This window comes from Ambystoma mexicanum, chromosome 6p, assembly GCF_040938575.1.
Source record: "Ambystoma mexicanum isolate Mex_15411 chromosome 6p, UKY_AmexF1_1, whole genome shotgun sequence".
Taxonomy (NCBI): Eukaryota; Metazoa; Chordata; class Amphibia; order Caudata; family Ambystomatidae; genus Ambystoma; species Ambystoma mexicanum.
This window is the reverse complement of record NC_090935.1, coordinates 388989837-389061925: the sequence shown is the minus strand read 5'-3', so window position 1 is coordinate 389061925 and position 72089 is coordinate 388989837.

Genomic DNA, 72089 nt, shown 5'->3' with positions numbered 1-72089 from the left:
ACCACAAAAGATGGTGCTTACTTATATTTGTGCACTAGGTCTATACATCTCTATAGAATTGTGTTTGTGCAGGATTTCTCAGCACACTCCCCTCCCCCCCAGAACATCTTAAGTGCATCTATGGGATTCACCTCACTTTAAAGCACATAGGGGGGTGGGAGAGGTTCATTTCCTTCCCAACACTAGCCAACATCAGCAATGGTGAAAGATCATTGGAGCCATCGTCTGAAACATCTGGAGAGTCACAAGTTACTCTGTTTTATGATACTATCTGACAAAAGCCCCAACACCCTTTAGTAGCTGATCCTGCCTCTTTGTGCAACCACTCCTGAATATGTTCCTGCAAGAAAGACACCTGTGGCCTCTTTCGAAGTTAGGAAGTTGAAGACCCCAAAATACTGCATGTACTAATTACGATTACTGCATGTGGAAATATGAGGGTCACCACCAAACTAGGGGTTTATCATCATACGTGCTATAATGATAAATTTAACATAGCATAAATAACCGAGAAGCAGATCTGAATACAGTAATGATATTAGCACACATGAGCAGAATGAAATTGTGTGGCAGCCGTTACTGCAAACAAAATCAATTTAAATTCACACATTCACAAATGCCTTCCACCAAAAATAAGTCAGGAAAGTAACGCAAGTAACAGTGCACATGTCAAAGGAGACACTGATTGTCACTGAAGGTTCAAGTCATGGAGCCAGAGATCTCTGTATTGGCAGATGAGGTTGTAAAGGAGGTGCCCAGGCATGAAAGCCACACCATTGACAAAGCCTCCATCCATAAATGGGGCCAGCTGTGCAATAGAGAGTATGTGATCATTCATAGCTGTTTGTAGTGACCTGTCGCCCACTGTCCCATGACGGTTGGTGGAGGCTGGGAGCACGCCTGCTTGTGTGTCTTCGGCTGTGCAGGCCCGCTTAATAAAGAAACAATTTCGTTCCATTGCTGTGACATGTGATGTGTTGTGGCCAACAAAAGAAGTGAGAGTGAACTATCCATGGACAGGGGGGGGGGGCATGTCCCCAGAGGTACTATGCAGTGTGGGGCTGGCGGGAGGAGCAGCGTTTGACTGGAGGTTTGTTGCAATGGAAGTTTTGATGGTGGTTTTCTGTTGCAAAGTTCACAATATTAATTGCAGTAATTGTGAAATTCTTAAATTGTTAGTCAGCGATATATAGGAAATTCTCATGTGAGGCCTGTTTAGTATTGAGACAACATTTGAGTGAGTGCCTGATTGGTGTGCACTGAATGAGTGTAGATGTTGTGTCCTCCGTATAGATAAGGCATAATAGTGAGTTGGGTACAATAGAAGTTCGATCGTAATGGAGATAAATATTAACAGTTATAAAATGTTTTTCCCACAGATGGGCTTTAAGAGTTAATAGTCAAAATGGACTGGTTAAGTTAGAAAAGAAATAGAGAACTAGAATATTATGAAATGAATCCAATAGAAGTTTGAGCTTAATGGAGATAAATGTTAATAGTTATAAAAACATTTTTCCCACAAATGTACTTTAAGAGTTAATAGTCAAAATGGACTGGTTAAGTTAGAAAAGAAATAGAGAAATCAGAATATTATGAAATGTGCCACACTAACTTTTGCTTTCACAGTTGGGACTTTTATTCATGTTAGAGAATTTAGATGTTTAAAGGAAGAACTCATTGTTGGTAGAAATGCAAAGTTATTTAAATTGTTACGACATTGAAGATAAATGTGTGGACGTTGTCAATGAATATGATGCAGTGAGTATGTAGTGAGGTAGTGAGTGTGATATTTGGAGCTCCCTCACAGAAAGTGTTGTTGATTGTCTTGCTGGTTGTAGAAAGTGGTCCTTGGGACACAGGTGACTTGTGGGGGTGGTGACACTAGCACATTGGGTGACTTGTTGGCCACCCGGGTTTTCGGAATACTCAGCCTTGTTCAAAGGAATATATGGAGTGCGCTGCCAGTGAGATGTGCGTATGGAGTGGTTGTGAGGGAGTCAAGTGGTTGATGTTGTGCGCTGTGAGATGAGCAAATGTATAGAGGGGCTGGTATGCCTGATGTTGTTGAGGAGTTTGGAATGGTATCTTAGTTAATGTTGAAGGTGTCTTTTCCTTACTATGTCGAAAAGGGGAGGGGCATTGTTTGGAGAAGTATTTGTCCCACATGGTGAGGATGGTTTCAGGGTTTGAAACCGGCATCCTCTCTCAGGGGGTCTACACCGCCAACTGCCTCTCACAGAACACATTCATACATCAACATTCTCTCAGGCTGCATTCTCTGTCACTCACCCCAACATTCCAAGCATTCAACTCAGGGTCCAGGGGAAGCTTAGTCACTACATATCCCCCCCTTAATAATAACAAACAACAGCAAAAGATACTCACTCACAAACACACACCATCCAATGTGCATGCATCTCTTACCTCAAAACAGAAACACTCTACACACACACCTAAACCCTAAGAGCGTCCTCACCCTGTGGGACAATTGCTTCCCCAAACAATGCCTCTCCATGCAGAGTATGAAGGAATGGACGGTTGGCGGAGGCTGGGAGCACGGCTGCTTGTGGGTCTTCATCCGCGCAGGCCCGCTTAATAAAGAACCAAAAAGAAGCACCTACCTTGTCAACGTGTTTCTTTTCAACGGGCGACGAGGACCGGCAGGCCTGCTGCAGGCATTGCGTGCCGCTCTGCCGGTGCGCCAAGTGTGGAGAGGCACTGCACCGTGGAAGGGAGTTGCAGAGGCCAGCAGCCCCAAGACACTCCCCTACACCAATGCTGCAGGTGAGGGGGGTAAAGGGAGAGCAGAGACAGCGGGATCCGAAATAGAAAAAGAAGATACAAGCCTCACTCTCGCGGGCTGAGGAAGGCACCCGAGAGGGTGGACCCGACGTTTGGGTTGCTAGGGCAACGCTGTTTCAGAAAAGTGTAACTGGCACGGAAGAGGGGCTTGTAAATGCGCCCGTATCTAATATAATAGGGAAAGCAACTGGCGCAGCAAAAGAGTCTCTAAAACAGGCCACACACGGACTATGGTGATGAGCCAACAGAGGATCTAACCAAGGTTAGATAAGTCAAGGAAAGGATCACTAATATAACACTTGGCCAAGCAATTGACAAATTTCAAACAAAAGCAACTTCTGCCAAGCAGAAGAGGCTGCACCTGAAGCCAACATATCCTGGGTTTTTTCCCAACACACGAGGCACAGTTATCTCAAGTACTCGCGAGTACTAGGCGGACCCCAGCGATCCAAACATGGCAGCTGCCATCATGTCTCCGCCCCCACCATTCTTGCCGGAGCCAGGCACACCAAGTATCAGGCGGGACAGGTGGAAGAAGCTCTTCGATACCTACCTGATTGCCATTGGGGGGACAAGCTCGTGCCGAGCAGGAAGGAGGGTATTCTACTGCACAACTTAGGTGCAGAAGGCAGAAGTGTTTATAATGGATTACCGGAGCCAGGAGAGGAGGGCCAGGGGGACATAGACCAGTACAGCATTGGAGAGAGGAAGCTGCAGGATCATTTTGAACCAAGGAAGAACATCACCTTTCTTCGAAAGAGCCCAGTAACCACAAGAACCAGTGCAGAGTTTCATTGCAGCTTTGAGAACACTAAGCCACACATGCGATTTTGGACCTCTAACAAATTCGCTGATAAGAGACCAACTCGTGCACTGTATGAACAGCAGCCATGTCCAAGAAAAATTGTTATCCAAGGGCCTACCCTTGGACCAGGCGGTGGAAGTCTCCAGAGGCATGGAGCACACCTCCAGATATATGCTGGGCATGAAGTCCGACAAGCAGGGAAACGAAGTTGCTTCACTTAAGGGCAACAGGAAGTCATATGCAGGGAAGGAGACGAAATGCTACAAGTGCGGCAACAACTGTTATATTTCGACTAACATGTTCTGCCCAGCAAGAAATGTAAACTGCCTAAAGTGCAAAAAGAAAGGGCATTTTGCCAGAGTTTGCCGAGAACTCTCAGTAGTCGAATCTATTGAGACAGGCGGAAGACGTCCCGAGCAAGACGAAAGCGATATGGGGTCACATTTCATCCAACCAAAACATGTGTTACAAGTGAGCAACATTTCTAACAGCCGAAGAGGCCCCACCGATATGTTCTTGGTGAATGGAAGGGTTCTAACCATGAAGGCGGACAACTGTTAACCCTTGACAATCATGTCTTGGGAAGCCTTTGAGAAATGTGTGAATGGGAAGGTAGAAGAGCTGAAGGTGCACGGGATCGAGCTGTACGCTTATGGCAATGTAAGAATTGAGGTGTTAGGAAAGTATGCGGCAGCCATAAAGTACAAAGGAAGGAGCTGCGATGCAGACATATATGTGACCAAGGATGGGTCATCGCTCCTAGGGTGGAGTGAACAACGTAAACTAGGCATTTGCATCCAAGCCAGCGCTAAGTTTCGCATCACAATCGCAGAAGTGGGGGTCAGATGGGAGAAAGAATTTCCCAATGTGTTCTCGTAGGAGCTGGGGAAATTGGATGGGTTTGAACACAGCATCAAACTTAAAAGGGAAGAGGTTCCAAGGGTGCATAAAGTGAGGCCAGTACCTCAACACCTCAGAGACAATGTAAAGGTGGAAATATAATCCTTGCTTCAGAAGGGGATTATTGAGAAAATCGAGGGATCAGAGTGGTTGTCTCTGGTGGTTATTACAACGAAGGTCACTGATGATATCAGGGTCTGTGTGGACTTGAGAGACCTGAAGAGGAACATCTGCATGGATCGTCATCCTCTCCCGGTCATCTCTGAGAAACTGGCGACTCTGAACAATGCAAAGATGTTCTCCGTAATTGATTTATCCTCACCTTACCACCATGTGCCGCTGTTGGAGGAGTGTCAGCACCTATCAGCATTTGTGACAACGGAAGGGACCTTCAAGTATTGTCGAATGCCGTTTGGGTTAGTCTCAGCGGCGGCAGTTTTTCAGAGGGTCATGAAGTTGGCTCTGGATGGAATGCTTAACATTGTAATTTTTCAGGATTACATATTACTTTTTGCAGCGTCGAATGAGAAGCATGATGAGTTGTTGAGAATGGTGCTGAATAGTTAAAGAGATACAGGGTTGACTGTGCAGAGTAATAAGTGTAGGTTGGCAGTGGAGAGCGTGGAGTATTTGGGTCACGTGGTGTCGAGTGAGGGGGTCAAACCGAAACTCAGTCTGGTGGATGCCATAAAGGAGGCGCCATGTCAGTTAGACAAAGACCAACTAAGGTCATTCCTTGGCCTTGCAGAATACTATCACAAATTTGGGAAGGATTTCACAGCAATTTCCACGCCATTAGGACTTCTGTTAAAGAAGGGGGTAAAATGTCAAAGGTCAGCGGGTTGTGAGGAATCGTTTTGCAAGATTAAGGAGGGGATAACTGAGGCAATTTCCATATGGATGTTTGATCCTGGGGACAGGAGTGTACTGTCTGTAGATGCCAGGATCCTGGGTTTAGGAGCAACCCTCACACAGTATGATAATAACAAAGCTGAAAAGGTGATAGCTTTTGCTTCTAGGACTTTGAAAGGGGCTGAAGTGAATTACTCAGTGATTGAGCGGGAGGCTTTGGCAATGTAATGGGATATCAACCATTTCAAGTTCTTTCTGTCGGGCAGGAAATTCACTGTGAGATCTGACCACAAGCTGTTAGTGCAGTTGTTTGATAGTGGAAAATGGGCTTTGCGTTCACCAAGGATCAGCAGGTGGTGTTTGGGTCTGCAAGGGTATGATTTTGAAGTGTGCTACCTGCCAGGAAAGATAAATGTGGTGGCAGATTGTCTTTCTAGGATGCCCACCGATGAGGGTGAAGGAGTGGGAAGGAGTGTGGAAGAGAATGAAGAGAGTGTGGTGGCAGAAGTGGATGCGGTTTGTGTCAGGCGTGAGGAGTGGGAACATGGGGAGCTAATGGACAAGGATTTGCAGAGTATAAAGGACGGTGGAAGGATGGCCCAGCAAGGAGGTGTTAGAAAAGAAGTTTGAGGTGTGGTGGGAGGTCAAAGAGCAAATGTGCATCATTGATGGGGGATTGAGAAGGGGCACGTGCATTATACCTCTCGAGGGAGTTAGGGCCGCTCTGGTGGAATTGGCACATCATGTACACCCCGGAGAAGGAGCAACGAAAAGGAAGCTGAGAAACAGCTATTGGTGGCCGGGAATGGACAGAATGACAGAGAGATTTGTTAAGGAGTGCATTCCGTGTCGCATGTGCGATAAGAACAAGGTGGTGCGGGAAACCCTGTTGATTCCTAATGTTGTTCCTAGTCAACCGTGGAAGAAGTTGGCTGTAGATATTATGGGGTCGGTCTCGGGATTAGGCGACGGCTTCAGGTTTATATTCGTTTTGGTAGATTTCCACTTCAAGTGGGTAGAGTGGGAGGTCGCCAGGGAGGTGACGGCCAGAGAACTGGTGTCTTTTCTGGAAAGGGTTTTCCTTAGAGAATTTTTTCCGTCAGAGATTGTATCTGACAATGAGATTCAATTTGTTTCGGAGTTCATGCAGAAATTCCTAGGAAGTTATGGCATTAAACACATCCGGACGACCTTGTACCACCCCAGAGCAAAAGTGCTTGTGGAAAGGGCCAACAGGTTGATTAAAGGAGGGATCCAGTTAGCTTTGTGCCCAGGGCAGCCATGGGGAGAGGTTCTTGACCACATGATGTGGGGATATATAACTACTCCACATTGAGTTACTAGAGTATCTCCATTTGTATCGCTCAAGGTCAGGGAACCGGAAAAAAGGCTGTGCCCAGGGTGTTTAGGTCTGGCAGGTTTAGTTATGGTAGACAGGTGAGCAATCATGAACTATATCAGGCAGGGTCAAAGGAGCAACAAGGAACATTTTGACAGGAGGGAGTGTGTGAGTGATCGCGTGTGGAGAGTAGGAGAGTGGATACTTATCAAGAATCCCAGATTTACGCATAAATGTGTTGAGAGCAAATTTATTGGTCCCAAAAGGATCTCAGCAGTGAGGAATGGTGTGGTCTGAGTGGAAGGTGGTGAGGTTTGGTCGAAAGGCAGGTTGGCTAAGGTGGAGAATAAGGATGATGTTCATGGGGAGTGTGATGGTAGGGTGCATCCAGTGATGGCGCCGTGCAACCCAGAGCCGGACAAGGGTCTAGTCTGGGTGACAGTGATGGTGGAGGAACTAATGATAGGGAAGGTTTCAGTGATGGTGGTGTGCAACTTGGGTTCAGACAAGGAGCTGGACTGGGAAATGGAACGGTGCCACATAAAAGGGTGACACGTGAACCTGGTTGGTTGCATGATTATGTGCGTTAGCTAATCACCAATGATGACTTTTCGCGTCAAGATGTTCTTGAGATATGTTTTTCTTTTATGTTTCTAGCATGTTACATTTTGGCTATTCGGGGCCCAGTTCTTTCCAGGTGTTTGAAGGGAGGGAGATATGTAGTGACCTGTTGCCCACTGCCCCACAAGCTTTCTCCCAAGGTTCCGAGGTGGCTCGTAGGACAGCGGAGTGACGGTTGGCAGAGGCTGGGAGCACGGCTGCTTGTGGGCCTTAGTCCGCGCAGGCCTGCTTAATAAAGAACCAAAAAGAAGCACCTACCTCGTCAACGTGTTTCTTTTCACTGTTCTCACATATCCCAGCATGACTAAAAAGGTATAAAAATGATGAGATGCCCTGAAGCGGTGGGTGCGCACACTAACGGGTCTAACACCAGCAAAATGCATCGCCACTGTATGTAGAAGAGTACCATCTCTGGTTATGCTCACCTGTGTGGAGAAGGCTGCCACCATCCTAGAATCTGATAGCCTGCAGGGCGTTGCTGACACAGAGGTTGTAGTCAGATCATGTAGTGTGGCTCCTGCCAGCAGTGTCACACGAGTATCCCTCAGTTGATGTGCTGAGCGTTCCAGGAGCAGAACGGGGATGAGCGGGGTCAGTTGGCAGAAGACGGAGAGAAGGTCGAAGGCTGGCGGGGCTACATACCTTATTAACTTAAATAACCCATATCCCCACACCGCATCTCTGTGTCCATCCTTAATACAAATATGTTGACAAAGTTTCCAAAATTCTCTGAACCCTCAAGACACCTCCACTGGAGCTTCCCTTAGGTGCATCATATGCCGTCAACAGTGAGCAGAACGGTAAGTGAAAATGATCGTTCCCCAGTGCTCATTGAACTGTTTTAATTGAACGAGCCCCAGTGCAACCTTTTCCTCTTTGAACAGAGACTGCCGGAGCTATGGGGCAACGCTGTAGAGCTCAGAAATAATTACTGTATTACTTTGCATATACGGGCAACGAACTAGAGAGCAGTGGAAAGTACTGTACCACTGCTAATATGCCCTCCCAATAGTTATCTCATCAGCCAGATCATTACCTACTTGGGCAATACAGCTCATTGGACTACAATCCTGTTAATCAACCAGCATTCTCCCAGCCAGCCTCAATACAACTACTCATCACTGCATCACCACGCCATCACCTTTCTTTTGATCCTCCTGCACCATCTCTCACCATGACAATGGCGTTCAGTAGTGTTCCCTCACCTGCCTTCTTGCTGCCAGAAACAGGGGAACTCACAATACACAAGAAGAGATGGATAAAGTCATTTTAACATTATGTCAGTGTAATATGTGGGACCAACTACAGCATCGACAAAAGGAAATCTCTTCTACTGCATTGCCTGGGCACTGCAGGACAGGAAAGATTTGAGGACCTACCAGATCTTCCAGAAAATGAGCGTGGAGATCTAAATGAACACGAAACAGTAATAAAAAAAAGAGTAAACACTAGGAGAAGAAATTAAGCACAACACTAGAACGTTACACATTTGGGAAAAGAGTACAAGAAGAAAGAGAAAGTGTGAAGCAATACATTACAAACCACGGAAGATGGGCAGAACATGCAATTTTAATAACAATCTGGACGAACGCCTCAGAGATCAATTCATGCTGGAGTGCAACAATGCAAAAGTCAGGGAAAGAGTATGGCCCGAAGATGACCCCCCCCGCCATTAAATACGGTCCTGAGAGTAGCCAAAGAAGTGGAGCACACAGAAAAATGTGTTCAAGTCCTGGAAAACAGAATAAATGACACAAATGTAAAGGCAGAAGGTGTACCGCATCTGGCAATCATACCCAAAGTAAATGATGCTATATCAACTGTTAACGAGAATGAATACATGAAGAAGAAGACAGGAGAGAGAATGCAGAAATCTACATGGAAAGATAACAAGAGAGGTAGAATGACCTTTTGCACACGGAGAAGAGGCAGCCCAAGACAGAGTAGCCCAAGGAGATGTTTCAGGTGTGATAACCCTGACCATTGGGCAGACAACCCAGAATGTCCTGTCCTGAAAATCATTTGCCGAATGTGTAAGGGCAAAGGTCACCTTGCAAGGTGTTGCAGTAGCAGGAGACCTTCCACCAATTGGATGGGTAGCGACCACAGTGAAGAAGAGGGTGATGAATGCATATCGATGGTAGTAGTGAAGATGAAGAAGAAAGGGATAGTCCGAAGCTGCAGTACTTGTTGATAGTGTTTTAACATCCATGATGATCGATCCAGGTACCGGACTTCCGACCTACCCCTAACTGCTCCATTACTAGGATTATTGATAGTCTCACACTACACTTATTATGACATTCGCTCCACTGCGCTGTATTTGGATATCTTACCCACCTGCAACTATCTAAAGCAACACTTATAGCCTTGCATTGTACATGATTTGTACCTACCTGCAACTACCTAATGTGACACTTACAGTGTTGTGCTGTATTTGATTTGTAACCAACTATGATAAGATCATAAATTGGATGCTGCTACCTATCTGAACAGTCATATGCAATGTCTGTAACGTATGCAACCTTAAGTACCTACCTACTTGCTACAGCCTCGCGCTCTACATGATTTTTACCTACCTGCAACTACCTAATGTGACACTAACAGCCTTGCACTGTGCATGATTTTTACCTACCTGCAACTACCTAATGTGACACTTACAGCCTGTGCTGTACATGATTTGTACCTACCTGCAACTACCTAATGTGACATTTACAGCCTTGCACAGTGCATGATTTTTACCTACGAGCAACTACCTAATGTGTCACTTTCAGCCTTGCGCTGTATTTGATTTGTAATCAACTATGATAAGGTTGTAAATTACATGCTGCTACCTTTCTGAACCTTCATATACAATGCATATGTGTAACCATAAGTACCTACTGTAACCAAACTCTTAAGCTATAAGCACCTAGATGCCCCTGGGTTTTGTGAGCTATATAAATAACTAACTAAATAAATAAATATACTCTCCTACCCCAGAATGAATGGGAAAGACTAGGATGTGATTACCTAAATGAGGTTGACATTAATCCAGAGCATATGGAGGAGCGAGAATTAAGTTAATTGTGTGGTTCTAGGCCACTCTAAAATTCAAAGATAGAGAAGCCAGAGGGAAAGTCTACATAACAAAGAAAGGCAAAACTACCTTATTGAGTTGAACACACCAAAGAACACCTAAAGTGAAACTAGATCCCAATGCAGAAGAGGTGGTGGTGGCCATTGAAAATGCTAACAATGGAGAGAAAGTAATATATGAAGTATTCAAAGATAAGATAGGCTGTTTAGGTGGATTTGTACATAAGATAAAATGATGGACAACTGCATGCCAGTTGCACAGAAACTATGCAATATCCCTTTGTAAATGCAAGAAAGTCAAATGAGAACTGAAGAAACTAGAGGATCAAGACATCATAGAGAGCATAGATGCAGCAGAAATGGGAGTCGTCTTTAGTCGTCTTAAGGAAAAGCACTGGGAAGCTCAGGATTTGTGTGGACATGAGAGAACTCAATACATGTGTAGTTCTAGAGAGGCACTTATTGCTCAGCATTCAAAACATCACATTGACTATTGGTCCTGCAAAATAATTTTTGACCTTGGATCTCACTTCTGCCTACCATCAAGTGGGATTACATGATGAGTCCAAGTGTTTACCAGCATTCATCACTCCTGAGGGGCTGTTTCAGTACAAATGGATGCCATTCGTCATGATGTCAGCAGTCTCAGATTTCCAGAAAGTTATGATGTGATATGATATGATATGATATGGCATTTATAACGTGCCTATACACAGTGTTTCAAGGCGCGATAAAACACTCTCAATGCACAAATTGTTCAGTGGAGATGAGGGAATTCTATGCTTTCAAGATGGCATCCTGGTTTATGCAGATTATATTAAGCTCCACGATGAAAGATTAGATAATGTGTTCAAGAAACTAAATGCTGCAGACATTGAGTCAGGAAAAATGCAAAATTAATACACAGGAGTTTGAATACCTAGGGCATTTTATCTCTGCCAAGGGTACATACATCACAAGAAACAGTTAGCAAAAGCCACTGAAAACATGCTGAGACCAGTATGTTGTGAAGAAGTTCGGACCTTTCTAGGGATGGTGGAGTACTACTCCAAATTATTTCGTGATTTTGCAATACATACTGTGTCTATGTGTGAAAGTAAAGTTTTTAAGTTCCACACAGATCACAAACCTCTTGTAGAAATAATTACTTCGAAAGGTTTGGACAAAGTTCCAGCTTGCATCAGAAGATGGATGTCTCAGTTGCAGGAATACAATTGTGTGGTCAAGTATTTGCCAGGTGTAAAATGTTTTGCAGCAGACTGCTTGTAGAGGTTGACAACTGTAGTAGAGTTGAATGATGAAGAGAAAGACCAATAAGTGGTTTTGGAAATAATTTCCATGCCTGTACTACGGGAAGAGTGGGAAGATGCTGTGAGGCAAGATACAATTTTAAGTAGACTCAAACAGGAATTGGAGGAGGACAACCCTCACAGGAAAAAAGTCTTTGAGGGACTGGGGTGGTCACCCTTCTGGAATGTGATAGACGATTTGTGTGTCCAGGAGGGGATAGTTATGTGTGGTAACAAACTTATTCCAACTGAAAACGTTTGGGAATGACTCCTAAGACTTGCTTACGAAGATCACCAGGGGATTGTCAAAACTAAGCAGAGTATAGCAATTGACTACTGGTGGCCAGCCTGCAATCTACAAATCGGGAGAATTGTCAGGGATTGTATTCTTTGCAATAGGAGTGATAAGGTTTGTGTGAGTTCTAGGCATCCAATGGTTATTACTCATGTTACAGAATGGTCGTGGGATGAACTAGGAACGGATGTGCTAGGACCCATGTGGAGTAATGGGGTACAATCTTTCTGCCTGGTAGTCCTTGATTTGCTCACCAGATGGGTTGAAGTTTTGATCAAACCTAATGTGATGACGAAAACTTTTATTGAATTGTTGGAGATGTGTGAACGTGAAGGATACCCCAAACTCATAGTTACCGACAATAGGTCACAGTTTAGATCTAAGGAGATGGAGGAATATTTTCAGAAGAATTCTATTGAACATAGGAAGAGCGCCATTTTCCATTCTCAAACCAATGGTTTGGTTGAAAGCTTTAATAAGGTCTTGAAGGAAACTATCAGATGGACTTGGGTCAATGGCAGAGACTGGAAGGGAGCAGTGAGAGATGTGATTGTTGCCCACAGGTTCATCCCTCATTGTACGACAGGTGTTTCTCCTTTTGAACTTAGCAGGGGAAGGATGGCTAACACGAAACTGGTACCATTTTGGATGGGCAAGGCCACTGACATGGGGAACAGATTGGAGAGTGCTGTTGAAAACATCAGAATCAGTCAGGCAAAGAACAAAGGAGCATGCTAGGTTGGACTATTGTAACAGCCTCTTTCTAAATCTACCTGCCTTTACTCTCCGCCCTCTGCAACTAATCCAGAACAGGATTGTGAGACTTGTCCTTGTCCTCAAGCCCTGGGATCGTATCTCTCGAGCTCTGAAATCTCTCCATTGGCTCCCAGTGGATGCAAGGATTAAATTCAAACCCCTCTGCATTGTCCACAAGGCTTTCTGGGGCCTGGGTCCAAAATACCTTCAGCTATCCCTCCGCAAATACCTCCCCTCTCGAGCTCTTTGCTCCTCTACCTATAACTCCCTCAGGTTCAGTCATTTTTCAAATAAACAAGCTAGGGGTAGATCTCTGTCTTCGGCTGGGGCCTCCCTCTGGAACAGCCACCCTGCCACTCTAAAACTTGAGGAGAACCATTGCTGGTTCCGGAAGCACCTCAAGACCTTCCTCTTTGCTTCTGCCTTTGCTCCCCCTCTCCCCTGCTGATCTGCTCTCTCTTGGCACTGTGCACCTGGCCACCCTCAGTCCCCTGGGCACAGGTACCTGCTCACCCTGCCACCCTCCTGTACTGCCTCCTGGCCACCCCTTGCACTGGGGACTGTAGCTGTACCCATACAGTCCCCCCTCCCACTTTTCCCTCTTTTTCTGCACTTATCAGACTTACTCAGTTCTGCTGCCGTAAACACAGCACTTGCCACTTACTGGATGCACTACCACTGTTTATTGCCTCCATTTCTATTTATTTGTATTTATTATTATTTATCTGTTCCCTTCTGCTGCGCACTTTCCACTCTCCCCCTTCCATGCACTTTCCCTCTTTTCTTTTCCCATGCCCTTTGCACGTTCTCAGTGTCACTGGGCCTAGTAAGATCGTTGCTGTGTTCTCCCCTGTTCCCCTCCCCTCCCTTGTCGCGCTCTGAAACACTTGTGTACGAGCGCGATACAAATAAACTATAATATCATATCACGCAATGGTGCTAGTATGAGGAGGAACAATGTTCTCCCTGCTGTAGCGTAATGGTGAGAATCAAATTGCCCACCACCCTCAGAGATGGGTGTTTTAGGTGGTCCAAGCCCAACAAGGTGAAAGAAGTTTTTAAACATGCAGTCAAATTGGATGACAGGAGAGTATGGAACATGGAGGGAGTGTCTCTTGTGAGGAGAGTGGAGAGAGAGTTTTAAAACAAAATCGAAATATCGAGTACCCCAAAAGGAAATACACCAGACACGGGTTACAAAGGAACATACAAAGTACTTTATTTTATACTGAATCCAGTTACAAAGAACAGAGCAAAATCAGATAGCTATCGGCCCTCAGTGCAACACAACAAACTCCAGTGTGTTCAGTGAGAGACGCTGTACATTAGAATGCATTGGTCTTTTATACTCTTCGTGAGAACGATGTCCAGCCCCATTTCGGGTTAATATTCCACTAATAAATCACCGATCTAGGGTTAATGCCGAGTTTCGCACATCCACATGTAACTGGTTTGCTTTTAATATATATATATCAACAAGCGTATACGGCAACTGTGTATTCTGGGATTTCCCATGCAGGTCTTCTCAAACATTAATACAATGCAGTGAAACAAGTGTTCTACGTTCAGTATTTGAATACATTGTTCTTAACATATGCTTGTGGATTAGTTTCATTTCATGAGTAATCCTTTACACACAGGTCAATGAAGGACAAGGTCTCAGTTCACGACCTCAACAAGTGGCCTGCAGGCAAGTTACATATTAGCTACATACAGAGGTCAAGACAGCCATGTTGTATTTCAGAATGACATTGTCCACCATTTTAACTCACAGGGTGACTTTACAAAGTGAACCTAAAATGGCGGATTGACCTAAAATGGCGGCTAATATTGATTTTAAGGTCAGGACCTTGCAACACGGATTTCTTCGCAAGCGACTTATAAGCAACTTGGCGTAGGCCCATATACATATATTTATTGCGATAGGATGCACAATATAATTTTTCATTTGACAAGAGGAGAGAGAGAGTGTCACCGGCAGGAATGAGAGAGTTGAAAAAGCTAGTGAGAGTACAAGGATGAGAATGTTGGGATTTTGTGACTGCAAATTTTCCTTGCCTAGCCATGCAGCTGGGAGTTTCTTCCGTTCGAGGTCAGGAGATGCTACCAGAGGCTTAAGCATCTTGCAGAGTATGTGTAGAGAGAGACTCTGAGAGACTCTATGTGCCCGATTGGAAGAAGAAACTTTGTGATGAGAAGGGGATGTGTAGTGTGGCTCCTGCCAGCAGTGTCACGTAGCTATCCCTCAGCAAACGTGCTGGGTGTTCCAGGAGCAGAACAGTGAAGAGCGTGGGCGGTTGGAGGAAGACAGAGAGAAGGTCGATGGCTGGCAGGGCTCCATACCTTATTAACATAAATAAACCCTAAATGTATATCCCCACACCGCGTCTCTGTCCCTCCTTACTACAGATTAAAGTTTCAGCTTTTGAGTATAACAGTAAAAAAGCATCCTGTTTAGATGGAATAAGTGGAAACCAGATGATGCCGTGTCACTGGGGAAAGCACATGAAGCTATCATAGAACTTCCACCCAAACATGTGTAACCATTGCACAAACTATGGTCTTGAAGTGGAGTAAGACAAAAATTAACAGTCAACAGGACAGTGCCATTTTCTCCCAGCCACATGGACGTTTCTTGTCCAAGCACATCAATTGTGTGACCTCATTGGCAAAAATGAAATAGACATGCCTAGAAGAAGCATGTTCCGTATCCAAATGTTCCCCCTGTAAGGGAACAGTAATCATGACGGGAAAATTACACACCCAAGAACCCAACATTAAAAGCCGTGTATATACCTGCATGAAAAGCACAACCTTTTGAAACCAACAAAATATTGGGACCATGATAGGTATCAGTCCCAGGTAAAAGCATCACAGTTATGATAGTAGTTGAACATGCTTGTCACTCCACCAGTTAGCCAAGGCATTTTGTTTTTCTAGTAAGGAAAGGCAAGGTAAGTGGGCTTGTATAGAGCCCTTCTGCCAATAATGCTGGCCTCGCTGCACCTGACCTCTGTCTCCTCTCTAACGTCCCCAAAGGCTTCCTTACAATATTTTACAAAAAAAATCAATTTAAATTACTCACACCCTCCCTAGAGTGGTCCATGGCTACCCTGAACAGGTGTTCTTAATTAGTTTTCTGTGGTCAATGTGTTTGAGGATCAAGCCTTATCAGTTGGAAAATATTCAAGGAAACTAAAATGGTCTACTCTGAGGATTACAAGGGACACACATGAAAAGGCTAAACCTCTGAATTTCAAATTAAGATATGTCAAGGTCTTCTATGTTTCATCTTGGCTTCCCTTTATGACATTTACTGTGACTTTTATGGCTTTGCATTATTACACTATTGCCAACATGAAAGAGAAGGGAAGTGGTTGTGGCAGGCAGTTTATTTAGCTATGGCATCAAGCAACGCTTGTGGCATACATTGGCTGAAGAACTATTTCTTATTTTCTATGGTTTCCACAATATCAACTAATTAGGGATTGTCTTCTGGGTGATGGCACAATGCTGGTGTTTCAGGACTCGGGGATGTGCTTGGCTGTGAAGCTGAAGAGGAATTCATTGCAAAATGACACATTACTTTAGGTATGTTTATCACTGTCAGAGCCATGGAACAGATGGAGTAAGCCATAGGGGTGCTGGGAAGGAGTTGGCATTGCTTTCGGTTGTGGCGTTTGCACCCATAAAAAGAACACAATTGCAAGTATGTTACTCTTCTTTTGTTAACTGCCGTTAAAGACGCCTTCAGTCTCCGATGATGAAGGCATTGCTAAACAGGACTGAGTGCTGGTACTGGCATCCATGGATGGCCGCACAGGCTGCCTTCTAACGGCCTGCTCCCTGAGTGCAGGCTGAATACACGCACAACAGTATATGTATACACATATATTCACATGTATACATGCATGCATGTATGCATGTGCACTGCAGCATCAGCTCAGATTCACTGTACCCATACCTTCCTCTAGCATCATACCCCATCTCAGGGTGTCCAGAATTCCAGTGCTAATAGGGAGGGCAGCAACTTCACAGCCAGTCAGTGGCATAAACAGGGTATGGCATGGGGCTAAACGCCCCCACTCATTGTCCCAGGATAAGACATACTGTTCTGTCAAAGATCATCTGTGTTCACAGATGTCCCTGACAGCCGATCAGGATGCATATCTCTTTGTTTTCGGCACACAAAACATGATATATATGTTTGTGAAGCTGCAAATGTTATGCACCTTATGCATACGAGACTCTTCGTGACAATACATGCAAGGATGTCACTTTATCACACAGGCTGTTAAGGGTCTAATTGAGTCTTAAAAGTAGGACAACTCATCAGATGCAATTTAAAATTGTGCCATGCCAAGTGTGAATTAATCTACTAGTATTGGCTTTTAGGCTCACAGGGTATTGCATTCTGGTACTTGCAGGACTTTATTAACCACTCTAGAGGAATGCAAAATGAGATGTGTTAACTGTGACGAAGTGCCTACTGTGCTCCAGGATTACATGGATGACTAGAGCTTAAACCACATACTCAGCCCCACAGTCGAAGGCGTCGCTAGGGGAGGGAGCTGGGGGCTTTACGTAGTAGCCCCGGATAGAAGCACATGGGCTACAACCAAAAAGGATAACCTAGCCAGACTCCCGACAGTCCCGACTTTAGCATAGCCCCAGATCTTTTAGAAACCTAGCAACACCCCTGTGCCCTACTGCCACTAAACCACTGGTTATCCCGTTCATAAAGATGAAACTGTCCCATCCTGACAGATATACCTCCTTCGCCTACTTAGGTAATGTGTGCCAGTGGCAATCCATACTCTTCTGGAGAGGTGTGAGCTGACACAGTGGCAACACAGACAACAATAGTATGGTGGCACTAAAATAAAAGAATTTTCAAACAATGGTCTATACAAATAGGATCGTAAATAAAAACTAACAATGCACACAACTAATTAAAACACTAAACATCTATCCCTGTGAAGAAAGCACAGACAATGAGGACTTTGAGAAAAAAGTGACACTCTGGTTGAGCACAGATGTACAAGCAAATGATTTAAGCAACCATGTCAATGTCCAAATATATGTCTTTTTAAAAGGCAAATAATGGAGACTTAAAAGTCACTAAGGTCCTTTTAGGTGGACCAGAGATACAGAGCCCCTTCAAATACTTTTGTGTCTTGTATGTTGGGGCTTTACAGCACCAAGACAGGCTTCTTGGTCCTTTTACTGAGTCATCTCCTCATCAAAACATGTTTAATCCGTGGTCCCAGTAGATTGCCACTGTTGATACAGGTCTAGTCAGTATGAAGCAGCCCAACAGTGAGGTGTGGTCTCTGTGGCGATGATCAGCTCGATTGGGCAAATTGCAGGACCAGAGAATGGTGCTGTTATGTCCCAATTAATTAATCGCAATGATCTTTGTGCAGCTTTGAAGCATAGGAATGGGATGGAACTGGGTATAAAGAGCCAATTGGTTATTAACCTAGGAACTGACGTCAGGTTGGACTCCTTGTCAGAGCAGAAGGGCACGGTTTCAGCTTCTGGGGGCTGTTATACCCAAAAGGGTGCTGATAAGGTTATAAATGATGTATCTCTTATTTTGATCCTAGAATATGTTCTGGGCCCAAATTATCATAATTTGGGATAATGAAGGCACACCCTGCATGCTCACACAGGAAAAAAATACAGCCCTCTATGGAAAAAGTCCCAAGGCACACTTGCAAAGATAACAAGTATTTATTTCTGCAAAATAGAAGTGCATCAGCAAAGACCTCTGCTAAAGCTGTTTGTTCTGAGTTCCGTAGGCACGTGAAGCACATTATATTCACAAACGACGTCACTAATAACGTTATGACATGGTGTACAATTCTACAATATGGATTGGAGGAGTGGTACACATGTAGGGCCTGCTCCATATGGGATGCCAAGCTATTGGCCAGTCTTCATCTGTCCATCTCCTTCCACGTGGGTTCTGCTGGGCTCGTCATCCGAAGGTGAAGTTGGCTTAGCAATGAATTGGTTACTAACACACGCAAGCAGCTGGCAGATACAGGGATGGGCTTGTGGGGAGAGCCGAAGCCACACTAACTCATATGCTTCACTAAGTCCCAGACAGATCAGCAACTCCCAAGGTCCTCCACCTTCGTTTTAGGCTATAATGACCCATTTCTGAAGACACAATAGCCTTGCCTTCTGATCTTAGTGATAGACTGAGGGGTGTAAAAGCTTTATGGTTGGTGGTTTGGATGGTGCTGTGGCATGCAGGGGTCATGGGATGAAGGTATTGCAAAGCTGTATTTCTGATATGGGGATAGTTGGGGGCAGGAGGGCTTTGCTATCTGTCCTGTGGGATGGTACTATCAAGAGGCGCTCTGCTCCCTTCTCATGACCGTGCGGGGCGCATTCTTCTCACGGCACGAGGGTCTGTAATTTCTGGGACAATGGAGGCTTTTATGGATCTCTGAAACCTGGACAGGGTGGGGTGGGTGTTCGCGCTGATGCAAGGGATCTAATACTAACACACATAATGCTGTTCGCCGCACTTGGGCGTAAATTCTAAGATGGTTGCTGTTTGCTAATATGGCGTTCACACCCGCAGTTACCATATAGCTTGCAATGCATGCACTAAGGTGATTGTGCAACCTCCTCTATGTGCAACCCCCTGCTCCTGAATGTGCTCTCTTAGCATATCGCCTAGGCATGTGGGAAGACCATCTCTCCTTCCCAACATTCCCCCCTTTCATTAATCCTAAATTAACAAACTCCCCCGCAGTGTCAGTGGCAGCTAAGTTCCAATATATATTCTTATCTTATCTTATTTTAGCAATATTTATAAAGCGTATTGGTCGCCCGAGGGCATCATGTCGCTATACTCTCAAAAGTGTATGGACAAGCTGAGTACATGCAGAATGCTAAAAACAAAAGGTTTTCAAAGCCTGGTGAAAGGGAAGATGGAAAACAATGGCACATACGCAAAAAAGAAGGGAGTTCCAGGTCTGTGCCACAGCCACCGAGAAAAGCACAGCCTCCAACCCGAGAGAGCCTAATCCTATGGAGTTGAATAGTCATAGAGGATGGAGAGCAAAACGCTCTTGGGGGAACATACGTGCAAAACTTTTCCTGAAGATATTCTGCCCCTGTTTTGTGAAAGGCTCTGTGCACCAGGCACAGATACTTAAACATCACACGCTGCTCAACTGGAAGCCAGTGAAGCTGCCGGAGGAATGGCATCATTTGGACAATGTGCAGGGGTGAAGTAATGTCCTCTCTGCCATATTCTGCAGCAGCTGAAGATGGTGAAGCAGGTATTGCGGTAGTGCCAGATAAAGCGCATTACAGTAATCAGTTCCACTGATTACCAAGGAAGACACCACAGGGGCATGGTATTTAGAAGGGATGTAGGGAAGGACCTTCATTAGGGTCCACAGCTTGAAATGTCCCTTTTCACAGGTTGATGACATCTGTTCAGACATGGACAATGATGCCATAATCGTAATGCCTAGATCTTTCACCAATGTGGCAGGCACGGGAAAAGGGCCCAAGCTGTCAGGCCAGAACTCCAGAGTCCAAAACATAGAGGGGTTCACAGTGCCGACCACCAGCCCCTCTGTTTTCTTACTGTTCAATGTAAGCCAGTTGCTGGCCACCCAGTCGCCCACTGTCTCCAGGCAACTCCAATGCCGACCAGCTGTCTCCGGCTGAGATTGATCAAGTTTCACAATCATTTGTGGATCAGCGGCATAGGAGTAGCACAGGAAGCCATGTGCGTGGATTATGCCAAGAAGCAGCTAATTGTAAACATTGAAGATGGTGGGAGATAGCGAGCGGCCCTGGGGGACTCCACACAACAGAGGCACTTAGTGAGATTGAAAGGGCGCCAAAGACACAGATTGTGAATGGCCCACCAAGAAAGAGGAGAAACAGGCCAGAACCTGACCACAGAGGCCAGTAGAAGAGAGACAGGAAACCAGGGTGGGGTGGTCCATGGTGTTGAAAGCGGCAAAACGATCCAACAGGATCAGGGCTCCCCCCGCCCCTGGTCTACCACCCGTGCCAATTCATCTACTGACACCAGAACAGATGTAGTGCTGTGGTTTGGGCGGAAGCCCAATTGAAAGGAATCAAAGAAATCTGAAGAGTCCAGAAAGGAACTAAGAAGGGGATAAACCAGGGATGCAAGTCATTTCATGAGAAATGGAAGCAAATAAATAGGGCGAAAAATTGGAAAGGACCAACGGTCCAAAGACGTTTTTTTCAGCAGGGGAATTACAAGGGCATGTTTAAGACCTTCGAGGATGACCCCTAAAGAAAATTAATTGATAACTGCCCTAACCAACCATGGGATTATTGGACCTGACACAACTTTAAAGATGGAAAGAGGAATAGGGTGAAAAGGCAACGCTGATTCTAAACCTTTAATAGCAGCCAAAATATCCTGTTCAGTGAAATTAGGAAACAAAGGACCAGTCAGCTTTGGCTCTCATCACTAGGAGACAGACGAGGCAGTGACCCGGGACATGAGAACAGGCCATAACAATAGCACTACGAATGGCAGCTATCTTTTCCTCAAAGAATAAAGACAAGGAGTCCCGGAACTTTGGTGAAGGAGGAGTGATGGACTGAGCTTTAGATTGTACAGTCAGAGACTAAACTGCCTCAAATAGGGGTTTGGGTGATTAATAGCCTGCTCAATCTTGTCACAGAAAAATAGTTGTTTAGCCGCTGTGATAGCTCTTTGGTATTAAACAGTGGCAAGACGATAAAGGACTTCATCAGCTAATGAATAGCCAGTTCTCCATTTTCTCTCAGTCTGTCTATGACAAAGTTTGAGATCTTTCAGTTCAGCCATAAACCAGGGTTCCAATCGACAATTTTTCACAAGACAGCACTTAAAAGGAACAAGGGTATCAGCCACTGAATTAAATGTCTGGTACAAGTCGTCAATGTGCAATCAGTGGTGTTGGCACAACCATTAGCAATCAGCTGGCCAAGATCCTGAGAAGAAACAGAGTGCCAACAGCGTTTCACAGTGAACTGTCGGGGGACTAGACAGAGGAGAGACCTCAATCCTCATTGAAAAGGACAGCACCATATGATGCGACCAGATAATAGGGAGCGCAGGGAAAACAGATACAGGCGAGGAAGGGGCAAAGATAAAATCAAGAATATTGCCCAATTGATGCGTAGGATAAGTGACCTGTCGCGAAAGCCACCAATCCAGCATCACTGCCAAAAAATGGGTGGCCAGATGACAATTGGGTTTATTCAGTGGAAGATTAAAATCCCCAACAATAATTAGGTTGGGGTATTTCTGCCGCAGCACGGCCACAAACCTTGGAAACTCAATACAGAAGTCGTGATCATAGAAAGGGGGATGGCACACTAGGAGAGTGCTTGTGGCAGAAATTGAAATGCGAGTAAGAATGTTCCATATTCTCCCCCACCCTCTTCACCCTATCCAATCTTTCAGCTTCCACGTATGGTGGTGACCCGTCCTATGGAACCCATGCTCTGCAAACATCTCGCAAACGGTGTCCAGACATTTGGTCGACCTAAAACTGGTCGAATGACATTTGGTCGACGCAATTTGGTCGAAAACCAAATGGTCGAATTTTTTTTTTAATTATATATTTATTTTTCGGGTTTTCGTTTTTTACAAAAATGGGTTTTTAGAAAAAAAAGGGGGTTGGGGGGGGACCCCCCCAAAAAAAAAAAAAAAAAAAAGGTGAAAATAAAAAAAAAAAAATTCGACCATTTGGTTTTCGACCAAATTGGTTCGACCATTTGTCTGGTCGACCAATTTTTTTCGACCAAATGTCTGGTAACCCTCGCAAACTTGGTCCAGACTGGGCATATTCTTCAGAAGTACATGTCATATAAATTAATGTATTATTATGTTTATAGCTCAATGAGCGTTATCATAATATACAAACAGAATTTGATACACAAAGATAAAAATGCACATTTTCATTAGAACACAATTAAATACATATCATATACACATCACAATTCATTTAATTGTATATTACATGTTTCCAAATGACCATTAAAACACAATTACATAGATAACATGTACACATCACAATTAATTTTGTCTGATAATACACAAATTATAAAAAATGATACAAAGACCATGAGACCTCAATTATTCAGTGTAGACATATTTCACAACCTTTACCTGCTTCAGTAATTCATTCCAAATATTAAACAGAGCAATATGCATAGATTTATGGCCAGAATTCAGACAATTCTACCAGAATGTCTCGCTCTAAATACTGTTAAGATCAGAGACTTATGGGCCAAGCATATTCATGTACCGATGGCCATGTTCCCTGCACTCTGTCAAAAATGCTGTGAAGTCTCCAATTTAACAGCATTCCCTCACCTCTTTTGGGATTCCCTGCTCTGGACCGAAAAAAGCTAGAACTGGCAGTTTACTGATTCTCATTAATAGAACGAACCTGCGCAGTTCGCGGGAGGGGCAGAGATGGATGTAACACTGTGGTGTTTTATATTTGTGGTCAAGTTGGTCTAGAATGGTGCGAAAACTAGTAAGAGTAGCAACATGTTCATAATTTGCACACCAATCCCATTGCTCAAGCTCACGGGTAGCTTTCGTAGCCAGTTCCTGCAGGCAGTCCTCCCAAACAGGTTTCCATCTCGTGATTCCAAAACTTGTCTCTGTAAGTAATACCAGTGAATCGAAGTTAGCAGAGGATAATTGTTGGCCCAGTAGATCGAACAATGGGCAAACTGAAACCTTACAGGATTTCAAGTATAGAAGGATTCTCCTCTTCATTGCCATCGCAGGCAGTGATGTAAGGCCCAACTCTAAGCAGATAGTTTCTATCGAAATGCTAGGTCCCAGCCACAGCATTTTCTGCCAGAATCCGCCTTCCAGCATCTCCATCTAGGAGAAATCCTTCATACTAATTGCTTCCAGGCCATATAATACTGATGTAAAGAAACATTGCCTGTAAAGAGTGAGAATACCTTGTAAGATAAAGCCTGTGGCCGTTCTTATCATATTCAACTTGGTGATAGCCTTACATTTTCTAGCTTCCTTCAGTTCTACATAGTCGGTCTTAGTGGTAAGTTTGACTCTTAGATACTTATAGCTATGGACGCGCTCTATGATATTCCTGTCAATCACCGAAGTAGGGATTGACACCCGCTTGCGCGAGGAATGCATTACCTTTATTTTCTCAAAGTTCAACATAAAGTCATGTTCCATAGCATAATTCTGTAGCACTTCCATTGCTCTTTTAAGTCCGCTAAAGGTATGATCGAATAGGATGAGGTCAACTGCGTAAAAGAGGCAAGAGACCCTAGTCCTCATTATTTTAGGAGGGCAAGTATGGGCTGCTTCCAGTGCTTCAGGTAGTTAAGATACGTATATTTAAATAACAGTTGGGAAAGGGAGTACCCCTGTTTTACCCTTCAGTTTGTTCGAATAGGCGCAGAGAACAGACCCCGATTGTCCAACCTAATTTGAACTGTGGTATTTTCATCTAATCCCATAGTAACCAATAACAGATCTCGTGGGCAACCCAGGCGATTCATTTTGGCCCAAAACTTGCCCCTGTTAACAGTATCGAAAGCTGCTCGGAAATCAATCATGGCCACATAGAGGCCAGGTTGATCTTTGGTCTTGGCCACTTTGGTAAGTAAGTCTAATAGCCAGAGACAATGGGCAGTGCCGGAGCCTGCATAAAATCCCATTTGAAAATGATTCAGTAGACTGATTGAGTCTACCCATTTTATTAGTCTACCTAATTGTAGGGATGCAAAGATCTGATAAGTTGCAGCTAGCATGGCTAGTAGCCTAAAATTCTCAGGGCATACCCCCGTGCGAAGCCCTAATTGGCCCTCAGTGCATACCCGACTGCAAGAGTCTCCAAAATCGAATGCCCCTTAGGAGGAAAATAAGGCAACGGAATAAACCTTACCGTAGCCTACGACATCCCCCACAGAGGTGTAGATGATTATAACCCACCGGACACATTGGCAGCATATGATACGCAGGAACTCCCATGTAAAGCAGCAATACAGTATGACTCGCTGGTAATAGATGACAACAAAGCACAGAATCCTTATCCGGGCAAGAGTGAGGCTAAAATCACTGATCGCACTCAAAGACCTCTGACATGGGAAAAGAAAAATCCCAAAAATCGGGAACTCAGAGCAAAATTGACCAATTCACCATTGCCGCAACAAATGTGCTGGTGGAGCAAGACCACAGTGAGGCAATGGAAGAAGAAAGAGAAGCAATATCTCTGAACAACATTATGGCGGCGATCGCCGATTCCTGTGCCTCCATGGAACAAAAAATAGATGGAATAAGTGTGGATGTCTCGCTATTACGTAATGACCTTCAAAAGTTAACGTCCCGCACCGGTGAAGACGAGCAGCGCACATCTGGGATGGAGGACGGACTGAGGAACCTGGAGCAGCAGCTGCATAGAACTACAACCCGCCTAAAGGTACTGGAAGCAAAAGTAGACGAAGGAGAGGGCAGATCGAGACGGAACAATGTACGCATCCTGGGCTTGCCCGAGAAGGCCAAAGGTGACTGCATGGAACTGTTCCTGGAGCAGTGGCTTATCGACATGTTTGACAAAAAGAGTATTTCCAAATTCTTCTCGATAGAACGGGCTCACCAAGTGCCCACCGGACTTCCTCCACCTGGGTCCCTGCCGTGCACAGTGGTGGCAAGGTTTCTAAACTACAGAGACTGGGACGCATTGCTGCAAATGGCACACACGAGGGGCACGATAACCAACAATGGCTCCAGAATTGCCCTCTTTCCAGACTATACAAGAGAAGTGCAAAAGGCAAGGCACTCATTTGAGCAAATCAAGAAACAGCTGCGCTCTTTGAAAGTTAAATACAGTCTAATCTTCCCAGCCCAACTGAAAATCTTCCATAGAGGAACAACCGTCCACTTCACTGACCCTAAAGAGGCATGGAGGTGGGCGGAACTACACATAGATGGCGACTGGAGACTGAATCGGAGAAACAGACCTGCGCACCCTGGCAATCCTCCGGCCAGAGACCCCCCTCCGGACCAACCACCGAACCAGGATGACATTTTGCCACCACTTGAGGGGGAGGGCTGAGAGAAGAGACAAGGCAGCAGCAATCACCTAGGCAGCAGACCCAAAGACAGGGGATCAGCAACGAACGGAAACAACGCAGCAAGGTATTTGACACGGATGACAAGATATTTAGCAGCCGTTTCGATGCACGCACCCCCCTAGTTCCTTGGGAACAGTTGCAGAAGTTGTAGGGGTTGTTAATTGTTGTCTGAGCGGACCCTTGGCGAGCTCGGGCTGATGTTCGGGCGACAGATACTTCAAGTTGGGGCGGAGTATGGGGAGGGGGTAGGGGAATTTGAAGTTGCACCAGAATTTGCTTGTTTAGTTCTTTGTTTTAAGATGGCCCGTGGTTCCACTCGGGCGCAGAAGTTAAGGCACACTTTAGGTCAGGATCTGACTCCCACCAGAGAGACAAGGTTCACTGCTGCAGGGCACATACACACAGCACAACCTGTCACACCCAATGCCCATCCGATATGACGGAATCCAATAATAGGAGTAACACCAAGTCCATTAGGATTATGACCTGGAATGTGAACGGGCTAGGCAGTAGCATTAAGAGGCGCCTTGTTCTACAACAACTTAATCGACATGCACCAGACGCAGCATTCTTAATGGAAACCCACTTAGCAGGCACGAACTGCAACCTCTTTAAGCGAACAAATTACCGAATAGCACTACATTCAGGCTTCTCCATGGGGGCTCGGGGAGTTCTGATCCTAATACATAAGTGATTACCTTTTAAGCTGTTATCCGTTGCACAGGACACGGGTGGCAGATTTGTACATATAACCGGGACTCTCTGGGAATGCACCATATCCATGCTAGCCATTTACGCACCACCAAACTTACTTACCTCCCTAATTAACGAGGTAACACCTATAATCACTGCAGATCCCTCGAACTTGGTGATAGTAGGGGGAGATTTCAATGAGGTTATGAACCTGGAGCTCGATCGCACGCACACCCGTATGAGAAATCCCTCCATGCGTACCAAATTAGCCACGTTTATGGACGCTATGGGACTGAAAGATGTGTGGAGGCATCTACACCCTGGCACGAGGGAATACTTGTTCCTGTCCGGGGCACATGCCTCACTGTCAAGGCTTGACTATTTCTTTCTCCCGACATCCGAACTGCACCTAGTAAATGTAGCACAGTTCCTACCCAGAGGCATATCAGACCACTCCCCACTCATGTTGGAAATTAGCACTGATAGACCGATCTCCCCACCTACCTGGAGGCTAAACAGTTACTACCTGGGTTTCCCAAATCTATTAGAGCATGCCCAAAAAACCACAGAATCGTACTTTGAACTGAATAAACATTCTGTGGGAAGCCCAACAACCGTATGGGAAGCATATAAACCGGTATTAAGGGGGGAACTTATCTCCTGGATCACGGCCCATAAGAAAAGACAGGCTAAATCAATCCGGGAAGTGGAAATGCAAGTGCAGAGGCAGCTCATTTATCCCAACGCCAACCAGAATCTCATCGGGCATTACAACTAGCACAAAAACAACTACAGAATGTTGCCCTAGATAACGCCAAACAGGCACACACAGCAACGCGTGCCAGAGTGTACGAAACCGGGAATAAAGCGGGCAAAATGCTGGCATGGCTGGAGAAGTGAGATGAAGGGCTCAACATGTCAGAGCGATTAGGACACAGAGGGACACACTAATAACAGCGGATCGGGACATCGCGGAAGGGTTTGCTTCCTATTATAGGGAGCTCTACAAAGCACCAACCTCCCCCATTGATGCCGCAATTCTATCGGGAGTCACCCTTCCCTCTTTAACACCCGAGCAAAGTGCTCTGCTAGATACTAACATCACAGAGGATGAGCTGTCAGCAGCAATGGCGGACCTCCATCCTGGGAAAACCTGGAGACCCAATGGCTTTCCGGTAGAAGTGTGGAAAAAAAATAGTTACAAACATAGTTACACCACACTTACTGAAAATGTCTGAAACCTCCCGCAGTGAGGGATCCCTTCCACGAGATCTGAGACAAGCCACTATAGTGGTATTACCCAAAGCAGACAAGCCTCCGGATAGATGCAGTTCATATAGACCTATTTCTCTCATCAACCGAAACCAAAATCCTAGCGAAAACACTAGCCAACCGACTCCAACCAATTATAGCCTTCTTAATTCACCCGATCAATGTGGATTTATGCCGCAAAGATCCACGCGCATGAACATGCATGGATTATATACAGAGATAGAAAATGCGCCCACTATTCAGGGCCCACTAGCCCTGTTGGTGGTAGACTTTGAAAAAGCGTTCGATTCGGTCAACTGGGAAGCGATCTGGGAAATAATGCAAAGAATGGGATTCGGGACCCAATTCATGAGCTGGGTGAAACTACTGTATAAATCACCAATAGCAGTCACAAAAGAAAACGGTTACGTATCAAACCCCTTTGAAATAGGAAAAGGGACCAGACAAGGATGCCCACTGTCAGCTATGATATTTGCGATAGCTATTGAGCCACTTGCGATAATACTAAGAAGTAATGAGACATGGAAAGGCTTCCGCTGGTCAGAAAACTGGGAAGACAAAGTGTCCTTATATGCAGATGACTTGCTTGTATACCTGAATGATCCAGTAAGATCCTGTCCCATAGTGACTGAATTACTGCAAAAATATGGCGCCTTCAGCGGCCTGCGGGTTAACTGGGCTAAATCCATTCTGTTCCCGCTGGGGCAGGTAGAACAAACGATACCACCACAATGCCCTTACCAAGTGGAGAGGGAACATTTTAAGTACTTGGGCATACTCGTCACAAATAACCTCAATGATTATGTCCCCAGAAATTTACACCCAGTGATGACAAGACTCGCGGAAGACTCCCGACACTGGTCATCCCTCCCTCTGACACTGCTAGGCAGAGGAGCGCTCTTTAAAATGATGTCCCTGCCCCGACTCCTATATATATTACAGAATGCCCCACTTTACGTCCCCCCCATACGTATTCAGGAAAATAGATCAATCACTTCGGAAGTTGCTGTGGAATGACGTCCACCCCCGCGTAGCACTTGCCATGCTCCAAAGGTCCATATGGGAGGGCGGAATAGGGCTTCCCCGAATTCAGACATACTACTGGGCCAGCCAATTGACAATAGTGAACGACCAATTGTACAGGGACAAAACCGTGCCACATTACCGTTCATTAGAAGCTGGCACTCCTGAAAACCCTGTTATGCAATATCATTACAAGAAGAGGGCCCGAAAAACTACTTCCAATATGCAGACACATATAACCCAAATTTGGACGGACACACACAAATTTGTGGGATGGGGCAATAAGCTGTCACAAGCCCAGCCATTGTGGAATAACAGAAACCTCCTGGGTGTATACAATCTTCCCAAATGGCCACATTGGTCTCAGCATGGAAAGCTTACATTGGGCGACGTCGTGAGAGAAGGCACAGTAATCCCATTCATGGAGCTGGCTCTCCGCTTTGCACTTCCCCAAACCGAACAATACCACTACACCCAATTGCAACACGCACTACAAGGTAACCTCCCTGATATGACCGCACTGCCGGAATTTACCCCAATAGAAAGGAACCTTTTCCCGGAGCGAATCACCCAAAAAGTGACGTCAGTTCTATATAGTGTCATATCCTCCTTTGGCACGATAGAATTGCTAGCACTACAGACCAAATGGGAGACTGATGTGGGTGCAATACTACCGGAAGAATGGGTCATGGCACTGATGTTCCCTAGGAGGTAGCCATATCGTCAAGACTTAGGCTGATTCAGTTAAAGATATTGCACAGAGCATACTATCCTAGAGTAGCCCTCTATAAATGGGGAAGGATAAACGACCCAACTTGTCTGTGATGCAAAACAGAGGAAGGCACCTTTTTCCACATACTGTGGACATGCACACACATTCAACAATTCTGGGGGGGCATGTTGTAACGAATTATCTAGAGTCATAGGCAAAGAGATTCCTAGACATCCTAAGTTATTACTGCTGGGAATAGACAATGAAGTTGACCTGACAAGATATGAAAAACTGTTTTTGTTCACCACTACCGCACTTATCAAAAGAAACATCGCTCAAAAATGGGGGTCGGAGATGACTCCGAGTTCTGGACAATGGATGACAGATGTAGACATCTGTGTTGCAATGGAGCGCAAGGTAAACATGGCCAGAGGATGTCCGGCCAAGGTGCAGAAAGTGTGGCAAAAGTGGGAAGACGCCCACTGAAAGGTGACTTTGGACAAGTGGACAGGAAGATATACTGTGGCGCCCCTCGACGTCTATGGTGCCCTCAAAGCGGGGGAAACGAATGTAGCTCCTGCAGAGGGGCAAGAGAACTCAGATTCAAAATGTTGTAAGCAATGAGGGTGGGAAACAGTCAATGATCTGTATCGGCAGTGTGTTTGTGTTGTTTGTTTGTTTGTTTTCAAAACCCAATCAAATTTGTTATAAAAAAAAACAAAAATATTCTCAGGGCATGATTTGGGCCCCTTTTTGTGGATTGGTACAAGAATCGAACCACGTCAAGAGCTAGGGATCCACCCTTCCTGCATACCTTACTGAACAAACAGTATATTAATTCCCCCCAAAATGTTGTATACTTTTTTATTATAGCAAAACTAAAGAGGTGATGGCTGGAAGGTTTAGAATAAATCTTAACCTCTGGCCTAGAGACCCAAACTACTCCTCACTGATGAGGCCCAACAAGGCCGAAACATGATTGGGGATGCTTGTGGTCTCGTGCAGAAGGGATGTGACCTAGCAGTTCAGGCTGGACTTCCCCTTTTGGGGTGGGGCCAAGTCTGATTTGCATATGGTCTTTCCCCTTCTGTAAGGGCTTTGCAGGCGAAGAACGATGGTCTGGAGGTTTGCCCAAAGCAATGCCAGTGGTTAAGATTCATTCTAAGCCTTCCAGCCATCACTAGTTTGTTTTTACTTTTTTATTATTACATTAGGAAGCCCATTCAGGTCAGGGGCTCTGGTGTCTTTTAGGGCATCGATTTTCAGCATGATCTCTTAATGAGAGAAGTTAATGCTGAATTTGGCTCCTGGCCATAAAAGATTGTCCTTAGAGATAGAGGGGTCATAGAAAGTTTTACTGATATAGCTCAGCCACTCTTGTTCTCCAGTGGCGCAAATCACATGGTGTACTGTTTTGGAGTTGAGGGTGCTCAGAAATTGTCAGAGCTCGCATGAGTCCCAGTTCTTGCAATAGAGAGCAGGCATTGCCATTGTGTCTTTCTGCCCAATAAAAACCAGTCCTGGTATATATTTTTTGCCATTTCCATTGTGCCCATAGCTTCTGCGGGGAAATCTAGAGTTCTTTTTGATCTCGGTTAGTTCTCGCCTTAAGGACTTTTTTGATTCACAAATTACCCATTTCTTATTCCTATCGCTAAGAATGGAATAGTGGCTTTTTTGTACCGCCAGTGTTTGAGTGCTAACCTTCATCATTTCCTCAATCCCATCGGCCGATAGACAAACCGCAGAAGACAGCAACTTTCCACCCTGTGAAATTACATAATTAAGGGCCTTCTTAACTCTCCCATCTGTCCAATGTATCCCAGACCCGGCCATGATAACTATGGCCATTGTTTCCCAATGTAAATAAGGAAAGTATGACATGATCACTAAAGTTTGTGTCAGTGATTTCAAACCTCCTAACATGAGGAAGGGTCAACGAGTTACAAAAGAAGTAGTCTAGTGTAAATGTTTTCATCCCAGACCTCCAGGTACTTTTAGGAAGAATATCACCCACTAACCTTCCATTCAAGAGGGAGAAATCCCAATAAACCCATATTTTTCCTTTGAAAGAACCTTTTAGTTCGGTAATAGTCACAGACTTACTTTTAACAAAATCAGTTAGACTAATTTTGTTACAACAATGGCATCTCACATTAAAATTCCCCCCATAAATATCTGGGCTTGTTCATCCAAGTTTTTTGTATTAGCTAATACAACAAATACAAAATCTGAAATATCATCTGTTTTGGCTGAGCCTGGAGTCTCATATACATTGATAATATTTATACCTGCATCAACATTATTTGTGCTTACTCTGACCACCAGAAAATAAGGGCTATCGCTATTAGTACAAATTCTTGTTGCTCTTAAATGATTTTTGATTCCGATGATGAGACCTCCATATGGGTGGCCTCTCGGCCTTTTATTGGCCATTACTTGAAAAATGTGATAGCCATCGATCAATAGTTCGGGAAGTAACCAAACTTCCTGAAGCAGGAAGATGTCCCTCTGCAGCAGGAATTCTAATCACTTAGAATTCCTGCTGCAGAGAGCAAATCCCTGAATATTCCAAGTTGAAATAACCAGTTCTCAAATGCCAGCTATTTGGTCATTGTCATTATTAAGAACCAGTCAGTTCAGAATACCCAGGATATTTTCTTATAGTACTGTATTGGTATTACCACAGCCACCTTTACTGCCTATGGTATTTATTTTGTCTTTAATCATTCGCAAGTCAAGGCGCTGGCTTGAATCGGCTATCAAGGCCTCTTCAGCAACGTCTAGAGCGTAACCTAGATCTGCATATCGATCTTTATAGGGCCTAATCATCTATGCAGTTTTGTTCGTACTGCAGTACATTTTACTAAATTGAAATTTCTGATCCTTATTTGGATACATGAAGTTAACATCTTTAGTGTCAGGGATTCTTAATGAAAGGATTTTGCGCACCAGGGCCACAAAATCTGCTCTATTGATATGTGGGTGAGATCTAGGTTTGCCCTGGGATCTTTTTCTTATGGCACTTGTTTGGGGTATATCAGTCAAGACTGCTTCCAAAGTTGTATCAGAGACAATATTCTCACCATCTTGGTGTCTATCAGGAGGTACCACTACAGTAATAGTAGATGATTTCGCGGTTCAACCACTAGGTTGTTAGGGATAAGTGGTAGGGGCAGAAAGGACACCATACTAAAATTCTGCTCAGATACATCATTCACAGCACTTTGATGCTCGTCATTCAGCACCCAGCTCAATAGTGTGCCGTAGGTCTAATCTCCTTCTTACTTTTCCTGTTTGGCTTTGTTCTTTTCTTAATAATTGGATCTAAAATAGGTACCTCCTGTAGGCCTTTGCAATTTTGTGTAAGAACAAATTCTATACTGTTCTGGGCATCTTTGCGATGTTGTCTCTTCTTTTTGCTGCGTTGCTTATGGGTCAGGTAGATGGTTGAGGTCTCACTAGGGAGGTAGGCCATCTCCTCACCCTCGGATGTAATAAGGTCAGCATCATGAACACTAGCCCTCTCAATTAATAGAATATCATTGTATAGGTTCTGATTGTCAGAGGTATACAGAACTGCAGGAGCAATAAGCTCATCTAGGTCTTTATCTTCATCAGCTTTTGGTATACTACCACTGGTCAATACAGAGACCTCCTTCAATATCTTACCACACATCTTCAATAGCACTTTCAATGCAAATAGTAAGATCAGCAGCTGCTGCCCCAAATGTTCATCAATTGAGGCGATAATCGCCCTACCATCATCAGTAGGACACATATAAGGTGAGGCTGACAGACTATGCCCAGTGTCCTCAGCACCACCATATGCGGAATCAGCACTCAAGGGCGCCGTTCCAACAATACTGTTAAGTCTGGAAAGGTGGGTAGCATATTCATGCACCGAGAGCTCATGTTGTATTTGGGCATCAGGGGCAAGAGAGTAATGCAATGATTAACAGAGGGCCAACAACAAGTGATTATTATCCATTGAAGAAAAAGTAAGGTCAGAGACGGATAAGTTGTTTTCCCTGCTCATATCGCACAGCCAGATGGACCATTATCAATTACCAATGTTGATGGGCAAGGAGGATTGATTGCCGGTTCAGGAGTCAATGGTGCCAGACCCACACTCCTCGTTATGTTTGCCTCTGGATGATCTTGTTGCCTGTGCTTTGGAAGAGCTAACATTATTTCACTTAGCTCGATTATGAACACCAAGACCCACCTGTGTTTTAGGATAAGATGCAGTTTTTCTCTGTTTATGATTGTTAGACCTCAAGCTTATTTTTCCAGACATCTTTATTTGTAATATTCGAAAGGTAGAGACTGAGTGAACTTAGTTATAAACTAGGTCCAGATCCTCACGAGAAAGGTAGGGTTGGGAAAATAAAACATTCACCCAAACAGACCCCAAAAAGCAAAGTTAAAAAGTATAGGGTTAACATTTTTTTTTAAATGTGTGTATATTGAAATGCCAAAGTATATTCCGACCAAAATGCAGATAAAAGAAAGCAGCAGTCGGAAATGTTATCTTTCAGTAAAGAAACAAGTGGATAGAGTGTCACACCACTATTTCACTGCTTTCAAACTTCCAAGTAGTAGGGACCGAAGAAGGGGCCAGCACAGCGTGGTGTAGCAGGAAAAAGCCACATGCTCAGGGCTCAAGGTGTGAAATTCAAGCGGCTGTATCTGCCGATCACAGTGTGTATCTAGGCGGGCTGCATATAACAGAGGGGCCACACTCCTGCATGCATTCCTGCATTTAGATGTGCCTGGGAGATTGGACTTACTTCTCTCTGTATCCCAACATGTTCTTCTGAGCCTTGGGTAGTGTGAAAGTGGCCGCCAAATACCGCCATGGGTTACCAGTCTGTCTGGCTCTCCTGCGCAGACTGCTAAAACTGCAGTCCAACTCTCCACCAACTCTGCTCCGCTAGATGCTGAGTTTTTGTAGAAGTCTCTTCCTCCACAAGCAGAATGGATGTATTCTGTTGTTGGGGCTTTTGGGTTTTTAAGGTCATGCTTGCATAGTAGAGTAATGCAAATGAGCTATACCAGAATATGAAGATGAGTTAGTAATTATAAGAGAAAGCAAATGTCAGATAATCGTTGTGGCTTTGACCTTATTAAATCTTTTTTGAATAAGTGAGAATTGTCTGTGTGCGCTGCGAAAAATCTTCTGAGCGGCACCCAGAAGAAAGCTGGATAAGCGCACATGCGTACAGCTATGTGGGAACATTGCCCCCTCCCCCAGCTAAATCAACCCAGTGCTCTGTATAATTCATAAAGGATGATAAATCTCTTTAATGCGGGATATGTTTGAGTCGTTTGTCTGAGTACCGCTTTCTGTGGTACCATGAGGTGCTTTGAGTGCTACCCCAATTGATATCATCATCATTGCGCTATTGGGCAGTGCTTTGGCACAACATTGGAGTTCCACTTGGCACGTGTAAAAATGATCAAGATGAAGACGATGATGGGCAATAGCATTTTTACAATCACCCGAGCCAGGATGGAGCCCAACAGAAAGTTAGATCAAACCAGTCATCACTTTGTATTCCCGCTTCTTAATTCGTGCGCACTCCCAGATTGTGTACAGCTACAATTATGTGTGACAGGGAGCCAGTCTCAGCATCTTTGCAAGGCACAAATGTGCAACAGGAATTCCCAATCTTTTTGCACACGCCTTCTTTCATGGCAGTTAGCATATCAGGACGTAGTGATTCTCTATTGTCATCAGCCTCAAGGCACGGAGCTCCACTTTTATGAAGTTCAGCCCTTGCTTGGTGTCGTTAGCCAGCTATATCAGTTCACAGCGGACAATTTCCAGCCATTTAGCGTGGGGCGCAGCTTGCACATCAGGGAGTAACAATGAGATGAAGAAAATCTCTGCTTTGCTAAAGAGTCTGAACTCGTCTGGTATTTAATCGAGCAGGTTTGCTGAGTCTTTGGACAGATAGTTTGCTTTCCCAGAGAGAGTGTGGAACTGTGCTGCTGACAACGGGTTTCTTGTTTCTTCTTCAGGGGTCTGGAAGGTGGTAGGGGTAAAAGTCACTTTTGGCCCACCTTTCAATTGGATTTCTGGGATTACAAGCAGGGCTGAGTGCAGCATGGCCAGCGAACAATAGCCCCTCCATGATGGTAGGAGGTGCAAGTACGCTAGTTGGCTGAACACCCAATAGTACTACATCAATGCCTCTGTGCCTTTCTTGAGATCAGAAATGAGCAGAGTCTTATTGCAATGTTTGTTGGCCCCTACAGATATTGTTCCGGCACTATAAAAGCAAAGTTCATATGTTTATTCTCTGTGCACTTTCACTGGTTTTTCCATTGCTTCAATCCCTTTAGTTTTGTGATGTGTTCAGTCAAGAACAGTGCACATGATGCTTACACATGGGCAAGAATCCCTTCTTTGTATCCTATCAGACCCTCTACCATGCAGCTTATTGTTGTTTCTTGCATTTATTATTTGTGTATTTCAGTCCTTGTATCACCGGGTAGGGTCTTTTCAGGCATTTGCTACCTTTTGGATTTTTGTCGCATTGCAGGCGATCTGGATCAACAAATTTGAACTTCATATTTTGTTCCTGGATAGTGCCCCTGAGCCTACATAGCACAAGATATACCAGGCATTGTGCCTCTAAAATTGGTACTCCATGTGGCACTAAGTCTTTTGTTGCCCCTGATGCATGTGGTATCAACGAACACAGATAGTAATAGCTATTCACTTTGTCCCTCTCCACTGAGGTAATGTCTGTTTACCAGCTAGTAGACAGTTCTGGGTGACCGCAATAAAATGTGATGCTGCTGGAGGCGTCATAATTCCCTATTCTGCAGACTGGCTGGCAGGAAAGCAGGGATTTCAAGGAAAGCCATCCTGGGCTAAAGCATGACTAAAATGTGTGAATCCTTGCTGCACCCACTTCAAAGAGCCCACAGTAATTTCAAAGGTATTCATGAACATCTCTGGTCACAGGCTGAGCCCAGGGAGACAGATTGGCTGTGGGGGATGAAGCGGCCTCCCATTTGTTGAACAGGAGACACACTCTATTAATTTAAAATACTATTTTCGTTTTAGGCATTTTGCGCAGCAATCAGACTGTGGATTAATCTTGTTTTTATGCTATTTTTCATGTAATTTCCAGGTGGTTTTAGGGGTATAAAATGCATCTTCCTGTGACTCTGCAAACTGCATTGGCCAGTTAGATTAGGGTTCTGGCTGATCTGAACATGTGACAATTATGAGAGTTGATGAAACGATGGAAAATGAAATTTAGAACATGCTTGATAACTTACATATTCATAACTGTTGTACTTTTTATGGAAATGACAACGGATATGGCAGTCAGCTTATCTAATTCCTCATGTTGCAGTGGCTAGTACAATGATGAAGTCATGATACATAACTCGTTTTTTTCCAAAAAGTTATAAGGAGAACAACAGATGATGACAAATGGAAAAAGACAAATGGTGCTTCCCCCCAATCTTGACTTGGGACAGAGAGCGGGATGGTAACTGTCCAATCCTATCGGCAGGGATAATTACAGGGTACGACCCCTAGATTAAGAAATTAGTGATGTAATTTCTGCTATATAAGGGGGACTGTACTGGGACAGAGACACACAACAACTGGGGAAGACAGAAAAAGGAGGACGGAGAGAATACTGCTGAAACTTCTATGAGAGTCCAGTGACCAGACCCCTTGCCTATTTGTTCAGATTGTCCTGAGATCCAGCTGGCTTTCCTGAATCATAAACAAATGATTACTATGTAATTAGCAATAACTCCAGCCATAAATTGCATAAGCCCTTCATTTTTCAAACAGTGCATCCAATATTTTCCCATTGAAAACTCCAATTGCCCGTATAGATCAGTCATCTCCCCATAGAAGAAACTCTTGTTTACCTGTGTACATTAGCATATCCCCATTAAAGAAAACTAATTTGTCTGTGTAAATCCTTATTATTTTTGTAAGTAAATCAATTAATTCCCCCATTGAATTTCACGAATCAAATCTGTTGACATTTGAAACCAACAATCTTTTTCCCAGTGTTTTCATTAATTGTTATAGTCACTAAAGTGTTCTCCCAAAAGAATTATTCCTCTTGTGAGTTTAAAGTGTTGTCCCAAAAGAATTATTCTAACAGCACCTTGGTCCATGCCGGTAAATTACCGGTAGCACCATGGAGGAAAGGGGAATTACCGCCCTATTCCAAGGTTGGCAGGGCGGTAATTCCCCCTTCATCCATTGCCCTTCCCCATTCCCATTTTTGCCCCTTAGGGCATAATGGGAATGGGGAAGGTGCTAATTACGGTACCGCAAATTGCGATGCCGTAATTAGCACCCTGGTTCCTTTGCGGGTTCGTTTTTTAACGCCTGCTAAAAGCAGGCGTTAAAGTACCAACACACAAAGCGACCTCGTAATTAGGCGGTAAGGGTTAACGGTCACCGGTACCGTTACTGGTGACCGTTAACCCTTACCGCCTACCATGTAATGAGGCCCATTGTCACTGAAAACCGATTTTCTTATTGTAAATTACCCCTTTCCCAGAGCCTACCTGTCATTGTAAGCCTCAGTGTGAACAAATGTTCATTTGCCACTGTATTTTCCCTTTGCATTTGGTTTCTCCCAAAAACTGATTTTCCTACTTCATTTCTATTGTCCCTGGTGTGCTGATTAGTATTTTCTAAAACTTTGCCTCATAAGAGCAAGCAATACAAATGTTCTTCTATTCAGTCCCCTAGGAGTTGTGAGAAATAGTAAAAAGCCATTCTTCCATTTTGCTCCAAAAACGGGTTTTTCCTTTCTTTGCTGGCTTCCCATTTTAGGGTTGTGGGCTTCACCGCAAAACTGATTTTCCCCCTATATTCCTACTCCTTGCCACTGCCTTCCATTCCAAGGAATCAAGTCCAATTGATGTTTAGGGGTGAGTGTTGCCGGGGGGGAGCTTAACTGGAGTACTATCACTTTGGGGTAAATTGTTCTTTTTCTGTTCTGCCATTAAAAATAAACAAATTAAATATCTTATTGATACACACCGGCCTGGTTCCTAGTCCATTGTGACATGGGGTGTTTGTGGAGGTTGGGTGCGATACGTGTTGGAGGCCTACTCAAAAATAATCCGTAGTGTACTAAAAATAAACAGAGTGTGCCATGTAATAAACCGTGACATGTCAAGACCAAGCCTGTGGTAGGTGTTGTATTTTACCCTTCGAGCTTGTCTCTTTGTATGTTTGTGTGCACCTATATATCCATTAATAACACTACTAAAATGATTTACATCAGTAAGGTGTGTGTCATAGAAAGTATTGTAAAATTTTAAAAACAGTAGGGGCCTAGCAATATATTTTAAGAATTCAGTGGGAGGGGGTGGATTCCTTTTGTGTACAGAATTGTTAACATGTTGATACGTGAAGTTGGGCCTTGGGAAAAATATATATTCTGTTTCATCAGAGTGATTTTTAGTTTCGTTTAAGTGTATATTTGATCTATTATTTACAGTGTAATTGTAATGTCCTTGTAGAGGAGGAGCCAAGTACTCCCACCCCAACTGGTCCGTCCCTATTGCCTCTATGTTGGAAACCAGAGTAAGTGACATACACAGAGCAGTTGAAACGACAAAGAACAAAGGGAATACTAAAGGCAAGATTCCCATTGAGGAAACCATACCTGCATACTAGGAAATATGAGGGTTGTTTAAATGAGATTCCTGAAGAAGCAGAGCAAATAAATGTTAAGGAAGAATGGTGACGTCACCAACTCGTCACCAACTCGCCAACCATTGCCAAGTAAACATCACACAGAGCAGAACTGACGTACCTAGAAGAGATGCAGAGCCCAGAGAATATAGATATTCTAGAAGGCATCAAGAAAGTATCAAGGATAAGTCACATCTTGGCATCAAGGTGAAGAAACGTATGCCACAGAAACAGATGAAGATATCAAGTTATTTTACATGTGTACAGATGCAAATGAAACGCAAGCAGACAAAGTAATCTTGAGGCTAGCTTTATGGTGAATAGACTGTGGCAAGCGCCTATATATATATTCAATGAAAACACTTTCAGGGTAATTCATAGAATTTCGCAGAAAAGTGTCGCAAGCGGCTGGCGCAGAGTGTCCGCGTGCGATTGTCTGCGCCAGGCACGTGCGCTAAAACCGATTTCTGCGCACAGCGTATTCATGGATTTTAGGCTCCCAAACCAGCCGTGGCGCAGAGTATCGCAGCGACCCTGCAGCAGCGCCAGTAACGCCCCCAAGAACGCCCTCGCGCAAGGAAAAGCCATCAAAATCGCTAAATCATCGCAAAGGGCTGCGCTAACCCTGGACCAGTATACAGGGCTGCCAAACAAGGAACGCAAAGCGGGTAACGTGCATATCAGGGGTACGCGTGAAGTTTTACACGCGATTAGCCAGGGTACGTGTATTTCAGGGGTGTGCGGGAAGTTCCACACGCGAATAGCCTGGGCGCGTGTATTTCAGGGGTGCGCGGGAAGTTCCACACGCGAATAGCCTGGGCGCGTGTATTTCAGGGGTGCGCGGGAAGTTCCACACGCGAATAGCCAGGGCGCGTGTATTTCAGGGGTGCGCGGGAAGTTTTACATGCGATTTCAGCAGGGTACGTGTATTCCAGGGGTGCGCGGGAAGTTCCACACGCGAATAGCCTGGGCGCGTGTATTTCAGGGGTGCGCGGGAACTTTTACACGCGATTTCAGCAGGGTACGTGTATTTCAGGGGTGCGCGGGAAGTTCCACACGCGATTAGGCTGGGTGGGTCCTCACAGGTGTTCCCTGTACACCCTCGACGGCCCCTGCAGGCAGCCCACAAAACAGGGGACTACCCTGCACACCTGCTCATGTCCCCCTGCACCCCCACCACCCAGCAGTGCAGGGGCAGCCTCCACCAGGCCCCCACCCATGTCTCCCACCACCCCCACCCCCCAGCAGTGCAGGGGTACCCTCCACCAGGCCCCCACTCATGTCTCCCACCACCCCCACCCCCCAGCATCCAGGGGCACCCTCCACCAGGCCCCCACTCATGTCTCCCACCACCCCCACCCCCCAGCAGTGCAGGGGTACCCTCCACCAGGCCCCCACTCATGTCTCCCACCACCCCCACCCCCCAGCATCCAGGGGCACCCTCCACCAGGCCCCCACTCATGTCTCCCACCACCCCCACCCCCCAGCAGTGCAGGGGTACCCTCCACCAGGCCCCCACTCATGTCTCCCACCACCCCACCCCCCAGCATCCAGGGGCACTCTCCACCAGGCCCCCACCCATGTCTCCCACCACCCCCACCCCCCAGCAGTGCAGGGGCAGCCCCCACCAGGCCCCCACTCATGTCTCCCACCACCCTCACCCCCCCCCAGCCACCAGGGTCACCCTCCACCAGGCCCCCACCCATGTCTCCCACCACCCCCACCCCCCAGTCACCAGGGGCACCCTCCACCAGGCCCCCACTCATGTCTCCCACCACCCCCACCCCCCAGCAGTGCAGGGGCAGCCCCCACCAGGCCCCCACTCATGTCTCCCACCACCCTCACCCCCCCAGCCACCAGGGTCACCCTCCACCAGGCCCCCACCCATGTCTCCCACCACCCCCACCCCCCAGTCACCAGGGGCACCCTCCACCAGGCCCCCACTCATGTCTCCCAGCGTGCTACGTGTATTTTAGGGGTGCGCGGGAAGTTCCACACGCGAATAGCCTGGGCGCGTGTATTTCAGGGGTGCGCGGGAAGTTCCACACGCGAATAGCCTGGGCGCGTGTATTTCAGGGGTGCGCGGGAAGTATTACACGCGATTTCAGCAGGGTACGTGTATTTCAGGGGTGCGCGGGAAGTTTTACACGCGATTTCAGCAGGGTACGTGTATTTCAGGGGTGCGCGGGAAGTTTTACACGCGATTTCAGCAGGGTACGTGTATTTCAGGGGTGCGCGGGAAGTTTTTCACGCGATCGGGCCTGGGGGAGCGGGGTACCACTCACCGTCTGCCTTGCGTGTAGAAGAACGCGTGGCCAACACCCGCTGTGAAGTAATAGCGTGTGAACCCCAACGGATGGAAAACACACGCACCGCACGAAAAGCACGTACAGAACATAAAGGCACGCGGGATCACCAAGCCCTGCCAGGGCAACGCCCGTGCGCTAAACGTCACAGACGCGCTTACGCTGTAAGGGCCTTTGGTCCAATGAAATCGCGTACGCGTGCTGACGCGCTCACGCGCTAAGGGCCTTTCCTCGATTTTCACGCTGACGTGCAGGATTTTCACGTGCCAAATCACTCCGTATCAAGCTGGCCACGCGAAAACACACGGAAGACCACGCTCCTGCCCAGAAGGCCGAATTACTGCCCCCCAGTGCCCCGAGCAGCCTCCCACGTGCCATCTGCTGCTGCCTGCCTGCCTGCTGCCACCGTGCCCTGCCATTTGGTGCCTGCACATCAGCCATCTGCAGGTGTCCAGTTGCTGTGTCCACCCCTGCTGGAACAGAAGACTCCCGACTCGGATAACATCGCTCCACAGCCCAGCCCCAGGAAGCAGTTGCCCACCCACTCCTGCCCCTGGGGTTGCCATGTCGGGCACATCAACATCTGGCACCAGTGGCAACCCCCAGCCAGAGGGGCAGAGGGGCACCAGCTTCACTGCCATCGAAGTTGGTGTCCTGGTGGAGCAAGTCCTGGGGCAGTATGATGCCCTCTTCGGATCGTCCCGCGCCAACAAGGAAGGACGGGACAGGATCTGGGCCGACTGTGTGGTTGCCATCAACGCGGAGGGGGTGGCAACCCGCACCATCCAGAAGGTCAAGAAGCGCTGGGAAGACTTGAGGTCCAGGACCCTCATGAAGGCCCGGCGCCTCTCACCGTGGAGGGGCCTGTGCATGTCGCTGTCCCTGAACCTGTGGGTGCACCACCTTGCACCAGCAGGGATGCCCCGTCCCAGGCCTGTCCGCAGGTAGAGGGGATGTCCATGTCACCTGACTCCTCTCCACCTGCGGACGTGGGAACCCCTGGCCGTGCGGAGAAGGTCCTGATTGGGGTCGCGATGCGCACGGCTGTGATTCGTGATGCCGTGCGTGCTTCCCGGGAGGAGCACGCACGGCATCACGAAGTGCACCGTGCCGACGTGGCCCAATTGGGATCGGCCATGATCGGGGGTTTCCTGCATGTGTTGGCCAATGTGGCGGCCCTCTCCTCCTCTGTGCAGGCTATCCACCAGTCGTTCTCCTTGCCGTCTTCCAGCCCAGATGCCACCAGGGCCCCCTGTGGACCTGCCCCGACCAATGCAGCCAGCTCGGTGGGGATCCCATCCCTGCCACAGTCGGGAGTCAGAGATCCAGCAGGGGTGGACACCAGAGCAACTGGACCCCAGCAGATGGAGGATGTGACGGCATCATCGGGCAGGGCACGTGCACGACGGCGTCGGTGGTTTCCATCAGCCTGGATGCCGTCGTGCTGGCACAGGCAGTTGCGTCGGAGGCAGCAGCAGGCTCAACGTGGGAGGCATCATGGCTCGGGGCCATCAACATCAGGGGTGCAGGCATCGGCCGGAGGGCAGGAGAACCCTGGAATGGGAGTGGCTTCCGTGTGGGAGCGGTTGTGCCAGCGGATAGGTGCGGAGCGGCAGCGGGCAGAGGAGGAACGGCTCACGATGGTCAGGGCGGAGGACTCCATGCGGAGGGCGCTGAGGCGGGCTGAGTGCCTCGAGGGTCTTCGCAGGGAGTTTGAGCTTGACACTGCGTTATCCCTGCGGGACCTCGGGGCCAGGGAACATGCCCGCCTCCAAGCCATTGACCAGGAGTTCGATGATGCCCTGGCCCATGACAACAACCAGTGAGCCGTCCGAATAGCCCGCTGCCTTTGTATATAGTTGTATAGTTAGGGTTAGGTTTCCTTTGTTTTTTTGATTTTTTTTGGTAGCGATTGGACAATGCACCACTTTTTTGTATATAGTTCAGTTTTTAGTTAGTAGTCATAGTTAGGTTTAATTTGGTTGGGCTCATGGACCCAGGATGTTCTTCTTCATGTTTCTTCGTTGGCTTATTTTTATTTTTCAGATTATTTTCTTGGACATTCATCTTGTTTTGTTTGATTTGCTTTGTGTTTTTTCTTATTTCATTTCCATTCTACTTGCTGTTCAATACATTATTTTTTTTCTTCTTCAATGTGTCGTGTCATCTCATTGCTTTCAGGCATGTCATGTTGGGTGTTTTGTCATTCACTTGCAGCCATTGTGTGTGACAGACATGTGTTCAATTGCATTATTTTAATTGGGGGTGTAACATGTAATTGCCTTTGATATGTGGGTGGGTGTGATAGTTGGTTGGGCCTTTTGGCAGGGGAGGATGGGCATTACGGACATGATTGGGGAATGTTGGGACCCAGGTGCAGGGGGGCATGGATTGGACATGGGTGGGGGCCTGCTGGCAGGTGCCCCACAGTGCTGGGGGGTGGGGGTGGTGGGAGACATGAGTGGGGGCCTGGTGGAGGCTGTCCCTGGTGGCTGGGGTGTGGCGGTGGTGGGAGACATGAGTGGGGGCCTGGTGGAGGCTGCCCCTGCACTGCTGGGGTGTGGGGGTGGTGGGAGACATGAGTTGGACATGGGTGGGGGCCTGCTGGCAGGTGCCCCACAGTGCTGGGGGGGTGGGGGTGGTGGGAGACATGAGTGGGGGCCTGGTGGAGGGTGCCCCTGGTGGCTGGGGTGTGGGGGTGGTGGGAGACATGAGTGGGGGCCTGGTGGAGGCTGCCCCTGCACTGCTGGGGTGTGGGGGTGGTGGGTGACATGAGTGGGGGCCTGGTGGAGGGTGCCCCTGGTGGCTGGGGTGTGGGGGTGGTGGGAGACATGAGTGGGGGCCTGGTGGAGGGTGCCCCTGGTGGCTGGGGTGTGGGGGTGGTGGGAGACATGAGTGGGGGCCTGGTGGAGGCTGCCCCTGCACTGCTGGGGTGTGGGGGTGGTGGGTGACATGAGTGGGGGCCTGGTGGAGGCTGCCCCTGCACTGCTGGGGTGTGGGGGTGGTGGGTGACATGAGTGGGGGCCTGGTGGAGGGTGCCCCTGGTGGCTGAGGTGTGGGGGTGGTGGGAGACATGAGTGGGGGCCTGGTGGAGGCTGCCCCTGGTGGCTGGGGTGTGGGGGTGGTGGGTGACATGAGTGGGGGCCTGGTGGAGGGTGCCCCTGGTGGCTGGGGTGTGGGGGTGGTGGGAGACATGAGTGGGGGCCTGGTGGAGGCTGCCCCTGCACTGCTGGGGTGTGGGGGTGGTGGGTGACATGAGTGGGGGCCTGGTGGAGGGTGCCCCTGGTGGCTGGGGTGTGGGGGTGGTGGGAGACATGAGTGGGGGCCTGGTGGAGGGTGCCCCTGGTGGCTGGGGTGTGGGGGTGGTGGGAGACATGAGTGGGGGCCTGGTGGAGGCTGCCCCTGCACTGCTGGGGTGTGGGGGTGGTGGGTGACATGAGTGGGGGCCTGGTGGAGGGTGCCCCTGGTGGTTGGGGTGTGGGGGTGGTGGGAGACATGAGTGGGGGCCTGGTGGAGGGTGCCCCTGGTGGCTGGGGTGTGGGGGTGGTGGGAGACATGAGTGGGGGCCTGGTGGAGGCTGCCCCTGCACTGCTGGGGTGTGGGGGTGGTGGGTGACATGAGTGGGGGCCTGGTGGAGGGTGCCCCTGGTGGCTGGGGTGTGGGGGTGGTGGGAGACATGAGTGGGGGCCTGGTGGAGGGTGCCCCTGGTGGCTGGGGTGTGGGGGTGGTGGGAGACATGAGTGGGGGCCTGGTGGAGGCTGCCCCTGCACTGCTGGGGTGTGGGGGTGGTGGGTGACATGAGTGGGGGCCTGGTGGAGGCTGCCCCTGCACTGCTGGGGTGTGGGGGTGGTGGGTGACATGAGTGGGGGCCTGGTGGAGGGTGCCCCTGGTGGCTGGGGTGTGGGGGTGGTGGGAGACATGAGTGGGGGCCTGGTGGAGGCTGCCCCTGGTGGCTGGGGTGTGGGGGTGGTGGGTGACATGAGTGGGGGCCTGGTGGAGGGTGCCCCTGGTGGCTGGGGTGTGGGGGTGGTGGGATACATGAGTGGGGGCCTGGTGGAGGCTGCCCCTGCACTGCTGGGGTGTGGGGGTGGTGGGTGACATGAGTGGGGGCCTGGTGGAGGGTGCCCCTGGTGGCTGGGGTGTGGGGGTGGTGGGAGACATGAGTGGGAGCCTGGTGGAGGGTGCCCCTGGTGGCTGGGGGGTGGGGGTGGTGGGAGACATGAGTGGGGGCCTGGTGGAGGGTGCCCCTGGTGGCTGGGGGTGGTGGGAGACATGAGTTGGACATGGGTGGGGGCCTGCTGGCAGGTGCCCCACAGTGCTGGGGGGTGGGGGTGGTGGGAGACATGAGTGGGGGCCTGGTGGAGGGTGCCCCTGGTGGCTGGGGGGTGGGGGTGGTGGGAGACATGAGTTGGACATGGGTGGGGGCCTGCTGGCAGGTGCCCCACAGTGCTGGGGGGTGGGGGTGCAAGGGGACATGAGTTGGTGTTCATTAGTTCAAGGAGACATGTGCCTTTGCTGGGGGGCATGCCCATGTTGTGTGGGCTGCCTGCTGGACATGACCAGGGATGCAGGGTAGTCCCCTGTGGTGTGGGCTGCCTGCAGGGGCCGTGGAGGGTGTACAGGGTACACCTGGGAGGACCCACACTGTCAAATCACATGTGGGACTCCCCGGCACCCCTGAAATACACGTACCGTGCAGAAATCGCGTGTAAAACTTCCAGCGCACCCCTGAAATACACGCGCCCAGGCTATTCGCGTGTGGAACTTCCCGCGCACCCCTGAAATACACGCATCCAGGCTATTCGCGTGTGGAACTTCCCGCGCACCCCTGAAATACACGCGCCCAGGCTATTCGCGTGTGGAACTTCCCGCGAACCCCTGTGATGCACGTACCCTGCAAAACGCGTGTGACACTTCCCGCGCACCCCGGTATACATGCACACGTATTTTTTGTCAGCGGGTGTCCGTGTTTGTGGGTACCCCTTTGCACGTCATTTTTCCTGGAGGGCCACAGTATGGGACATTCATCATGGCAGTATATAGGTGCTATTTGTTGGCGCACCTTTTGGCGCACATTTCTTACAGCCGCAGAGACGCTACCGCCTCCTTTCTTGTGGCGGTCGTGTTTGTGGCTGTGCGCTGGTTTGAGCGTGCGCTTTTTTCCCCTATTCTATTCCATGAATACGTGTTGTAGGCGAGCGTGTGGGCGTTCCGCGCACTTGTGCCCTGTACTTCCCCCGTGACGCCCACGTTTTGGCAAGTTGTTCCCCATTCCGAGTGTTACGCCCGTGTTCCGCCTACTTTTATTGCGTGCGCCGCGCTATGTGCGAATTTCGCTGTGGCCTGTGCGATTTTCGCTGTGACCTGGCGCACGCTGTTAGATGGCCTGTGCGCCAACGTGCGCCAACGTGCGCCACGCACTTTTTTATCGCACATCCGCTGGTTTTCTCGCGCACGGCCTTCCATGAATCGACGTGCGCTGCTTTTCGTGCGATTTTCGCACTTGCACTGCGATTTTTGCTATTCCACTGCGATTCGCACGTTTTTGGCCACTTGCGCCGCGCTAATTATTCCATGAATCGGCCTGTTTGTTAAAGGGACGTTGTGGTTAAGTTGCGCTACTAAAAACCTATGAAATTCAGTGAAAAAACTTTGTTAAAGGGACGTTATGGTAAAGTTGCGCTACTAAAAACCTATGAAATTCAGTGAAAAAACTTTGTCAAAGGAACGTTATGGTTCCAAGTAAAACCGAAAAACCCTTGAAATTCGCCAGTTATGGTAAGCTAAGCAACCATAACTTGCGCCACCACCGTGCACTGCTAAGACTAACACCCAGGACATCAAAGATGACATCACAAATGTCATTGATGACATCACTGATGACATCACATGTGTATGTACTTTTCATGAAATATGTGTACAAGGGATTCTTATTATAATGTTGCGAAACAAGTGTCAAGGATCATTGGAATAAATATCATACCCTAATTAGTGCATTGAACGATGCATTGATATAAATAGCATTCTATCATGGGGTTGTATCTAGTATACTAAGCTACTGATACAGAAACATAACATGGTGTGCAGTGTACAAGATGAAGGTATAATATTTGTAATGTTAATATGTTGAATAATGAAATGATAATTGTTTTCTTAATAGATTTTTGTGTACTGTGAAATATGTAATACTTAGCTAATAAAACATTACTATAGACAAAACACAAAGACACAAGAACACATACCAATATGGGTATATACAGGGAAAGTGAAGTTAGCAAAAAAGCACAAGTAGTAGCAGAAACAATTAATAACTTAACTGATTATTTTCATGCAAATAAATGATTGCTCTGTTTCAAAGCTGCTATTCACCCTATGTATATGTATCACTTGATGTGATTGGACCCACAGGGAAAGTACAGCCATAAAAAAAAAAACAGAACTATCAGAAAGTGCTCATAAGTCTATTGATTATCTTTATGCACAAAAAGGATTGCTGTCTTTCAAGCTTGTGTCTTCACGTATATATATGTTTCATATGATGTGACTGGACTCTAACAGAATTACTGTAAGAACCTACTTGAAGGATAAGTCTACAAATAAAATAAAATGTTTAGTTTCTGACTGTTACTGAAGAAAACCATGTGGCCTAGATATGTCAGCAAAAGAAAAAAGAGTGAACCAGACATGTGATGTCATCAGTGATGTCATCAATGACATTTGTGATGTCATCTTTGATGTCCTGGGTGTTAGTCTTAGCAGTGCACGGTGGTGGCGCGAGTTATGGTTGCTTAGCTTACCATAACTGGCGAATTTCAAGGGTTTTTTGGTTTTACTTGGAACCATAACGTTCCTTTGACAAAGTTTTTTCACTGAATTTCATAGGTTTTTAGTAGCGCAACTTTACCATAACGTCCCTTTAACAAAGTTTTTTCACTGAATTTCATAGGTTTTTAGTAGCGCAACTTAACCATAACGTCCCTTTAACAAAGTTTTTTCATTGAATTTCATAGGTTTTTATTAGTGCAACTTAACCATAACGTCCCTGTAACATTTTTTTTAACTAAATTTTAAAGGTTTTTATTAGTACAACGTGACCATAACATCCTTTTCAATAGATGAAGACCACTAACATCTTATGTCCTCAAAGTGGGAATGCCGGGTAGTAAAAAAAACAAAAAGATTTTCCTTCCTACGCCGGGACGTCTGCGGCGTCTCGGTGTAGGAAGGAAAATCTTTTACCAAGATGGCCACCATGGAAAGGGAAGGCGAGGTGTATGAAGAACACAACGGCGCATGAGCGGGGTTGAGGGGGCACAGGGGAGACACATGGGCATGAGCGGGGGTTCAGAGGGAACAGGGTACAAACGGGGCATGAGCAGGGGGTGGGGGGGAAAAGGAAGGAAACACAGGGCATGAGCGGTGGTGGGGGGAACACGAGAGAGACACGGGGCATGAGCAGCGGGTGGGGAGGAACATGAGGGAGACACGGGGTATGAGCAGGGGGTGGGGAGGAACACGAGGGAGACACAGGGCATGAGCGGGGGGGTACAGGGCACATACGGGACATGAGCGGGGGTGGGGAGGAAAGGAGAGAGACAAGGGGCATGAGCAGGGGTGGGGGGAACACGAGGGAGACACGGAGCATGAGCGGGGGTGGGGGGTAAACGAGGGAAACACGGGGCATGAGCGGGGGGTGGGGTGAACACGAGGGAGACACGGGGCATGAGCGGGGGGTGGGGGGCAACAGGAGACAGACACGGGGCATGAGCAGGGGGTGGGGCCAACAGGAGAGAGATACGGGGCATGAGCGGGGGGTGGGGGGAACAGGAGAGAGACACGGGGCATGAGCGGGGGGTGGGGAGAACAGGAGACAGACACGGGGCATGAGCGGGGGGTGGGGAGAACAGGAGACAGACACGGGGCATGAGCGGGGGATGGGGGGAACAGGAGACAGATACGGGGCATAAGCGGGAGTGGGGAGAACAGGAGACAGACACGGGGAATGAGCGGGGGTGGGGGGCAACAGGAGACAGACACGGGGCATGAGCGGGGGGTGTGGGGGGCAATAGGAGAGAGACACGGGGCATGAGCGTGGAGTGGGGGAATGCAGGAGACAGACACGGGGCATGGGTGGGGGCAACAGGAGACAGACACGCGGCATGAGCGGGGGGTGGGGGGAACAGGAGACAGACACGGGGGGTGGGGGGAACAGAAGACAGACACGCGGCATGAGCGGGGGAGTCGGGGGCAACAGGAAAGAGACACGGGGCATTAGCGTGGGGTGGGGGGGTACAGGAGACAGACACGGGGCATGAGCGGGGGGTGGGGGGCAACAGGAGAGAGACACGGGACATGAGTGGGTGGGGGGAACAGGAGACAGACACGGGGCATGAGTGGGGGGGCAACAGGAGACAGACACGGGGCATGAGCGGTGGGCGGGGGGTACAGGAGATAGACACGGGGCATGAGCGGGGGTAGGGGGGTAGAGGAGACAGACACGGGGCATGAGCGGGGGGTGGGTGGCAACAGGAGAGAGACACGGGGCATGAGCGGGGGGTGGGGGAACAGGAGACAGACACGGGGCATGAGCGGGGGTGGGGGAACAACAGAGAAAGACACGGGGCATGAGCAGGGGGTGGGGGGTAACAGGAGACAGACACAGGGCATGAGCGGGGGGTGGGGGGCAACAGGAGACAGACACGGGGCATGAGCGGGGGGTGGGGGGCAACAGGAGACAGACACTGGGCATGAGCGGGGGGTGGGGGGCAACAGGAGACAGACACGGGGCATGAGCGGGGGGTGGGGGGAACAGGAAACAGACACGGAGCATGAGCGGGGGGTGGGGAGAACAGGAGACAGAAACGGGGCATGAGCAGGGGGTGGGGAGAACAGGAGACAGACACGGGGCATGAGCGAGGGGGTGGGGGGCAACAGGAGACAGACACGGGCATGAGCGCGGAGTGGGGGGGTACAGGAGACAGACACGGGGCATGGGTGGGAGCAAGAGGAGACAGACATGGGGCATGAGCGGGGGGTGGGGGGAACAGGAGACAGACACGGGGCATGAGTGGGGGTGGGGGGTACAGAAGACAGACACAGGGCATGAGCGGGGTAGTGGGGGGCAACAGGAGAGAGACATGGGGCATGAGCGGGGGGTGGGGGGTACAGGAGACTGACACGGGGCATGAGCAGGGGGTGGGGGGCAACAGGAGAGAGACACAGGGCATGAGCGGGGGGTGGGGGGGTACAGGAGACAGACATGGGGCATGAGCGGGGGGTGGGGGGCAACAGGAGAGAGACACGGGACATGAGCGGGTGGGGGGAACAGGAGACAGACACGGGGCATGAGCAGGGGGGCAACAGGAGACAGACATGGGGCATGAGCGGGGGGGTGGGGGGTACAGGAGACAGCCACGAGCATGAGCGGGGCGTGGGGGGGTACAGGAGACAGACACGGGGCATGAGCAGGGGGTGGGGGCAACAGGAGAGAGACACGGGGCATGAGCGGGGGGTGGGGGGAACAGGAGACAGACACAGGGCATGAGCGGGGGTGGGGGGAACAAAAGAGACAGACACGGGGCATGAGCGGGGGGTGGGGGGCAACAGGAGAGAGACACAGGGCAGGAGCGGGGGGTCGGGGGCAACAGGAGACAGACACGGGCATGAGCGGGGGTGAGGGCAACAGGAGACAGATACGGGGCATGAGCAGGGGGTGGGGGGGAACAGGAGACAGACACGGAGCATGAGCGGGGGGTGGGGAGAACAGGAGACAGACACGGGGCATGAGAGGGGGCAACAGGAGACAGACACGGGGCATGAGCGGTGGGTGGGGGGCAACAGGAGACAGACATGGGGCATGAGCGGGGGGGTGGGGGGTACAGGAGACAGCCACGAGCATGAGCGGGGCGTGGGGGGGTACAGGAGACAGACACGGGGCATGAGCAGGGGGTGGGGGCAACAGGAGAGAGACACGGGGCATGAGCGGGGGGTGGGGGGAACAGGAGACAGACACAGGGCATGAGCGGGGGTGGGGGGAACAAAAGAGACAGACACGGGGCATGAGCGGGGGGTGGGGGGCAACAGGAGAGAGACACAGGGCAGGAGCGGGGGGTCGGGGGCAACAGGAGACAGACACGGGCATGAGCGGGGGTGAGGGCAACAGGAGACAGATACGGGGCATGAGCAGGGGGTGGGGGGGAACAGGAGACAGACACGGAGCATGAGCGGGGGGTGGGGAGAACAGGAGACAGACACGGGGCATGAGAGGGGGCAACAGGAGACAGACACGGGGCATGAGCGGTGGGTGGGGGGCAACAGGAGAGAGACACGGGACATGAGCGGTTGGGGGGAACCGGAGACAGACACGGGGCATGAGCGGGGGGGCAACAGGAGACAGACACGGGGCATGAGCGGGCGGTGGGGGGTACAGGAGACAGACATGGGGCATGAGCGGGGAGTGGGGGGCAACAGGAGAGAGACACGGGGCATGAGCGGGGGGTGGGGGGAACAGGAGACAGACACGGGGCATGAGCGGGGGGTGGGGGGAACAACAGAGACAGACACGGGGCATGAGCGGGAGGTGGAGGGCAACAGGAGACAGACACGGGGCATGAGCGGGGGGTGGGGGGCAACAGGAGAGACACGGGGCATGAGCGGGGGTGGGGGGCAACAGGAGAGACACGGGACATGAGCGGGGGTGGGGGGAACAGGAGACAGACACGGGGCATGAGCGAGGGGTGGGGGGAACAGGAGACAGACACGGGGCATGAGCGGGGGGTGGGGGGAACAACAGACACGGAGCATGAGCGGGGGGTGGGGAGAACAGGAGACAGAAACGGGGCATGAGCAGGGGGTGGGGAGAACAGGAGACAGACACGGGGCATGAGCGAGGGGGTGGGGGGCAACAGGAGACAGACACGGGCATGAGCGCGGAGTGGGGGGGTACAGGAGACAGACACGGGGCATGGGTGGGAGCAAGAGGAGACAGACATGGGGCATGAGCGGGGGGTGGGGGGAACAGGAGACAGACACGGGGCATGAGTGGGGGTGGGGGGTACAGAAGACAGACACAGGGCATGAGCGGGGTAGTGGGGGGCAACAGGAGAGAGACATGGGGCATGAGCGGGGGGTGGGGGGTACAGGAGACTGACACGGGGCATGAGCAGGGGGTGGGGGGCAACAGGAGAGAGACACAGGGCATGAGCGGGGGGTGGGGGGGTACAGGAGACAGACATGGGGCATGAGCGGGGGGTGGGGGGCAACAGGAGAGAGACACGGGACATGAGCGGGTGGGGGGAACAGGAGACAGACACGGGGCATGAGCAGGGGGGCAACAGGAGACAGACATGGGGCATGAGCGGGGGGGTGGGGGGTATAGGAGACAGCCACGAGCATGAGCGGGGCGTGGGGGGGTACAGGAGACAGACACGGGGCATGAGCAGGGGGTGGGGGCAACAGGAGAGAGACACGGGGCATGAGCGGGGGGTGGGGGGAACAGGAGACAGACACAGGGCATGAGCGGGGGTGGGGGGAACAAAAGAGACAGACACGGGGCATGAGCGGGGGGTGGGGGGCAACAGGAGAGAGACACAGGGCAGGAGCGGGGGGTCGGGGGCAACAGGAGACAGACACGGGCATGAGCGGGGGTGAGGGCAACAGGAGACAGATACGGGGCATGAGCAGGGGGTGGGGGGGAACAGGAGACAGACACGGAGCATGAGCGGGGGGTGGGGAGAACAGGAGACAGACACGGGGCATGAGAGGGGGCAACAGGAGACAGACACGGGGCATGAGCGGTGGGTGGGGGGCAACAGGAGAGAGACACGGGACATGAGCGGTTGGGGGGAACCGGAGACAGACACGGGGCATGAGCGGGGGGGCAACAGGAGACAGACACGGGGCATGAGCGGGCGGTGGGGGGTACAGGAGACAGACATGGGGCATGAGCGGGGAGTGGGGGGCAACAGGAGAGAGACACGGGGCATGAGCGGGGGGTGGGGGGAACAGGAGACAGACACGGGGCATGAGCGGGGGGTGGGGGGAACAACAGAGACAGACACGGGGCATGAGCGGGAGGTGGAGGGCAACAGGAGACAGACACGGGGCATGAGCGGGGGGTGGGGGGCAACAGGAGAGACACGGGGCATGAGCGGGGGTGGGGGGCAACAGGAGAGACACGGGACATGAGCGGGGGTGGGGGGAACAGGAGACAGACACGGGGCATGAGCGAGGGGTGGGGGGAACAGGAGACAGACACGGGGCATGAGCGGGGGGTGGGGGGAACAACAGACACGGGCATGAGCGGGGGGTGGGGAGAACAGACACAGGGCATGAGCGGGGCGGTGGGGGGCAACAGGAGACAGACACGGGGCATGAGCGGGGGGTGGGAGGAACAGGAAAAAGACACGGGGCATGAGCAGGGGGTGGGCAGAACAGGAGACAAACACGGGGCATGAGCGGGGGGGTGGAGGGCAACAAGAGAGAGACACGGGGCATGAGCGTGTGGGGGGAACAGGAGACAGACACGGGGCATGAGCAGGTGGGGGCAACAGGAGATAGACACGGGGCATGTGCAGGGGGTGGGGGGTACGGGACACAGACATGGGGCATGAGCGGGGTGTGGAGAGAACAGGAGAGACACGGGGCATGAGCGAGGAACATAACACAGACATGGGGCATGAGCGGGCGGTGGGGGAAGGGGAGAGAGACACACGGGGCATGAGCGGAGGTGGGGGGAGGGAGAGAGATACACGGGGCATGAGCGGGGGGTGCGGGGAACAACAGAGACAGACACGAGGCATGAGCGGGGGGTGGAGGGCAACAGCAGACAGACAGGGGGCATGAGCGGGGGGTGGGGGGCAACAGGAGACAGACACGGGGGTGAGGGGCAACAGGAGACAGACACGGGGCATGAGCGGGGGGTGGGGGGCAACAGGAGACAGACACGGGGCATGAGCGGGGGGTGGGGGGCAACAGGAGAGACACGGGGCATGAGCGGGGGTGGGAAGCAACAGGAGAGACACGGGACATGAGCGGGGGTGGGGGGAACAGGAGACAGACACGGGGCATGAGCGAGGGGTGGGGGGAACAGGAGACATACACGGGGCATGAGCGGGGGGTGGGGGGAACAACAGACACCGGCATGAGCGGGGGGTGGGGAGAACAGACACGGGGCATGAGCGGGGCGGTGGGGGGCAACAGGAGACAGACACAGGGCATGAACGGGGGGTGGGAGGAACAGGAAAAAGACACGGGGCATGAGCAGGGGGTGGGGAGAACAGGAGACAAACACGGGGCATGAGCGGGGGCGGTGGGGGGCAACAAGAGAGAGACACGGGGCATGAGCGTGTGGGGGGAACAGGAAACAGACACGGGGCATGAGCGGGAGGGGTGGGGGGCAACAGGAGATAGACACGGGGCATGAGCGGGGGGTGGGGGTAACAGGACACAGACATGGGGCATGAGCGGGGTGTGGAGAGAACAGGAGACAGACACGGGGCATGAGCGGGGGGAACAGAAGACAGACATGGGGCATGAGCGGGGGGTGGGGGAAGGGGAGAGAGACACACAGGGCATGAGCGGGGGTGGGGGGAGGGAGAGAGATACACGGGGCATGAGCGGGGGTGGGGGGAGGGAGAGAGACACATGGGGCATGAGCGGGGGGTGGGTGGGAGGGAGAGAGACACACGGGGCATGAGTGGGGGGTGGGCGGGAGGGAGAGAGACACACGGGGCATGAGCGGGGGCTGGGCGGGAGGGAGAGAGACACATGGGGCATGAGCGGGGGTGGGGGGAGGGAGAGAGACACACGGGGCATGAGCGGTGGGTGGGGGTAAGGGGAGAGAGACATACAGGGCATGAGCGGGGGGTGGGGGGATGGAGAGAGACGCACGTGGCATGAGCGGGGGGTGGGGGGGAGGGAGAGAGACACACGGGGCATGATCGGGGGTGGGCGGGATGGGGAGAGACACTAGGGCATGAGCGGGGGTGGGCAGGAGGGTGATAGACACGGGGCAAGAGCGGGGGTGGGCGGGCGGTTGAAAGACACGGGGCAAGAGCAGGGGTGGGCGGGAGGGTGAAAGACACGGGGCAAGAGCGGGGGTGGGCGGGAGGGAGAAAGACACCGGGCAAGAGCGTGGGTGGGCGGGAGGGGGAAAGACACAGGGCAAGAGTGGGGGTGGGTGGGAGGGGGAAAGACACGGGGCAAGAGTGGGGGTGGGAGGGCGGGGGAAAGACAAGGGGCAAGAGTGGGGGTGGGTGGGAGGGGGAAAGACACGGGGCAAGAGTGGTGGTGGGCGGGAGGGGGAAAGACACGGGGCAAGAGTGGGGGTGGGCGGGAGGGGGAAAGACACGGAGCAAGAGCGGGGGTGGGCGGGAGGGGGTAAGACACAGGGCAAGAGCGGGGGTGGGCGGGAGGGGGAAAGAGACACGGGGCAAGAGCAGGGGTGGGGGGAGGGGGAAAGAGACACGGGGCAAGAGCGGGGGTGGGTGGGAGGGGGAAAGAGACACGGGGCAAGAGCGGGGGTGGGCGGGAGGGGGAAAGAGACACGGGGCAAGAGCGGGGGTGGGCCGGAGTTAATGAAAGAGACACGGGGCAAGATCGGGGGTGGGCGGGAGGGGGAAAGAGACACGGGGCAAGAGCGGGGGTGGGTGGGAGGGGGAAAGAGACACGGGGCAAGAGCGGGGGTGGGCGGGAGGGGGAAAGACACACGGGGCAAGAGCGGGGGTGGGGGGGAGATTAGACAGACACACGGGGCAAGAGCGGGGGTGGGGGAGGGAGACAGACACACGAGGCATGAGCGGGGGGTGTGGGAAGGGGAGAGACACACGGGGCATGAGCGGGGGGTGGGTGGGAGGGGTAGAGACACACGGGGCATGAGCGGGGGGTGGGCGTGAGGGGGAGAGACACAAGGGGCATGGGTGGGGGGGAGGGAGAGAGACACACGGGGCATGAGTGGGGGGTGGGGGGAAGGAGAGAGAGAGACATGTGGGGCATGAGCGGGGGGTGGGCGGGAGAGGGAGAGACACACGGGGCATGAGCGGGGGGTGGGGGGGAGGGAGAGAGACACACGGGACATGAGTGGGGGGTGGGCGGTGGGTGGGGAGAGACACACGGACATGAGCGGGGGTGGGCGGGAGGGGGGAGAAACATGGGGCATGAGCGGGGGGTGGGCAGCGGGTGGGGAGAGACACACGGACATGAGCGGGGGTGGGGAGAGACACACGGACATGAGCGGGGGGTGGGCGGCAGGTGGTGAGAGACATACGGACATGAGCGGGGGGTGGGCGGCGGGTGGGGAGAGACACACGGACATGAGCGGGCGGCGGGTGGGGAGAACACACACAGACATGAGCAGCGGGTGGGAGAGACACACGGGGGTGGGAGAGACACACAGGGCAAGAGTGGTGGGTGGGCGGTTGGGAGAGACGAGCGGGGCACGAGCGGGGCATGAGCGGGGGGGGCGGGAGGGAGAAAGACACACGGACATGAGCGGGGGGTGGGCAGGAGGGAGAAAGACACACGGACATGAGCGGGGGGTGGGCGGGAGGGAGGGAGAAAGACACACGGACATGAGCCGGCAGTGGGCAGGAGGGAGAAAGACACACGGACATGAGCGGGGGGTGGGAGGAACAGGAGACAGACACGGGCATGAGCGGGGGTGGGGGACTTACTGTGCAGGCGGGATACAAAGCCTCTCATGCGAGGAACAAAGATGGCGGGCGTCTCTGAAGCCAGACGCACTGCACGCTTTCACGCATCCAATGAGAGAGCACGTCAGATGTCCGCGGACATCACGTAAGCTGCTTTCCCAATCACCGTCCTGTCCGCGGAGCGAACAGGGAAGTGTGTCCGCGAAGCGAACACAGATATCACTAATTTTTTTCACTTACATTTTTGTCATTTTTTTAAAAACTACTGGACAGATTTACACCAAATAAAGCAAAGCACGCTTTCGGGACCAAGCCGCCACTCCTGCCGCTAATTTGGTGTAAATCCGTCCAGCGGTTTGGGCTGTAGGCGTGAGCAAAGTTTTTTCCCATTATGTCTATGGGAAAAAAAAAGTTTTGGGAACCCCCCTATAACTTTCCCCCCCCTGGACGAATCCTCACCAAACTTTGCAAAATAATTCGGAGTGACCCAAATACTTTTTTTGCAAAGTTTGGTGAGGATCCATCCAGGGAGAGCGAAGTTATAAGCCGCCCAAAAAGTGCTCTTCCTATGGAAACAGCAACTTAACGATAACTACATGGCCACTACCGTGGCCATGTAATATATATTATATATATATATATATATATATATATATATATATATATATATATATATATATATATATATATATATAGACAAGTAAAGGATGGATGTTTCCACTACGCATTATAGCAGTGCTGGACTTTAGCAAGAAGGCAGAGAAAGCCTCATTTCCAGAGTGTCGCAGTTAAAAAGCAAATTGAAGTACAAAGTGAATCTCAGCAAACAGGGCTGGATGAGCCAAAAAGCCAAGGGGCCTCATTACGAGTTTGGCGGTAGCCGTGGAGCTATTAGTTCCATGGCTGCCGCCAAACCGGGATCCTTTACCGGGTTCCAGAATGGGGAATTACCGGGCCATTCCGAGTTCGGAGGGCCCGGTAATTCCTCGATCTGGGAACTGTAAGCGATATTCAATCAACACTACAGCTAAGTCAATGCCTAGTCTGGGAGGCTGAGGAAAACCCTTATTGATGTATTTTTATATCCAGTTCAGTACTCTGGATGACAACCCTTGTATAACACCGCCCTCTTAGAATCCCCCTGACCCCACTGAGCCAAGAAGTAGGTTTGTTTTGCAAATTAAAAGGTTTTATTTGAAAATGTAAACAATATATATATATATCACACTTTATAAATAAATTGATAACTGATATCACACTTCAGAATATGACCGTGATCAACAATGGATAATGTTACAGGGATACACTGATTTGGTTACTTAGGAGTAGTGTGGAGGATGAGGTAGCTGAAAATGCTTGATGGTTTCAAGGAAATGCAAGGTGGAATAAAATGCAGTAAAGAAATAACTTATTATGATTTTAGCAAAAGGTAATATGATCACTTTTTCTTTTGACAATTCACTCCCCCCCTATGCAATACAAAAAATGGAAGGAGAGCACACAGTCTTCAAGAATCCCAACAAATCACACTTTATCTTGCAATACACAGTTCCAGTTCCCCCAGCAAGCTTAGAGAAAACATGGATGAGTTTTAAACACAGGCAAATTACTTTAATGTGGGTTGCAAGGAAGTGAAAAGGTGCTAAAATTGCTTTTAATTCCCTCTAGAGGTTCAGGGTAGGTGATGGCTACTTTATATTAGTTCAGGCTCACTTTAACAATACTCTATGAATGATTAGCAGATTGCAAATGAATTTTAGCAAAGAGAAGCAAAAAGCTGCTGATTTCTACAGATGAAGAAATCGGGCCAAATCGCAAATCGTGGTAAATTTCGCGAGTGCGTGTCTCGCGATTACGGAAAGAGTGTAGGAAGTCGGTTTGTTGGAAAGCCTAGAATCACAGCTTTCATATGAAAGTTAAATCTCGTTCCTAGCACAAACGGTTCCGGAGATACGGATGATTTAATAAAGGTAGATTTTCGGATTTAAAGTCAAACTCAAAATGACAGGTGACAGCTTGCAGCTGCAGAATTGACAGGTGACAGTTGTGCAGCTTTAAAATGACAGATGACACGATTTCTAGGAGGTTGTTCTAATTAGGTTAAAATAGCTTGAATTAGATTATTTTAACTAGGAGTTTGGGTTCTGCACAGTTCTGGCGGATACTCACTCCTAATTTTGAAATGAATGGGCCTCGTCACGGATCTGGTCAACATGTCCAGCGGCGGTTCTCTCTGCTCGGCGGGTCAATCAGGCACCGGTTCTGCTCACATTAATCCGGATCTCTGGTTCTGCTCACAGCAGTCTGGGTGTGGTCTGCGGTTCCGGCAAAAGTTCTTGGCAGGGAATTCAAACAGCTCGCCGGGCTGTTGGATAGTTTGCAAATGATTTTAAGGATGCTGAGATCTGCTGAGAAGAGTTCTCAGTTTGTGGGTTTAGGCCCTTGCTTTAAGTTCTGAAATAAATTTCTGGTCTCTGAAGATTGATGGATGTGAAGTCTGGAGTCTCCCGGCAGAGCGTCCCGCAGATAATGGAATTGAATGTCTCTACCTGTCCCAGCAGTCTCTTTTTATGTGTTTTAAAAATGAGTGTGTGCCTGGGCCTAGCTAAGCCTGCCCCTCTCTACTTGTCATTGGCCCAATTCTCCCCTCTCCCATGATTGGGGGAAGGAAAAGGATTGTCATCATGATGAGGTCTGTTTATGGGTCAGAGGATCCTCCCCTGGTCAATTTGCCCACAAATCTATATTTGATTCAAATACATATTTCCCAGGTACAGAAGTGGTTGACATTACATGTATATATTACACCTTGCTTAGGGTAGTCTCTGTTCTGCCTCTGGCGTTTCTAGGAGCTTGCATTAAAAAATGGCAACTTATTTTCGATTTTAGTGGGTTGTGCAATATGGGATTTTCATCAGAAATTATACAAAGGTACATTTCCTTTCCACATATATCCCAGTAACTTTCCATGTCTCTAGCTTAAATCCAGTGTCTACAATAATCATAATTAGCGGGGTTTTGCCCCAGAACATGGTACAAATCGAAGTTTGGACTCAAATCGTGAGGGCATTTTTCAAACTAAGACTCTCAAAGTTGTACATTCCTGTCATTTGGTTACAATAAGTTATCACTGTTTCTATAAAATATATATTTGTTGCAATTCAACTCCCCAATGTGTTTGGGTCCGCCTCCAGATGTCTGGGTGGGTCAGTGATCACATGTCTCTCCTTACTGGCAGAGGGCTGTTGACAGGAAACACTCAAAATTAACATACCCCATTCAACAGAAAGGGGCTATTGTCTCTCTCCTCCAGGCTGAAGGGGAAACCCCCCCCCTCTCACTCAGAAGGGCCATGTGATATCCTGCCTCCTGTGATGAGTCTCTGGGGCGTTAAGAGTTCTCAGCCTCTTGGCCTCTGGGAACAGCAGGTGGCTAAGATTTTTTAATTAACCAACAGGCCTTTGAAGTCCAGTTGACTCAGGTCCCTTTGTCAGCCAGTTCTCCTGTCAGAGTTTAGACCGCTAGCGCCGCCTTGGGGAATTTGTCGGTACTGCATCCATTTTTGGGAATTGTCTTGAATTACTGCATTTCAATAGAGTGGTCTTTTGCATGTTAGAATAGGACCCTTGCTTAACATTGTTTTGATGGCATCTTTACAGCAGAGTGGTGATGTGGAACCCCCCACAAGAAGGTTGTATCTTTGGAGTGGTCTTGTGCCAACTGCGCAGTTCTCCTGGATTCTGGCGCACATGTGGGCTTTTTGGATCTTGGATTTTCTAAGCCCACAGCACCAAATGTTTCAGCTAATGACTCAAACGTGGGTCAATACACCTGACAGAACCCGGGCTCGAACCTTCCCCATTCCCATCTGAGCCCACATAGGGCTCAATGGGAATGGGAGAGGGAGCTAACAACGGGCCGATTACGACCGGCCCGTTGTTAGCTCCCTCTTCCCTTCACGGGACCCGGTAACAATACCTGGTTTTACCAGGCATCCTTACCGGGTCCCGCGAGGGGACCTCGTAATTTCACGTAACGGGTTTAACGGGTCCGCCTCCATTAGTGGAGCCTGTTAATCCGTTCCGCGAAGGTCATAATGAGGCCCGCGGTCTTATCAAATTGGTGTAAACTGACATTGGGTACAAATCGTGTGAAAGAACAGAACTCCTGTTCAGAAGGCATGAACAAAACAAGGAGGATGTCAGAGGTCTATTAAAAAAATAGTATTAGTATTTCAATAGAGTACTCTAGATGGACTTAAGCAATATCGATTTAGAAAGTGTTGTGTTGCAAGACGTAGATGACATTTTAGTTTGCAGCACTTCAGAGGAAGAGTGAAGACGCGATTCTGTTCAGCTGATGGTTATACTTGCTGACAAAGGATATTAGGTTGACAAAGAAAAGTTACAGTCGTCAACAGGAGGTGTTGTACATAGGCCAATTGATTGTACATGAAGGAAAGAAGGTTACTCCTGAGAGTGCTGAGGCTATTTTGAAAAGCACAAAGCCACACATGATAAAACACATTCAGAGATTTCGGGGATTGTATAATTATGTCAGAGCATTGGTCTTTGACTACAGTTCATATATAAGGCCTTTATTACAGGCTTTAAAGAAAACTGGGGTGGGAGCTGCTTGTATGCTTGGTTTATTTCATAGAGTATGCAGGTCATCCTTGGTGTCTGCATCTGTTGTGCATTCTGGGTTTGTGGGTGATCATTATTGTACATGTTATATCCAAGTCCTGGCCTGCTTCTACATTCTCTCAAAAAATGGCCCCACTTCCCACAGTTCGGACACTGTCAGGAACCCATACCTGACCCTGTTGGTCCCATTCATCCAAAGCCCTCCCTACCCCCCTTAAAAAAGCCCCGCCTGCGCCGCTGATCTCCTTATTGCCAGTCCTGGGTGGGGTACAGCTGTCCACCTCCCCAATTTCCTTGTCCTCCTTCTTCCCAAAACACTCCTATAGAGACATCTGCTGACCACTGCGTGCTCCCAGTCGCCTCCGTCTGTGCAGGTGTGGACATTGGCCCCTCTACAGATATCTTAGCCATATTCCTCTGTGCCAATATCACTGCATTTGCCTGCAATTGTTGTGCCATTTCCCTTTCGCGATCCTTTATTCTTTTGCAGTGGTGTATTATTATGCTCTGAATTTCCATCCACCCCTTTGCTTTAATGCCCACAATTGTGTCTAGTGCCTTCTGAACTTCCTTTAGATAAGTAGGAACAAGGAACTGATTGGTCCCACTGGTAACCCGTCTCAGCTCTCCACATCTCCTGAACCTTAATAATGTACTGCAGGGGGTATTCATCATCACTGATAGCATATTTCATAATTGACTGTATGTCTGGCGTGTCAGGGTAAGATCGCCGAAGCATGCCCCACACCTGCGCTCTGAAGTTATTGTACGGTGCGCCGTCATGCGCATCATCATCTAACCTCATTCCTGGCTATCCTGCTTTAATCCACACCTACCCAGCCTGGTCTCCCACTATAGCCACTAATAAACTTTTTATATCACCCGCGGCAAGCGGTACTCCAGCAGTCTGTTTTTCAAATGCGCTTTGATCAAATTGTTCTTGTCCATCGGCGCCCAGGGCACAAACTGTACACTACCCACACCCTTGTGTATCAGAGGCATCTGTAAACCTACTCTCTTCTCTTCTTTTCTTCTGACACTTCGTTTTTTCCTCGCTACTGCCATCCGGCCAAGCCTTCTTATCCTCTCATCCCACAAACTTTCCACTTGAGGTGTTATTTCTGGGACCTGTTGCGCTTCCTCCTCACTGTCATCCTCAAACTTATCCACTGTACTCCACCCATCCTCTTCCGGATCTCCACCTAAGCCACTATCAGACCTTACAGTTCCATACCTTGTGCTGGTTGCACGCCTATCCTCTTTCTTCGCTATATGCACATCCTTTATTGCTGTGCTGTCCAACCTAAAGAAAATGTCTGCCGCTCTCCACTTGTCTAGACCGCTCCCCTTTTCCTTGTTCTGTGCTGTTCCCAGTCCCACTAGCTCTGCTCGCGCCGATTCTAGTACCCCTTCTAATTCCCACTTCCCTGCACACTCCTGTGGTGGAGTGGTTGCTGGAGTGTATATATATGGAGGTAGAGGGACTGTGGCCCAAGTTGGGCCGGTTCCATGTCATTTCATCGCGGGATGTTTTTATGCTGGCTTTTTTACTGCAAATGTTTTTATGAAAAAACTCATCAAATTTTATTTATTTTTTATTTTTGAAGGGGTTCCCTCCCAATCCCCCATCCCCTTTCATGTTTTATATATCCCCGAGCACCCACACCCAATGTATATATTTTCCCAACCCCCCCCCAAAAAATGAGATGACTTTTTTTGGCAAATAAATTGCATTAAACAACCGCGTGAAAAAACTTCCCACGATGAAAGTACGTTGTACCGAGGATACATAGGTTGGGTTAGTGTACCCTATCACTGGAAGCACTGCCAATGGATATATCCCCTTGTATTCTGTGCGTGTCCAACCCTCTTCTGCTCATTTGTCCCTGTCATGTGGATTCCATGCCCCTCCCTCATTGGTGTCTTCTACGTCCTCAATCATCTTCCATAAGTCTAAAATTTCCTTTCTGTTCTGTAGTTGTTAACCATCGTACTTTGCTGCTAGAAATTTAGTCATATGCTCCAGAATTCCCTTATTATGGGTGCACTGCTCTGGCCACGAGTGGGGCATTCCCTCTCGTGTCTATGTCACCCACTGCTTAAGATATTTTTCAATCATCTCCTGGTACAAGGGCAGGGCCTTGTACATGTACTCTAAAGGGGTCTCCCCCACCATTGCAGCGATGTACACGCTCTAAAGTGTCCCTACGATTCTATTGTGAGCTGTGCATACCGCAAATGTCACAACCAAGAAATAACTTTGTGACTTGTGAGGGTTTGGAGGGTTTTATGAAGGGTTTTATGGATCTCTGAAACATGCTCAGGGTGGTGGTGGTGTACGCGCTCATCCAATGGATCTAATAATCATAATGCTGTTTGCCGCGCTTTGGGCCTAAATTCTAAGATAGTTACTGTTTGCTAAGATGGCGTTCACACCCGCAGTTACCATATTGCTTGTTATGCATGCACTAATATGATTGTGCAACCTCTTTTATGTGAACCCCCTGCTCCCTGATCCCTGAATTTGCTCTATTAGAGTTTATTCCTCATTCAGAATCACCTAGGGGGGTCGGAAGACCCTCTCTACTTCCCAACACTAACAACGAATCGCTCAAATATATTGGCGCTATTTAATGAAGTGCCTAAATTGAGATTGATCTGCACAAAAGACCTAGAACTAGTGGATAATGAGCAGAGGGGCGACATTGTAGCAATTCAAAGCCCATCAAGAGCAATTTATTCAATGTTATTATGATATGATAGGTCATTTATAATGCGCTCAATACCCAGATTTTCTAAGCGCGGACCTAGGGTTCAAACCTGTGGTGCTCTGTGTCGTTTTGCTTCCACGGCGAGCACGTTGCCCCTGACCTATCTAAGAGGTCAGATCACTAAGATTATTCATTTTTGATCTTTGTCCAAGCTACATAAAACCTGGGACCCAACATACCAGTAATAACAAGAGGCCCCTTATGCACAGCAAACTGGGGGAAAAGAGTGGGATGGTTGCTAGTGAAGATTTGAGAATTTCCAAACCATTAGGTAACGCAATGAGGAAGGTGTGTTTTTTGGATACCCGAGTATCAGTTCCAAAAATACAGGAAGACTGGAGCTGGCTACCGATAGCATTAGATAAAAGAAACAGTATGAGCCCTGTGTTATAGGTAGGAGTAATCTTTGATGAATCAGTGACTTTTGACATGAAGAATTCATCCCTGTCGCTGTTATCCTGGAATATTAGACAGTTTGGAAAGCTAGTCAGAGACAACAAAATCTCTGATATGTTTAGGGATTACTCTTTACTTATGCTACAGGAAACTTGTGCTTTGGAAGCTCTAGTTTTGCACGGCTACCATACCTTCTCGCAAAATGCAATAGGTTTGGCAGTGGCCGCCGTTCAGGTGGCTTGATAATAGACACCAATAGCTGTCTTGGTTTTATGGGGAAGTGTATTTCAAAGGGCCACAGAGGTATTTTAGTGTGAAGCAAGAATTAATTATGAACATTTATTGGCAGCCTTCACATTCTACATTAGGAGACTTTGTTGGTAACATTAATGGAATTTTAGAGGAATTTAAGGTCAGATTTCCTGACGGGGCAATTGTGATGGGAGGTGACAGGAACTCCAACTGCCTACCTTCTGAATGTTATTGTACAGTTGAAACTGTATGGAATACAGATTATAATATAAAACAGCGGGAACAAGGTGTGGTATGGAGGAATGTATGTTCTGAATGGGGGCTGCATATTGTAAATGGACAGGTTAGGGAGATATCCCCTAGAGAGTCACCTGGCACAGGGACGCTATCATTTGCTGGATCAATTACTTTGCACTTTTAGGAAAACAAATGAATCTGTGCACTACATTTATGGTAACAGAAAATGAGGCTAGTGCTCATTCTATCCTTACTGTGCAGTTAAATGTGCACCGCAAAAAATCTCGTAAATCTGCCTGTGTTAATATTTCCATTCATTCCAAGAAGAATCGTATCTCATGGAGTGGAAAGTGCCTTGAGTTATTTAGAGGACAGATCTTCTCTTTTTGGCACTCTACCACCTTGAGTCATAAGCCAAATGTATTGATGGTAGAGAAATTCCCACTATTTATTATTAGAAAAGTCCCATATGTCCCTCATGGTCCCTCATAGAGGAGAAGTACCTTGAGTTGTTTGGAGGATAGATCTTCTCTTTTTCGCACTCTACCACCTTGAGTCATAAGTTAAAAGTATTGACGGTAGAGTAGTTCCCTCTATTTATTGTTGCAAAGGTGACTGACATGTGTGGTAATAGAAGGTCTGGTACTAACTTTGGTTGTGTACATGAATATAGCCAAGATGTCCATATGCGGAAATAACAATTGAGAATAGTTATAAGGAGACTTAAAAATGATTTCTATTAAGCAAGAATAACAAAATTATAAGAATTGGTTAAAGGCGCACAGATACTTGCTTGCGCAAAAGGTTGGTGCACGTCTGCTACAGACCTTGGTGGAGCATAATGGTAAGAGGCTTTGGTCCTTGGTACAGAAGAAAGAAGGAAATCGGATGGAAGCCTCAACCAATGTAATTTCAGAACAATGTTGGTCCAATCATTTTAGTAAATTGTATAGTAACTCTACAGATGACTCTTTTTATATTAACCATTTATGTCCCTGGTGCTTGAAAATTTATGCTGAGCAAGTATATAAAATCATTACATCTTTTTCAAGCTCGAATGGACCTTGCCCAACCAGTTTATGCAACAAGGTGCTATAATCGGATACACAAGTCTGGGCCTTTATATCATCTCTGTTGTTCAATAATATTTTGAAATCTAAAAATGGGCCCCTGTCATGGAACACCTACTTGTAGTGCTGATCTTACAAGAGAGGAGATTGTTTGAATCTGCTTAGCAGAAGTCTGATTGCCGCCAGACGTGGAAAGTATAATATTTGCTGTATGGACGTTAAAGGCAATTGAGGAATGGATTGCAAAGACAAAAAAGCTATCCAAATTCCAAACTGGATTCAGGAGGGGCATTGGGATTTATGCTTATGGCCTAGCTATTAATGCATTACTGGAACAGGCTGAGGCCATGGGTGCCAACCCATGTATGTGGCATGTGTATACTTAAGTCTGGCATTCGACATGAGAGATAGATCTAAATTGTAGTCCAAGCTCCAGGGATTGAATATTCCAGAGCATTTATTGGACAATTTTGGTTTCTATACATGCTAAAACTGAAATGAAGGTTTGACTAAACATGCAGGATTCAGTGAGAGAACTCATTCTTACAGCAAAAGGTCTGCAGCAGGGGTGCGTTTTCATTTGTAAATATCTGACCTGGGAGAATGTATGGAATTAGACCGCTGTGTACCACCGTTGATTGCTGGGGAGACATGTGTTTGGCTGAGTTATGCCGATGACATTCTGCTTATGGAAAGAACCCAAAAAGGATTGCAGCGGCTATTGTCTAAATTCCATGACTATACGATTGAGAACACGCTACAGACAACCCCCAGAAGACCAACATACTGTGTTCTAAGAGACATTGGGGGGAAAATGCTGGTAGTAGAGTCCATGGTGAAACAAATGGAACATGTTCTCAGTAGAATCTCCAATAGGGATGTGGGGAAAATACGTTGACAGAGAAAGGGATGCAATTGGGCACGCAGGCGGTGTTTAGCTGCTAAAAGTACTGTAGCTTGCCAATCCATGTACAGCAACAAGAAATCTATGAACAGGATTGGATAACAACTTCGATGCTACAAACTCATATAAGATTTTTAAATAACTGAGCAGAGAAAACAAGAAAATAATTGTTTTTACCGTTTTACATTGTACAATGCCCCGGTGGGAGATTGATGAAAGCCTTTCTAAGAATCAGACTCAACCTCATACATACCCGTGAGATTCTCTATGTGAGAGGTTTGAGTCTGAAAAATTAATGTAGGTATGTAAATCTGATGCGGGAAATCTTAAAATATTTTTATAATGTGTCCTTTTTACAGGTAAAAAGGGAAGAGTTTTTTTAAAGTGTATGTTCATGACGTGATATAGTTGAATATGAATTATTTTTGCTAAAATATAAAACCGGCATCATTATTAATTAGGGTGGTGACCTTTTTAAAGACTTTAAAGCTGATTGATGCATTTTAAAGGTAAAATGTTGTGTTGATTAATGGTGTAAATGATGCTAATGAGTTTGTTTTATTTGCTTGTGGTTTTGGTTTTGTGTTGCTTTCTGTTCTTAAATTTGATGAGTTTCATTGATTGACGATGAATGTAAATTGTATTATGGTATGTGTATTATTCAACTTAGTGGGAGCCGACTACTATGAGAAAGTTAGAAAAGCGAAATACAGATATAGAGCCTGCATTAAGAGCATAAAAATGGCAGAGAGGAACAACAGACATCAAAGGCTCGTACCAACTATCTGTACCAGATATTCTCGTAGCATATGGTCACTCCTAAACGAAAATAGAGAGAAGGTTAATGGACCATTAGCCAAATCTATTGGCGAAGAAGTATGTATAAAATTTCTATTAGGTCGTAACTCAGGAGAGGCGGAGGCTCATAGTATATCTCAAGTGAAGACTCCCTTCTCCCCGACGTTTGATGTTTCAGCGGAGGCCATTCACAATAAAATAGTTACTCTTAAGGCCTCTTGAGCCCTCGGCCCGAATGGGCTGGCCAATGCAGTAATTAAGAACTACTCTGCATTTTAGGCACACCTCTTCTCTAGCCTCTTTAAAAAGATCTTAGCTCAGGGGACTATTTCTCGCTCCTGGCAAACGGCTTTCCTCGTCCCTGTGTTCAAAAAAGGCAGCCGCATAGACCCTAACAACCATTGGCTCCTCTCTATGCTGGACATCACTGGCAAACTCTTTGCTGCATTACTGCTTAGTGAGCTGCAAAAGTGGGTGGAGCAGACCAGCATACTTAGCAGATTCCAATGTGGTTTCCGGTGAGATTTTTCCACCTCTCACAATCTTTGGGTGATGGACATGCTACGCACACGGGCACTTAGCAAGGGGCAGACCCCACTTTATGCTCTCTATATTGACTTCAAGGCTGCCTTTGATTCTATCCCTAGAGCAAGGCTATGGATCAAGCTGGAAACAATGCGCTGCCCGTCTGGGCTTTTATAATATCTAAGGCAGTTGCACCATAATACCTCTGCGTGCTTCAGATTAAACCAGGAAGGCAGTATGACTAGACAGGTGATCCAGAACAGGGGGGTAAAGCAGGGATGCGTAACTGCACCCCTCATTTACAATCTTTATGTATATGATATTCCTGCAGCACTTGCCGAGGCCAACAACTGCCCTCCAAAAATCGGTAAGGCACCTTGCACTGTCCTAGCATACGCTGACGACCTGGTTGTATTTCATAATACCATAGCTGGACTCAGGCGCTCTGCGGTTACATTATGGGATTATGCTGGGAACAATGGTTTGACTATAAACCTAGATAAGACAAAGGTACTTAGATTTACTAGGAAAAGAGCATCCCAAGTCAACTTGTGGGTACATAACAACCATATACTTTATGCTCCATCTGTATCTTGGAGTGGATATTGAGCCGTTGGGCGATTATTCCTTGTGCCAGCAAGGACGTATAACCAGGGCTATGCAAGTAATAGCATTAATATCATCGTTCACAAACAAGCAGGGCGGCTTTACCTTGTGGGGGACTAGATACCTATACATCCAAGTGTTTGCACCCATGATTACCTACGGCTTTGAGTCTCTTCTCTCTTTCGATCTTGCCTGGCTGCAAGTGATGGAGGGCAAATTCTGGCGCCGGATACTGGGATTACCTCTGAGTGTCCCAATGGCCCTGATTAGGCTTGAATTGGGCCTTCCCTCACTCAAAGCATTAGTACTCAAAAGGAGGGCAGGATTCTATCTTAAAATGAAGGGCAGCCCTTCTAATCCATTATTGGCTGTGATCCATCAAGAAGTGAGCAAAAAACAGACCACTTGCCCCCTCCTGAAAGACATGGCCACATTTCTCATGGATATAGGCTGGACGCATAGAGGGGAGATTGTCTCTAAGAATGTGCTAAAAGCGCTCAGCAAAAAGGTGGACCTATGGGACTGGTTAGAGAATTTCTCACACCTGAGTAGCTTAAAGACCTTTCATTTCATAAAATATAGACTCTATAATTTTATGCAACCATAAGCATACTTGTATCTCTGCCCCACCAAAAGGCTCAGACTTTTCATCATTTTGTTCCATTTGGAGCAATAACCCACCCTTTATAAAGTAGGAGCCAGGGACAAGATTCCTGCCAGTGAGCGAGTTTGTCGTTTATGTAAATCCCCTGCATGTCTGGAAACAGCCAAGCACTTGTTGACTGAGTGTTCAACTCTGGGGAGTTCTATCACTAAATATCTTGGGGAATTTGTACATGATCCTCTAACCATCTGTGAAACCCCATTCTGGCTTTATTGCACTAACACCTGCAACATGCATCTGTTTATTGCATTGTATAATGTGTGGCAGCTGATTGAAAAACACCTGGGCTCCTTGATCTGAATCATCACATTATGGTGGGTTAAAGATTGCTTGTGACACTCTGATCAGGCAGGGGTTTTTCACCTATTGTATCTATATTCCGACTCTGAGGCAGGGAGTCTGTTGGTGAGAGGTCTAATGTGTGAATATATGGCTAAGACTGTGCTGATGTGAAGGCAAAGACTATAAGTTACACACAACTGTTTATATTTGAGTATCTTGTTTTCCGTAGGTTGTAAATATTTTAAAGAAATTTCGTATTACCACATATTTTCATTGGTCTATGATATCTGTTGATTTGTTTCTTTTAATGAGTTAATATTAATGTATGTAACTTGTATTATGTGTAAAGTTTGAATTTATTTTCAATCTGTATCATATTAAAGAATTATTATTATTATTATTATTCAACTGTATAAGGTTTGTAATAAACCAAGTACTAAATACAAAAATAAAGAAATGTTCATTTCATGGGACTAGGTTCCCATACATGTACATCTGCAGAGATCTGGGTGCCACCCGCATACTGATCTACACATTCTGGTTCTGGCCAGGTCATTTTGCCTTTCATCCTTGCAGTCAATTACATGAGTACAGTTTAGTTGGGCAATAGTAACGTCTGTTATTTACAATGTAATAAAGATAGCCTATAAAACCTCCAACATCGCTCAGCAGTAATCACTACAATTAAATAGATAAATATCCCTTTGTGTATGGGAACGACTGCCCTAGGCCAAAGTGCACACAGGGGAGGCACACCCCATAGTGAAATCCTAGCTACAGGACTACCTCCAATGACTGGGAAAAGGGTGACCCCTATGTGCCGAGCTCCAAGCAGACCCTGCAGGAGTCGGAGAAGGAGGCCACAGCAGATAAATTGGCTTAATAAAATACCCACGACCCCGCTATTTTAACATGCATTTTTGAATTATATAGTCAGTTATATAGCCACTCATGTTATTTACTGATATCTATATTTTGTGTTGCTTATTTGATTTACCTATTTGTGGTCTGATTAATGTCTTCACTTAAAATTGTGCTCATCGATTTTGTTACGTATTTAAACATTCATTTAGTACCACTCCTCTTTGCTCGCAAACTCACACATTTACTTGGAAGTGTATTCCTGTAAGTCCATCCTTCAATGTACCCTTCTTTATAAAGCGCCCACACGCGGACTCACGGCGCTGCCCATTATTCGAACTTCAAACAAGGTCTGAAAGCCTGGAAGGGTCGTTTTCCTAATCTGCTGGAGAGGCAAAAGAATTGATTAAAACAGCTATACAATGTTTATACTAGTTTTCACATGTGTTTTTCCCACTCTGGGTATTGAGACGAGGATCCAGGGTACGGCTAGCCTGTACGGTACGGCTAGCCTGTCAGCATGGAATGGTTCTCCGCCAGTGTGAGATTTGCATGCTGGCGGAAAACCTTTTGCTTGCACAGTGGAAGTCTGCCACCCAGGGGTGTTGCTAGGTCTAGAAAAGATAGGGGCTAAGGTAATGTCAGTACTGGTGGGATTCGAGGCTAGCTATAGCCTTTTGGCTGTAGTCCCTGAGCTTCTATCTGGGGCTACAACCAAAAGATCTGGGGCTGTAGCCCCCTCAACCCCCCAGCAACGCCTCTGCGCCACCTTCCATAAACAGAGTGAGGCATTCACAGTTAATGCATTACACAGTGGCCCAATATTGCGTACCTGGTTCTGGAA